This window comes from Pinus tabuliformis, chromosome 1_2 (genome assembly GCF_031772625.1).
Source record: "Pinus tabuliformis cultivar Carrire ecotype Pingquan chromosome 1_2, CPIR1, whole genome shotgun sequence".
Taxonomy (NCBI): domain Eukaryota; kingdom Viridiplantae; phylum Streptophyta; class Pinopsida; order Pinales; family Pinaceae; genus Pinus; species Pinus tabuliformis.
In genome coordinates, this window is record NC_142298.1 from 1343965720 (window position 1) to 1344037808 (window position 72089).

The following is a 72089-nucleotide window of genomic DNA, read 5'->3' on the forward strand; positions in this document are numbered from 1 at the left end:
TAGGCATGATAAGCATCAGATGGAGCATAGTTTTCATGTTGGAGACCAAGTCTCACTGTATATCATCAAGGACAGGATGCAAGGTGAAGGTAAGAAGCTAAAACCTATAAGGTATGGACCCTTTAGGATACTTGAGAAGATTGGTGAGAATGATTTTCGCATTGATCTGCCAGCTTACATTCACATCTACTCAGTCGTGAATGCATATTGCTTGAGGTTGTTTGAACCTTCAATGATTGAGGACCCTGACGAGCAGAGTTAATTACCTTCTGTTGATGACCTGTTACTTGAACATCTTAATGAGTTGCAAGAAGATACAGTGCTGGACAAGAAGGTAAGGACGATGCGCAGTGGACAGGTGGAGTACCTCAGGATTGGGCTAAAAGGTTCGAAGCCAAGTAGTCCGAAGTGGATTGAAATTGGACAAGTGAGATAGCAGTTTCCTCACTTATTCAATGCTTAAAGAAAACCAACTTTTGGTGGTCCAAAAGCTTTTCAGTAGCGAGGCCATGATCCAAATTGGATCCATAAATGAATATCAAAGAACCGTGACTAAATCAGGTCGAACAAATCTCGAATGAAATCCAAAATAGCAATCAAAAACACCCTGAACCAGTGGCCATGGTAGCCAGCATGGAACGTCGAGGACCTCAGTCAAAGCACGCTGACCGAGCCCCATGGAGACTGCGCAGGAGGTCAATGTAGCCCCTGGGAGCCCCAGAATGGGAAAAGGAGCTGATTTTTGATGCGCGCTTGGCACTAATCGTGCATCGCTAGGTGAACAGGGCTAAAATGGTAGAGCCTTAAGCACTTGGTCACGTTGGGAGCCAGAGGACCATCGGCGGAGAAACGAAAAGTGCCACCGTACGAAGGTGGGACCCACGACCTAGAAACTGACAGTTTGATCGGGACACCCTTGAACGGTAAGAGGCTTTGGAGGAGATCGGAGTGATCCCACTCAGTAATCGACATGTGGCAGCAGAGGTGAGAGAAAAACCACCGTGATCGCACGTTATTGGTCGACCAAGTTAACCGCGCTCAACATGCATATGATGTTGGATCTGGAGTAGCCCAGATCGGATGACTGAGATTGCACCTGATAGACAGAAGTGGAATCGAAAGGGAATTAAGTTGCGATTTAAAGGGGATTTTGAATCCGTTGACCACCACAGTGGAGAAAGAACGTATCCACGACATAATGGAGGAAACGAAGCGACGATGTTGTTTCGATGGAGACACATGGCTACTTCCTGAGTGCTCACGCTGACGCCAAACAGGGAAATCCAAGTGCATAGGTGGTAGGAAAATGGACGTAGGCGGGAGAGGAATTGAACAGGCATAGAGGTAAAATGGCTAAAGTCATGAACAGCGACAGCCGAATGGAGAATCAAGAGATGAGGAATAGAGAAGAGTCCAAGCGAACCAAGGGAGACAGTGAACAGTAAACTCGGAGAGGAGGACTGAACACAGAGAGTAGTAAAGCCAAGCAGAGGAGATAGAGGGTTGAACTGGCCACAAGCAACATCGAGCACCAGAGAGCTTGAAGAATCAAGCCCTCCCATAGAGGAATATATCTGGATTGAGCATCACAGTTGGCTCTTTCCACTATAGACCAAGAGTCACAGAGCTGGTAGGAAGAACAAGAGTCTGCGTACTTCGAGTGGCTTGGGGAATCCAAGAACCACCCTGCCAAGAAACATCTGCTTCAGGAGAACTCACATTGAGTCCCTGTATTGTAATTTCTCTGTTGAAAGACACAATAAAACAAGGCCACCACTGAAGCTGGACAAGAGACGTAGCCTTGGAGAATAGGGTGAACTCCTTATTAAAAATTGCTTGTGTCTTTGTGTTGCTTACTATATTTCCCTGTTGTCTTTCCATTTATTTTCTGTGTATTGGCAATCTGATTGATCTGTTGCTTCAATAACACAGTACACACACACCAGCACATGGGTCTGTAATATCTTTTGTTTAATAAATCTTCAACTGAGGTCACTCATAGGGTGATTATCAGATCAACTATAAAAACTTAAATGAAGTGCTTTGTCACTCTACTACACAATTTTGGGAGAGAAACCTCCTTGTGATAACATTTTGAGGAATTGCATACTTCATTGTTCTAAGAGAAAATAAATACAAAAATGAAAAAAAAAACTCATTACATAAGCGAAATATTCCACCACTTAGTTTAAGATGAACCATCAACTAGAAGGGCTTTTAGAAACATTCACCTACAACATGAGTCACTAAATTAATAATAAAATGACATTGATTAGTTTAATTAAAAATCTAAAGACTAATGAACAGCAAATGGAATAAATTACTCTACACTACTGAACTCAACTTTAAGCTACTGATAAGAAACTGAAAAGAAATTAAACCAAAAGACTATTATGTACTGAAGTAAGTTGTTCTGTGTTAGTAAGAAAATAGTAAAAATTCTATTATGAACAAGGTTAGCAAATGGTTATAAGCATCATGGAAAAATATAGTGATTTTACAGATCAATTATAAAGGACAAAACAAAATAAAATGTAACCTTAACCAGCGCAGGGGCCCTCTGCAACTACTCAGGTTATATGCACTTAATCAACAGTCCAACAAATGCTTTCAGTTATCCATGAAACACACAAATTTTATATTGAAAACAGAGAATGAGTTATCAAAACTACAGAGCGGTAATCTGAACTTAACACTTTAGCAAATTTGAACTGGTTCTGCGTTCTTCACACAGGTATTTATAGAGAAATTATACAATTGTTTTATGGATAAAAATGAGCTACAACAAAACACATAGGTAGATAGGCGCACAGAATTCTCTTCCTTAGTTGTGTTGAAACCCCGAAAATCGGGTTGACAACAAGGGGGATACCCACCCGGTCCGGACCTTGGTTGGCAGCTCCTTATCCGTTTGGTATAGCGGGTCCGACTGGGGATAATGGGACCAGTTTCCCAATCTAAGGGTGTGTGTGTGTGTGTGCAGAGTTGGATGTTTGCTAATCTAAGAATACTTAAAGCTAATCTAATTCAAACTTTTAAACTAACTCTATGCTATTGTAATCTAATGAGAAACAACACATCTAATCTATGCTAACCCAGGGTGTATTTCTTCTATTATGCGATCTAAAAAGATTTCAGACAATAACTGGTAATAAAGATCATTCAGCTATCATAAGAATGGAAATCAATTCAAGATGAACCACTTTGCATAAAAAGTTAGGCAAAACAGTTGTGAACAGCATATCGCATAATAAGTTATTCATATATCAGACATAAATAAATGATTCCACCGTACAAAAGTGCCAAATGGTAACTCAGACATTCATGCAATAACATATAAACAACTACAGACTGTATATCACTTTAGGAATATAAGCAGAAATGGCCAAGAGATAAAAGTACCATTTATGACTGGTTCTACTCATAAGCTTCAAGCAACAATGATCTATCTCTCCTTGCTCCAACATCTACTAAGAGTACAGAAGTGCAATATCAGTAGCAGATATCAAATGCAAACATTAATAAACCTTGATCCATCCATTCATCAAACCCCCCCCCCCCCGAGGGTGCAAAAGCGCATGTTCTGAGGACAAGTTTTTGACAAATTTTTGGACCCTTCTCCAAATGCATGAGAAGGGTTTAAATACTGCTAAATAAAATAACTTAATTACATAAATTTCGGATACGGTTTAAATGACTGCCCTTTTTCTTAAGCAAAACTATTTCTAAAAATTGAATCTAATTCCTGACTATTTCTGTATTTGCTCCTCAGTGCTGCGAGCATGTAAATTGGGAAGAGTCAGCTGGTTGTCTTCTGCTTTCGTTTGAGTTATGAAAATAGAAATGGCAAGTGCTGGCACCACTTTCTAGTAAACTAGAAGATATTTTTGAGAATCTTCCTTTGGCTGGGTGGATTTACTGCGTGTATACTTGGTAATAACCCAAATTTCTCTCAAACTACTCCTGCTTTTGCTATTTCGGTTTCCGACCTTGCGAATGACTAAGAAAGTTAGGGACTTTGCTTCCTGAACAATTTTCTTAGCTATGCGCATTGAAAACTGCCTACGTTCTTTGTTCCGGCATTTTCTGGTGCATTTTCTGCCTTCAGCGCTTTTTCCTTCACCGGGTAGAAGTTTCAGGATTTTTCGTAAACATGCAGCTTTTGTGAGCTTTCTGACCCTAAATGTTGAATCACCTATTGACATCAGTATCTGTTGAGTGATACTATGGAATCTGCGGTTCTGTTGCATGCGGCATCCGTTTATGAAGGCATCTCTTCTCTGTTCTCCGAGTATTGACGCTTTCCCCTTTTCCTTAGATGTTTCCTGCTCATTGCTTCATATTGTTTCCTGTTTTTCATTCCTGCAGTTCACGCAAAAGAGTAATGATAATCAATACTGATACGAAAGCTCTGACCTCTATGAATGTATAAAATCATGACACTCATCGTGAACTGACTCTTCGAAAAACACGAAACTGTCCTTCTTGAATAATTTGGCGTACATTCATTAATTTCTTTTAAGGCGCACGCCCAATTTTGGTTTATAGACAACTTTTCTTTAATGTCGAGCTGAGGAAATTTGTGATGGGCGATAGCAGCATCGCATCATTGCATTACCTAGATGTATCATCGCAACTCTTTCAGATTAGATTATCGCAGATCACAGATCGTAGATCGCGTTTATCACAGATTTCAGATCGCGTTTATCGCAGATCGCAGATCGCGTTTATCGCAGATCTCAGATCGTGTTTATCGCAGATCGCAGATCGCGACGTGTCGTTAAATCATTGGGTGCTGCTTATGCGATATTGCGATATGCGACGTCGCACATTGGCCATCGGAGATTTCTTAAGATTTTCATTTAAGAGCACTTCATAATGTACGCGATGCGATGAATTTCACGTCGCCTCTTTATAGTTTATTATGCTCATAAGGAAATGCTTTATTCTCTTCTCGCGATGCGATATAGTTTTAAGGAGTTAAATACAAAAGCTTTTTACAAAAAAATGTTTTTTAGATATTTTATTAAGGGTCCCCATTTGCTTAGTGTTATTGCTAATACTAAACAAAGAGGGGGGTTGCTGGTGGCCACAACAATGGCGATTCACCTGGAAGAACCAATTATCTCTGCTTTTCTATTGAATTCTAACTTCCAAAACAGAAAAATTTTCATAAGTCTAAATTTCGTTATGGACAGATATAGTACATTATGCCTTATCCTATTAATGATATTTTGTTTCAACCTTTTTCTATTCTAATTGCTTCCTTCCTCAGGCTTTGTCCTTGTATTTACATCAGCCATTACTTGGTCTTGTAAAGGTAAAATAAAGTCTTCTTTGTGTGCCGGCTTTTAAAATATGCTCATTTGTTGTAGGTAGAGCCTCTGCTGCCAGTAGGCGTCCATAGCCTCGACAGGGTTACCTGTTACCCAGCAATGATCCTTTATCCTACCTAAGGCTATCTACAACGTTCGAAGGAAAATCCACATTGACACTTTTTCCTTTTTTATTCTCTAAAGAAAAATGTCTTGGTTTGGTAGCCAAATTATGACACAGTCATTCACTTGATTTACACTTTTGCTGAACAAGCTGGCTCGTGATGAGACCCCTTGTCTTTGATTGCAACAATCTTGAGTCATTGCCCTGTTTTGGTAGACAATATTGGAAAAGTCAGCAAGTTATAATATCTGTGATCATGATAAGCCGGCTCGTGATGATACCTCTTATTCTTTTAAGAAATAGTGTTTCTTGGATTGTTCCTCTGAATGCTGCAATTTTCTTTAGCGGGGAGGAAGTCATTGTTTTTTCCTTAAGAAAGCTCTGGATGACAATAATAGAGTTTGAAAACAGCAGTTTTACAGAGAACCCTTATTTTGCTATTGATATATTTCATTGTGCTGATATAAAACAAGTTCTTCGCTAAAGGTTGCTTTCATCAAATTTTTGAAGTTGAAACTAGTATCATCTCTAGGTTAAAGTTTTTTTTAACTCTATCTGTCTATAATAAAGATCAGATTTATGAAAATTTTTGTTATTTATACAAGCGAAAACCTCAAAATCTGAAAGAGAATTGGTGTCTTTTCCGTGAATACCTGTAGTAACCATTTACAACTGGTTTTATTATGCAAAAGAAAAGAAAAACCAAAACTATTCTACAAAATAGAAGAATAATCTTCTATGGAAAATATTTTTTGAGGATTTGTCCATTAACAGGCAAAGAATCCCTTCTACCTACTAAATCCTGCAACACAAACGTTGATGGACCTATGACTTCAACAATCTGAAAAGGACCAAGCCACATCTTTTGAAATTTCGTATGTTTGCCATATTCTTCATGAGCCTTATCCCATTTCAAAACTAAATCTCCCATCTGAAAAAAAATTCTGGCCATTATGCTTGAATCAAAAGAGGATTTTATCAGCGCTTGGTGATGAGCATGGGTTTTCTTAGCTTGTTCTCGTTGTTCTTCTAATTTAATTATTTCCATTTGTCTTAGTTGTATGGAGGAAGTAGATACTTCATCGATGTATTGTACTAAAGGCAAAGAGGGGATGACTAAGTGAGTTGGAAGAACCACTTTCTTCCCATAAACTAAATTAAAGGGGGAAGTTCCGATTGAAGCTTTCTTCGTTATTCTATCTGCCCATAAAGCATTTACCAAAGCTTTGTGCCAATTCTTTTGGTTCTGGTCAACTTCTCTTTTAATAATCCTGATTAGGTTTTTATTTGTTGACTCAGCTAACCCATTACCTTGCGGATAGTAGTTGGCCGAATATTTCAGTTTGAACCCTCTTTTAAGTGCAAACTCAGTCATTGCATTCCCAGAAAAGTATGATGCATTATCAAACATTAAAGCCGTTGGTAATCCAAACCTAGTGATTATAAATTGATCTATGAATTCAATAATATTTTCAGAATTAGCTGTCTTGAGGGGAACTGCTTCTACCCATTTAGTAAAATAATCTGTTGCCGTGAGGATGTATCTATGCTGCTTAGAAGAGTGAGGAACGATCTCACCTATTATGTCCAAGTCCCACTGACTGAATGGTTGCTCGATGTTTATTGGCTGTAGTGGCAGGGATGGCTTATTTTGTCTTCCAGCAGTTGTTTGGCAGACTTGACATTTCCTTACCTAACTGTGTGAGTCTTTGAACAGTGAAGGCCAGTAATATCCTGCATGTAAGATCATATGTGCAGTAGCATCTCCAACATAATGTCCGCCTGCTGGTCCGTCGTGGAGTTCCTGCAAAACTTTTTCAGCTTCAGTTTTCTCAAGACATCTAAGAAGAATAGAATCATAATTCTTTCTAAAAATAACATCATTTATGAGCTGATATTGTTTAGCTTTCAATCTCAGAGCTCTTTTCTTAGTGTGATCTAGGTGTGATGGAGCATATCCGTTCTTAAGATAATAAATGATGTCATCATATAATGATTCTGCATCGTTTAGGCTTACCTCATAAAGTTGTACCTCTTCAGATGGGACTTTAGGGATTTGCGATGCTCCAGCCAACATTTTGCAGAAGCCTTGACCTCTTACAATGTTTGCTGGTTTGATCTCAAGGTCGTATTCCTGTAAAGCAGTGATCCAACTTTATCTTTTCTCACCGACATCCTTCTGTATTAGAAGATTTCTTACCGTTGGAAACGGTACTATGATCTTAGTATGGGTTTTAAGTAAGAAAGGTCTGAAATATTTGACCGCTTTGAAAACAGCATAGGCCTGTTTCTCTACGTCTGAATAATTGAGTTCAGCACCTTGTAATTTGAGCTAAAAAACGCAATTGGAGCTTCCGCTTTTTCTTGATTCGCTTGAGTTAGAAATGCAACATAAGATTTCTCTAAGGAAAATGTGTATAAGATAAAAGATTCTGAAAATTTTTGGGTTGCTAAAGATGGAGCATTAATAATAGCTTGTTTGATCAGGTTGAATGCTTCATGTTCATCTTGACCCCATTTAAAATTTGAACTAATCATGCTTTGCAAAGGAGACACAATTCGTGAAAAATCTGGGACAAATCTCTTTACAAAATTGATTTGACCAAGGAAAGATTGCATGGATTTTTCATTATGAGGTAGATATATTTCAAAAATTTCTTTGATTCTATCAGGCTCAATGTGAATACCGGATTTTGACACTATGAATCCTAGAAGTTTTCCTTCACTTAGTGCGAAAAAAGTTTTCTTTGGTTTAAGTGAAATCCCATACCTTAAACATCGTTGAAAGATCTGTTTTAAGTCTCTGAGATGGTCGCTTGGCTTCTTGGAGTACATTGTTATATCATCCAAATAAATTACTACGGATTTATTGACTAAACCCTTGAATGCGATGTCCATGGCTCTCTGAAATGTAGCGCCGGCATTGATCAAACCAAATGGCATCTTCCGATATGCGAATGTGGCCCATTTAGTTCTGAATATGGTTTTCAATTGATCATCGGGATGTACTAGCACTTGATTATATCCTGAAAATCCATCCAAGAAAGACATCAGTTCTGAGCCTCCTACTGCCTGTAATATCTGTTCCATAGGTGGGAGAGGAAAATTGTCTTTTTGACAGGTTTTGTTGAGATTTCGAAAATTGATACAGATTCTAAAATCTCCGCTTTTGTTTCTAACGGGTACCATATTGGAAACCCATTTGGAATGTCTGACGGGGAAAATTATTCTGGCTTTTAATAACTTGTTTAGCTCAGTTTTATCTGATTTTCTAAATTGGGGTGGATCTTTCTCAATTTCTGTTGGACAGGTTTTTTGTTGTCAATCATAGGAATAGTGTGTTGAATGATAGAAATGTCATACGTCTTCAGCGCATCGTAATTCCAGGCAAAGACATTTTTATATTGTCTCAAGAGATGAATATACACTAGTTTTTCTTCCGGGGCCAGGCCTATGCCTAGAGTAACGTTTTGTGTTTTATCATCGGTCCCTAGGTTTACTAATTCGTAGTTCAGAGTTGAACTGTAGATCTTTGAATTGGCAGGCCTTTTAAATCGATTTTTCAAATCGTATAAGTCTTCTAACTTAACCACCGATTTAGGTATAGCATTATCAATGCCATTTTGTTGTATTTATCGATTGTGATGATTTTCGTCAATTATCTGATTGGAGTAGGATCCTTCGAAAGTGAGGAAATTTACAATATCAGGATCGTCGTTGAATACTCTCCAATTTGTAATGTTGTCATGGATGGATGGTCTAAAGATCAATTCTATTGAGAATTTATCTGGACTAAACTCTTTGAAGGGAATAAGCCTAGAGGCTACATTAGCCAAAAGGTCTGCGCTTGCATTTTGGAGTCTTGGGATTGAAGAAATATTGAATGCTATGAAATGCTCAGTCATATCTTGTACTAAATATTCATAGTGTTTTAAATGACTTGATAGGCAATGTATGGTATTACGTACCTGTTTGACGACAATCTCAGAGTCTTCGAAGACTTGAAGATACTTGACATTCAACTCGATTGCTTTGTATAGGCCTTGCACCAAGGCTTCATATTCTGCTGTATTGTTTGTGCAATCGAATTCGAGTCTGCACGTAAGAATGGTCTTATTTCCTTCTAGACTAATCAGAACGCATCCTACTCCTGCTTGTTCGTTAGATTTAGAGCCATCAAAATATAATTTCCAAAACAAAGATGTATTTACAAGTTTATCTTCAAAATTAACACACTTTGAATTATCAGTTTGGGAAAAAATTTCGACGGGATAAAATTGAATTTTCTAAGTAAGGTGATGTATGAGCATTGAAATTGCCGAGAAAAGAATCTACCGAGTAATTGCCTATGATACTGCTGTTATACGCTATTGGTTCATTTTCTCCCTCCAATTCCGTTACTATGTACTTCTGGTGTAATTCTCGTTCAACCTTTATTTGATTCGGTTTGCCATTATAGGGTAACCACATGTGTGACCAGTCAGTTGAAAAGTATCCATGGAGTTTCTCGGACCAATCCCTGCTAAGAATCAAGCCATAGAATTCTGGGATATCAGCCACTAGAATGTCAATAACCTGACATACCTTTGGGTTAGATGACAATCTTATGGTTACTTGATTAAGTTCACCAATCACTTCTACTTGAGATCGATCAAGCTGAACTATGCGCACTGTGGATTTTTGTGGTTGAACATTTAACTTGGCACATATTGATCTGGGTAAAATATTCGTTGAAGCACCAGAATCTACCAAACAATTGTGCACATTCTTATTGAAAATTTCATAAGTGAGAAGAAAAGGGGGAGTGTGAGATCTTGATCTTCCTCCAATCAAGGCGATGTCATTTGGATCAATCTTATTGATCGTGTTGGTTGGAGGTCTTCCCATGTTGTGGGAAGCTACAACTGTAGGCAAAGATGTAATAGGCACGGCATGTAATTCTTTCATCATTATCTTCTGTTGATGTTTCAATTTTCTCAATTCGTAAAGGGTAATATTAGCCCTAGTCTTTTTCATGTCATCAATAATATTGTATTTCATTTCATCCGACACTATCAGTGTTCTTGATGGAGTTATTTGATCTAGTTGGACTGGGCTAGATTGAGTCGCTTTAGCGGTCGTTTTTTTTTGTTGCGACTTTATCTTTTATTCCAGAGCTTGCGCTCTTCTGTTTAGGGGTAGTTTGGGGAGGATCAAGTTGATTTTTGCTTCGTGTGCTAACCGGAAATGCTTCTTGATCTTCTTCTTGTGGGAGGATGAAATCCCACATTCCTTGTAATTCCACAACTTCTTCGTCATCAGTCTGTCCTTCAGTGGTACTGTCTTCTTCTTCCTCTTCTTCAGATTCGACATTTGAAATAGCGTTGGGTGGTTTCACATCCATTGAAGGACGTCTTTTAAAAGCTCTGTAGGGATTTTTTGAAGAAGTTTCTGCTACTTATTTTTTTATGTGAATCATCTCATTGGACATGGTCTTTAATACTTTCTGCAATCCTTCCAAATCGAAAGGGTCTTTTGTTTGTTTCTTCTTGGAGTCTTCTTTGAAGGTGACTTTTTTAGACTTGCGTTCCTCTAACGCAGATCTTTTTTCCAGGGCTATTACACGTTTCTCTACTGCTATTGCTTCTGTCAAGTTTTCAACTAAGGTTGTTTTATTTTCCCTATCCACGAAGATTGCTAAGTTTGATGGTAAGGCTGTAATATACCATTCACATCGTACTTCTTCGCTGGGTTGGGAAGTAGTGGGAATTTTACTGAGGATCTTATTGAACCGTAAATTGAAATCTTTGATGGGTTCTCTAGCCTCGGCTTTAAGGTTGGATAGGTTGTTGATTAACGTTTCCGTTGATCTGTCATCACCAAACTTGGTGAGGAATTGACTTTGAAAAATGTCCCAACTTGTGATAGACCCGGAGGGTAATGAAAAGTACCATGACCCGGCTGTTCCTTGCATTGTATAGGGAAAAATCCGAACAACAGCATCTTCGTTAGTAACTCCGTTGAGATTGACAGAAAGCATGAAATTGTTTATGTGTTCTTCTGCTAGCATGCCTGCTTCTCGATTGAATTTGGGTAGCCATTTCTCAGGATGAGCCGGTATTTGACTCAAGGGTGGAGGCATTAAAACTGCCCCAGGATTATTCCATGGAGACTGGGCCATCGTTGAGTTGCTAGTGAATGAAAGCACAGAAGATGATCCCTGTGGTTGGGAAGATGAGGATATTATGATCGTAGATGATTGAAGAAGGGTTGTGGGAGTTCCGGTAGGCGGATGAATGATGGTTTGCAATGAAGATGTGGGTGGCTGACTTCACGGTTAGGGAGTTGAAATGGACAATGTAGATTAAAGAGTCTCACTGTCAGACTCTTGTGGTGTTTTCCTTGCTCTTTTCCTGGTGGGGAGAGGGAATTCAGTTGGTTGGATGCCAAATTTTTCACTCTTTAATCTGGTCAGGGGATGAGCAGGATTGTACTGCGAAGTCACGCTGCTTTGAGATTTATAAGACCTCTGAGTAGAAATGGAAAATCCCTGGAGTTTGTGAATCAGAGTTTGAACTTCAGGGGGTTCAATGGTAGATTGGTCTGAAATATTAGGGTGTGTAGCAGCGGTTAATACTCGAGCGACTTCTGACTCAGGATTTAAACTTGTTGGGGAAGTCGGGGGAGTTGATGAGGGCTATTTACTCTCAGAATGGTATTTAGATTTTGATTTAGGTGCCATTCATAGTTCGGGCCCTCCTTCTAGCGCCAAATATGTTGAAGCCTTGAAAATCGGGTCGACAACAAGGGGGATACCCACCCGGTCCGGACCTTGGTTGGCAGCTCCTTATCCGTTTGGTATAGCGGGTCCGACTGGGGATAATGGGACCAGTTTCCCAATCTAAGGGTGTGTGTGTGTGTGTAGAGTTGGATGTTTGCTGATCTAAGAATACTTAAAGCTAATATAATTCAAAATTTTAAACTAACTCTATGCTATTGTAATCTAATGAGAAATAACACATCTAATCTATGCTAACCCGGGGTGTATTTCTTCTATTATGCGATCTAAAAAGATTTCAGACAATAACTGGTAATAAAGATCATTCAGCTATCATAAGAATGGAAATCAATTCAAGATGAACCACTTTGCATAAAACGTTAGGCAAAACAGTTGTGAAAAGCATATCACAGAATACGTTATTCATATAACAGACATAAATAAATGATTCCACCGTACAGAAGTGCCAAATGGTAACTCAGACATTCATGCAATAACATATAAACAACTACAGACTGTATATCACTTTAGGAATATAAGCAGAAATGGCCAAGAGATAAAAGTACCATTTATGACTGGTTCTACTCATAAGCTTCAAGCAACAATGATCTATCTCTCCTTGCTCCAACATCTACTAAGAGTACAGAAGTGCAACATCAGTAGCAGATATCAAATGCAAACATTAATAAACCTTGATCCATCCATTCATCAAAACCCCCTCCGAGGGTGAAAAAGTGCATGTTCTGAGGACAAGTTTTTGACAAATTTCTCGACCCTTCTCCAAAAGCATGAGAAGGGTTTAAATACTGCTAACTAAAATAACTTAATTACATAAATTTCGGATACGGTTTAAATGACCGCCCTTTTTCTTAAGAAAAACTATTTCTAAAAATTGAATCTAATTCCTGACTATTTCTGTATTTGCTCCTCAGTGCTGCGAGCATGTAACATTCGCATGGGAAGAGTCGGCTGGTCGTCTTCTGATTTTGTTTGAGTTATGAAAATAGAAATGGCAAGCGCTGGCACCACTTTCTAGTAAACTAGAAGATATTTTTGAGAATCTTCCTTTGTTTGGGTGGATTTACTGCGTGTATACTTGGTAATAACCCAAATTTCTCTCAAACTGCTCCTGCTTTTTCTATTTCGGTTTCCGGCTTTGCGAATGACTAAGAGAGTTAGGGACTTTGCTTCCTGAACAATTTTCTTTGCGATGCGTGATTAGCGCTAGGCACTAATCGCGCATCGAAAACTGCCTCCGTTCTTTGTTCCGGGCTTTTCTTGTGCATTTTCCGCCTTTAGTGCTTTTTCCTTCACCGGGTAGAAGTTTCAGGATTTTTCGTAAACATGTTGCTTTTGTGAGCTTTCTGACCCTGAATGTTGAATCACCTATTCACATCAGCATCTGTTGAGTGATACTCTGGAATCTACGGTTCTGTAGCATGCGGCATCCGTTTATGAAGGCATCTCTTCTCTATTCTCCGAGTATTGACACTTTCCCCTTTTCCTTAGATGTTTCCTACTCATTGCTTCATATTGTTTCCTATTTTTCATTCCTGCAGTTCACGCAAAAGAGTAATGATAATCAATACTGATACGAAACCTCTGACCTCTATGAATGTATAAAATCATGACACTTGTCGTGAACTGACTCTTCGAAAAACACAAAATTGTCCTTCTTGAATACTTTGGCGTACATTCATTAATTTATTTTAAGGCGCGCACCCAATTTTGGTTTATAGACAACTTTTCTTGAATGTTGAGCCGAGGAAATTTGCGATGAGCGATAGCAACATCGCATCATTGCATTACCTAGATGTATCATCGCAACTTTTTCAGATTAGATTATCGCAGATCGCGTTTATCGCAGATTTCAGATTGCGTTTATCGCAGATCGCGTTTATCGCAGATCTCAGATCGCGTTTATAGCAGATTGCAGATCGCGACGAGTCATTAAATCATTGGGTGCTGCTTATGCGATATGCGATGTCGCACATCGGCCGTCGGAGATTTCTTAAGATTTTCATTTAAGAGCGCTTCATAATGTACGCGATGCGATGAATTTCGCGTCGCCTCTTTGCAGTTTATTATGCTCATAAGGAAATGCTTTATTCTCTTCTCGCGATGCGATATAGTTTTAAGGAGTTAAATACAAAAGCTTTTTATAAAAAATGTTTTTTAGATTTTTTATTAAGGGTCCCCATTTGCTTAGTGTTATTGCTAATATTAAATAAAGAGGGGGGTTGTTGGTGGCCACAAAAAGTTGTTGGAGACATAAATCTAAGGTAATGGCTATTGGATTCAGTTTTCACAAGTGGTTGATGAAGTCCATGGCCTCAAGAAACTACTTCGGATCCCATCACTGAGAAACGTGTACAAGACATAGTCCTATTTCCCTTAGGTTTCTATGTTTGACTTCCCTTTGACCGGAGTCTTCCTTGTCGACCTGGGCTAGGTGAATAGGACACGATCCATGCCCTAATGTTTTCCAAGCTTCCCATGTAGTCATTTTCCCCTCTTGACACCTGGAACTTGCAAAAGCGTGGAGGTAGTTGTGGAACAACGGATTAGCTACAGAATGTGGCTGTGTTCCGTAGCTAAAAGACAAAAACTTATTCAAACAGCAAACATAAAAGTATAACATGTAAATCACTAAAATTTTCTCCTTGAGGCAACGTATAATGGTTATTGATGATGAGGATGCATTTTTCAAAGAAGAATGGATGAGAAAAGTTGCTAAAGAAAAGGAAGTTTTGGATCTCAACAATGTGTGTCAAAGAGTTGGAAAACTTTCGCATCGTGATGAATTACCACTACAACCATTATGTATAGTGTAGATCTTTGAAAAGTGGGAAGTTGATTTCATTTGATCGATCTACCCACCAGCATGTCATTATCATGCACGATATATCGTCACAGCTACCGAATATCTCATGCGATGGGCAGAGGTGGCACCAGTTAAATATTGTACAATAGACACAATGACAAGGTTTATTTTTGAAAATATCATATCCAGGTTTGGATGCCCAAAAATCCTAACAAGTGATCAAGGGACTCATTTTATAAATGAAATAGTTGCGTCCCTCCTGCAGAATTTCCTAGTCCAACATCATAAGAGCAACCCATACCACCCTTAGGCTAATGGGATGGTTTAAGCATTCAACAAGACACTGGAGAAGGGACTAACAAAGATATGTTCAGCAACTCGAGACAATTGGGATGATTGTGTACCAATTATGTTATGGGTGTAGCGAACGATAATCAAGTGATCACACAAGCAAACACCATTCCAGTTGGTATATGGACGAGAAGCCACGGTACCTGCTGAATTTGCAACACTGAGCATATTCATTGCTCATGATACAAAGATGAAAGATGATGCATCGTTACAAAAGAAGTTGGAGGAATTGATGGAATTAGATGAAGCCAAATTTCTAGCTGAATTCCACCAGTCTATTGAGAAAACAAGGTAGAAAGCATGGCACGACAGGCACATTAAGAGAAAATTGTTCACAGTTGGAGGACAATTTTTATTATAAGACATCAAGCTTCAGAAGTTCCCAGGTAAGTTTCAGATGCATTGTCTTGGTCCATTCATAGTCGCGGAAATCAAGGAGTCCGGAGTAGTGAAACTTGCTCAACTGGATGGAATATTGATACCAAGATGGGCGAATGGTGCATGCTTGAAGCCTTTCCATTAGTACAACACCCAATATTCTACTTGATGAGGTCTCTGAAAAGGGCCTATAGGTAGGTTTAGAGTTAGTAGGAATAAGAAAATCAAGCAGTCAATCCGTTTAAGTTTTATTTTATTTTATTTTCCATATAATAATTCTTGTGTGTTAGCTCAACTGCGGCACCTATGCCACCTCACCGCAACTGAAAGTCATTGTGGAGGTTAATCACACGTTTCACAAGTCTTATCCATCATATTCAGAGTGTTTTCCGTAATAATTAGGTAATAATACACCTATCAGGTAAATTTCCATAGAATCTTTTCCTGTTATGGAAAGAGTTAACCAATAAATTCGCCATTACAGTCACATTATTACCCATCTGCTCCACTTTGTACTTTTCTTATCATGCATCATCCAAGTTAGGTACAACTCAGCGAACAACCAGTTAACATGATCAAGTATGCATAGGTAAAGTTGTCGTAGTAATTAGTTAGCAAGTCTAGTCAGAAACATCATGTCGAATTTGGTCTACTTAATTTGCATGGTTATGTAGGAACTTTTAGAAGTTCCAATTCAGGTGACAAAATTCTTCGTGTCTCAGCTCGAAACTCAACAACGTTACTCAAGCACTCGCTATCAGCCCCCTGTAACTATCATATATCAGCAATGCAGAAGTATGACGAAGATAATCTCAGTTCTTGAAGACAAACTAGATGACAAAATACTGTTATAGAATCATTGTATGGTAAATATGATAAGGCAACACTGGTAGACAACGATATTTCGAATTATTTCTAGTTTCTAGCTCTCAAGTGAGAGTTATATACAGAAGAAGTTTCAAAGGGTGATGATACAATGGAAACGAATATCAAAGGAACATCTCAGTCACTTTAGCGTTCGACTTTGATAAATTTGAGGAGTTTGTCGATTTTCGGAACCTCTTTCACTACAATGAAATGCACTAACATTTTGGTGAGAAATATGCATGGTGGCTCCCTCTGGTTAGACAAATAATGTCCAATTCATGTGGAGGAAATTCAACGCCTCACCAGGCTCTCACCAACAGGAGATGAAATCTCGACCGCGTTCAAGACAAGGTCAAAGTGAGCCAAGAAGGAGGGGGACAATGATTATTACAGTGAGTATAACACCAAGCATGGTGGCAAGGGCACTAAAATATATTTGATCAACAAGGACCACATCATATTCACTTGCTACATCATTGCAGGGAAAGTAATGAGACATTTCTCTAGAAGTGAATGCACATTGGACACCATATCAGCTGCGGAGCACTATTGCGAAGGAATTTCGCTCAACTGATCGACATTTATACTAAACGAGTTATTTGAAGCTTGCAAGGATCTATATAGACGAACCAAAAATTTCATTTTTGGGTACTTGATTATGACTTTGGCGATGTCGAAATGGTGCATGCTATTAGGGAGGAACCTAGCGGAAATCACAGATGAGAAACCACTGATGCTCATATACACACCATGGAGGACGTCCAGGGACCTTAGCAGCAAAGAGATCAATGAGGTATGATTTAAGGACTGGTACCTGAAGATTGTTGCCACCATAAGGGCGACAGAAAGAATCCCCAAGGGATTGCTCGATAACTACTCGCACTAAATCTGGTTTGGGGTAACACATGGCCAGACTTATATCAAGCCATAATGCGTCCATCCAGAGACTTTTCAAACAAGGCCACCAGTGGTTCACATTGATAGAAGGGGAATTCCACACGGAGGTCGGATCATGGCCAAGGGTCGTCTGCGAGATTACATATGGCCAGTTCAAATATTTGTTTGGGGGCATGAAACCACAACAACTAACAAGAGACATGGTTGGGAGAAAAAGGAAGAGGGGGTCGGAGGAGGAATTATAGTCGATGGTCTGTAAAATGGAGCAACAGATGAGCTCCATTCAGTAGAAAATTTCCATCTTCCATGGTTCAACATGTACGACTCCCCAGTCTAGTGCTTCTTAAGGGTTTACTTTGTTCAATTCGATCATAACTACTCCCCTCGTTGTGGCTATCCCCCATCATAGTCCTCACTCTCAGAAAAAGCCAACCATCCCCAAACCTAGGCAGCCCAAAGGTACCAAGGTACCAGTGGCCAAGAAGCAAAATACAATGCCTGCCGTGACTATTGTTGACCTCACCGGAGATGGACTCAAGTCAGCATCGACCTCCCCAATTGTTGAAGAAAACCCACAACTACCTCTATTGTCTCACCCAGGTTGTGGGATCCATCCCCCCATACAACTTCCACCTTCATGACCCTATCTAACATAGTCCCTCCAGGTACTTGAATAACCACAAAAGAAATGGAAGTCGATTCGGCTATCCAATCCAACTAGTCACTAAATGGGGGTGAAGGCCATACTGTTGTTCAAACAACCCTAGTATCATTATTGCTAGGAATGGGCCAACTCCCGAGTGAAGAACCAATCACATCAAAACCACACTCCACTGCGATCGAACTATTTGAAGCCTCATTTCCTATAAATTTACTAGTGGTTCCAGAGTGAGTAATTGTCCCTCCTTCTCTCCAATTTCTTGAAACCACACAGCTTGCAACTTCCCCACAAGGCCACTTAGAAAAATCCATTGCTAGCAGCCAACCCCTATAAAGAAACTTCTTGTACCCATAAACAGTGAAACCTAAGAACCTTCAGCATTGGTCATCTACACAACTGTTCGGATTTATCCAACAGGAAGCTAAAAGGGATAAACAGAGAAACAATTACATGGTTTCCGAGCATGAACAGGAAAAGAGACAAATTTTCACTATCAAGATTGAGCAAGATTGTCTCTGACATAACAATCAACAACTACAATCGCAGGTCGAGCATGTGACATCAAAGCTAAGGGCACTTTGGCCAATTGTGGTCGATTTAGTAATTGAAGCACTTGATGATTTTTCGGCCATCATTTTGGCCGACTGTTGTGACCATATTCAAACATCATGCATAGAACTTGTGGCCACCAACAAGGTGCTAAAGAAGAGTTTAGATATTTCAAGAGTAGCATTTCCTGATCCAACTACAAGCTACATCATGGAGATCGAGCAGAAACTCAACACTTCTGTTGCACTAAAAGCTTCGCTAACTGATGCCCTGGCAGATGGTTATGTGCTAAGGGAGCAAGTCAATGATTGGTCAGGCAGCTTGGCCATGAAAAACTAGCCACTCTATCCACTTTGCCAACAACTCCAACAATGCATCGTTGATAGCAAGACCTGTAGGGACAAAGGCCAGGTAAAGAAAATCGATGATGAGATCAACTCCCTCGAGGCTAGGGTACAACAAATTGAGGAGGAATTGGTGGAAGCAAAAGATAAAATTCGTGATTTGAGGTCACCAGTCCATAAACATGTAAGAGCACTGTGGGAGGTATGTGACGATGTTGAAGAAAAGTGGAGCACCCTGCAAAATGCCTGGCCCGAGCAACCAAACTACACATCAACGACCGAATTTCTCCAACAGACATAAACCCTCAGAAGCGTTTGGCATACAACATTGGAAGATTATAATTGCTTCCACCAGGAAATGATTGTCGCGGTAACTGAGTTGGGGCCTTCGTTTAGGAAAGAAGGGCCAAAATGTAGCAGAAGCAGCCCCACATGAAGTAGGACCAACACACCCAAGGGAAGAAGCAATAGTGCTACAAGAAGAGGAACCAACACAACAACTAACAATAACGACAGACCCCACCAGGAGCAACAGTAGAGCTGACAACACTAAAGATAGATTAACTTGGGGATGAGTCAAAGAACAGTAGTTAGCGCCTGTTAGGGCCTTCATTTTGGATTTTCGTGGGAAGAAGTTCAAGAACATGGGGCGGGGACAACAGTTTGGGTTGCGGAGTTGACAGCCAAAGGAAAGGGACAGGAACTGGGAGTGAACGGGAAGTTGTGATAATGTGGCGGAAGAGTACAGAAGCAGCTGAGCAAGGGAAATAGAATGCAGGTGAGGGCAGCTTCAACCGAATGAAACTGGCAGTGGGAATGTAGAACAAAGGATAAAAGCAAAAGAGATCATGAGGAAGTTGGTGATGAAGTTGGTGAGCAAGGATAGGATCCTGAGAGTCGGATTGGTGACAGAAGAGTTAGGACTGTCTTCGACCCTACTTATGTCCATTCTTGTCAGTTGTGTTCTATGAAAAGTACTCTTTCAATATTTGATGAACAGGCCTCGAGCCTTTTATATTCTATCATGTACTCTCTTATATTCCAGTTAACGAAAGAAGCATTTTGGGTTCCTTATTGTATTATTGTGTTCTTGATGGGCCATTAAAATTTTAAATGAATGATCAATAACTAGGTAGTTTACTGCGATGGCGTGAGCAAAATGATAACCTTAGATAATACAACGAATTGAGTGTGATGAGCTATTTTTGTATGTTATTTACATTTCCTCGATACCCCTCCTGCTCCATCTAACTTCAGTTGTGGCATGCCTCGGCTGAGACTCCTTGCCGTCCGAGTAAGGTGAAAATGTCGATGTATTGCTAGACTACAATAGAGCCTTGTTGGTCATTTTCGTGCCAATAACCCACCTGTCCACTCCTCATTGGGTTCCCCTTTTTCCCCAATTGATCCTTCTTTTGTTTTGGTTTTTTTTGGGCTGATCTAAGAGTTTCTTTAAGCATGTGATAAAATCCTAAGATTTTCTTCTCTTCTCTTTGGACATTTGCCTCATTTATATATAAGCAAATGAACAATAGAACATGATTTAAAATGGCTAGAACCTTCTCCAAATTTCCTATAAATTGACATGCTAATGCTTCATCTGGGGATGTCCTTTAAAAATGGTATTTTGAGTTTGAGGTGAATTTTTTTTATATGAAATATGCAATCTAGATTGTGTAGACGTGTCATTGTTGATTTCTTTTGTTAGCCAGATTTCAAAGATAATCATTTTAAAGATTTTCCTTGCTTTACCAAGTTGCAGAAAATTTCCTTTCTTATCTTTTTTCAATATAATATTTTCACCAATGGTGTGGACAAAGAGGAACTAGAGAAAGAGATCAACAGTGGAAACACACTAAATATAAACCATTCAATAGTTGTGGCAAGATTTTAACAGCTTGTGCTAATTCTAGTTACTGTTTTTTTGTATTACTAGATTAATTTGATTGTAATTATTGTTGTGTAGGTCATGCCACATGGGTGTGATGTTGATATAACTCTATTGAATTATTTTTTATTAAGTTAAAAATAGGGGTTGTGCAATTATAGATTTTATAAATATTATGTCATTATGTATCAAGCATTTTTTTTAAATCAATGCCTATATCATCACATAATTCTTTAAAGGGCGTTAGTTCAACGGCAAAACACTTGCCTTATAATAAAGAGGTTGGTGGTTCAATTCCACTGTGCCATAACATGAATTAATCAATGATATTGTATTTTATTTTTAATTAAATACTTTTTATATTGATTTATTTCAATGGTGTGATATTTTTGTGGATTCATTTTTTAATATCGTCTCCAAAGAAGCAAAAGTGATATTGTATTGTCTTTGAATATAATTCTTTATTGTCTCTATAAAGACAATAATTTAAGATGCTCGCTTAAAGACAACATTTAAGACAATATAGAATTTTTTATTTTTGTCTAGAGTTAAGACAATTTACCCAAAAATTGTCTCAAATATTGTCGCAAAATCCCCTGTGTTGTAGCAATGTTGGACGACTCGTACTCATATAACACTCGTCAGGGAATTGACTCATCAACTCGTATAAGACTTAGGAATGACCCTTATAAGACTCGTCAAAATACAAAAAAACGTTAAAATATGGTAACTTTTAAGCACAAAAGGGACTAGATATTACATTCACAGTGATGAAACTAGGTCAAAGGGACTAGAGAATACATTCTTCACCACTAAAGATGAAACTAGGTTGAAGGACCTAGAGATTACATTCTTCAAAATAAGCACATACAAGGGGGCTTGTAGAAGCAAAAATAAGATGAGGGGCTACCACCAAAACCATCACAACAGGAAATGAATAAAGTTCATAAACTGCCAAAATTCACCAAGTAGGTGAAAGATAAAGTAGTGATGAAGTTTAGAGAGAAGATGTTGATACTAGATAGGGGAAATTAAACCTAGTTCAAAGGAGGAAGGTTAGATTGACACTTTTCTACAAAATTTAGGAGGGAATTTGAGAAAAATGTATGCAAGATGTACAAAAATTGAAATTTGATTAATGTCCAAAATTGACCAAAATAAGTTAACATCCATCAACAACTATAAAAGGAACGCAGGAATGCATCTACCACCAAAGAACACAGTAAAAGAAAACTCTACTCTAAATCTAAGTCAAACTCATGTGTAAAAAGCATGCTAGCAAATAGGATGTGTGACCCCAATAATGCAAGCTTAAAGGTCATTCAATTGTGTGACGGGTATGGCCAAAATTGCACCGTAATAGAAAAGAGTGTACACCCACCTCTGAAACTATTTTGAGTCAAAGGATCATTCTTGATCCCTCACTTTATTTTGGAGCATAACTCACATTTAGCAAGCATGTAACTTTCTTCCAAAGAGGTAATTTCCTTTCCAAGAAGGTGGTGGTGCAAAGAAATAAAGCCCATTGGCTGGTAGATACAAGTGCATTACTATACAAATATTAAAAGAATTATAACAAAAGGAAATTGAAAATCTTTGGTTAGAATTCAGGGGGGTTTCAAGGACTATGGACATGGATGGTACACACAAGGTGAATAACTATATGCTTTTAGAACAAATGCACAGTGAAGTCACTCAGTCAATAAGCCATGGAGACCTTGATTCACAAGTGTAGAGTTGCAAAGAAGCCATTGGTAGTGGTGGGATGTTTACCTCAAGTAAGTAAATATTTGAAAGAACTAGATGGTATAAGTCTAATTGGAATGCAACAGATAGATCACCGCATTTCCAAAAAAGAAAAAAAAAATAAAAAATAAAATAAAAGAATTGAACATTTTGTGCCTTTTGAGACTCGACAGGTTCTATACAGGTCCTATAGAATACCAGCAGGTCTTATACGGGTAGATGAGTTCTATAAGGTATGAGCAAAGTTTGGATCTTAAATGCAAATTCTATGCGAGTGACCCGGCTCGGTATATAACCCACTAAGACCCACGAGTACTTGCCCATTTAACCTGGGTCATGCTTCACTAGGTTATAGTGCCCATACCTCCTTGGTGACATGTAATAAATCTACTAAGTCTCTTAATAACATTTAATAAAAGTGAAATGCTTAAAATCTATCCCTATACAAATCACCAACAAAATAATTCAATTAAAATAAATTAGCAACACTATATTAATCCATATTTTATCCTAATCCATATTTCAGGATAAAAGCGAGCTCACGAGCATGATCGATTTCACAGGCAAATGCTCAAGTCACATGAAAGTGAACGGTTTCTTCATCGAAATCATAAAATCCGTGATAAACTTTTGGTTTACACGAAGAACAAGGAACGATGGCCCCATATTTCATCGCTTGAATGTTAGTTGGCACAAAGGAATAAAATTTGACGGGAAATCGTCGGTGATTTGATTATTGATTTTTTAGTTTTTAATTTTTTCAAAATGATTTGTTTTTGTTAATTAATCGTTGGTGATTTGATTATTGATTTTTTAATTTTTTATTTTTTCAAAATGATTTGTTTTTGTTAATTAATCATTGGTGATTTGATTATTGATCTTTTAATTTTTTAAAATGATTTGTTTTTGTTAATTGAGAAAATAAATTATAAATTTAATAAGGTTGTTTAGTTTTGGGGTTTAATTTAATTTAGGCAGATATAGTAAAATTTTAACTTTGATGATGGACTGACAGAATTACACACTATACTCAGCTGTAAAGTGAGTCTCTCTGCTCAATTATTTGCCAATCTGCCATTCATATATATAATAATTTTTTCAAACTTATAAATATAAATAGTAATGATGAAAAAAAAACTATAAATGTGACCTGCAATAATATAAAATATATAATTTTTTAATGCAATTATTTGAATTTGAATTAATATAAATATGTTGTGCATTTCAAATTTATAAATGTGATTGGTAATTGTTCCTAAATATTATAAATATTAAATATAATAATAAGCTATATTATTTTGAAATTATTATTTATATATATCGATATATAAAAGTAGATATTCTAATTTATAAATATAATTATAAATTATAAAATAATTATAAATTATAAAAGATAATCAATAATTATGAATAACAATTATAAGAATACTTAAGCTTGTGAGGTGCAATAATAAAATGAATGTAGTTTTTCTATGAGACATAAAATTAGTCGATTTGCTTCAGCGATTGGTTATACCTGATTGTACTCTTATTTTCCACAGGGCTTGCATCGATTACTGGCAATTAGTCAGTCAGATCGGACCTTTGCCAGATTTCTCCCTTCAGACTTTTCCAGTTTAAGCCTGTTGCACAAATTGTAAGCGTTTCTTCTGGAAATAAGCTCTCTCCGGGTGTTTCTTCTTTAGACAAATTCTGTCTTGATAGACATTTTAAACAGAAAACTGCTGCGGATCGGTTCGCTTGTTGTGCATACATCTTCAAAACAACAACTTCAGTGCTAATTTTCCAGACTGGGTATTGATCTCAGAAACCCTAAAGAGTTCCATGTTTATACCTATTTATATTCTCTGAAGGGAATTTTAATCACTAAATATAATATTACAATCTCTTTACTATTATCGCAGGTTTATATGGAACAATTGTTTCACCTGTATAATTCGTGCATACGTTTTCGACAAGCTTTCATTGAATTGAGCAATATAACATTTATTTGTATTCAGAACAATTTCCATTATCAAATGTTCAAGTTATGTTTTTTATTTAATATTTTTGTTACCAGCAAAGCAAGGAATGCCCGGTACAACAGTAATACCTAAACGGTTGAAAGTTTATAAAATCTTACTGCAGGAGGTTCACGATTACAGTGAAAATCCCTCATTTGGTGTGTTGCAGATACTCTGGAAATCCTTATCTGTATGTATAAGGGCGGGGATTGTATTCCGCAAACCAGAAATAATTTAGGGAAGAACAAAGTGGGTGTTATTTTGGGAATGGTTAGAAATTGTAATGACTCCAGCATGTTAAAGTTGGTTAAATTTAAGAGAGTTAGTTAAGTATAAATATTCCTCACCGAATTCATTGTTAGAATCAAGTTTTGGTTGATCAAGCTCATATTATTTGTGTGTGTCAATTTTTGTGTTTTCCTTTATTTCTTTTCAACCCATTGGTATCAGAACTATAGGAAAGTAAATAGAAGATCGTGAGCAAAACCTGAGAGGGCTAAGAATTAAAGAATCCACCGTTTGGGTTGTTAAGGGTTTAACTTAAGTAGTTTTTCAGGACTTTAGTGATGATGGCGGGTATTACCGTATATTGGGAGAAATTCAGGGCAAAGCAGCGTACCCGGGAAAAATTCAGCGAAAAGCTGCTTCTCAATAAAGGTTAGAATTTAAATTCAGATGTTCAATGTTCCATGTGGGGAAAAACACGAGGAGAAGAAAAAAATAAAAACGGGGAAAAACTATACAATGAAGGTCAAGAACTTATTTTTTTATGAACATATAGTGGGAATTCCCCATATGAAGCTAAGTAAGACGGTGCTTTCATACTTTGCCAATTTTACAGACGACTCGATGGTTTTTACCCTACACCAGATTGTGGAAGCCACACAAAACTTTAGTCACCAGATTGGGTCTGGTGTCTTTGGAATGCTGTTCCTTGGTAAACTGCCGGACGGAAAAGAGATAGCAATAAAAATGTTTTCACTGAATACAAGAGACAGCTTTCAGGAGTTCTTGACTGAGGTAATTCCAATTTCCGAATCATTTCGCTTCTCTCGCAATTAAGAAGAAAATATGTGTGAACATAGTAAAATTGATGTATACAGATTCACTTTGTTAACAGGTGGATCTGCTTTCTAGAGTCCATCATAAGAACTTGGTGTCTCTACTGGGTTACTGTTTTGCTAAACCCGAACAGCCTATGCTTATCTACGAGTACACGTCTCAAGGGCCTTTAAAGGACCGTCTTTATGGTAAATACGTCTTTAAAGGAGGGATATTGTTGGGTTGGTTTGATATTGCAACAAAAACAGTATACATTTAATTATAAATTTGTCTTTCAGGTCAGACCGCAGGACTTTTCAAACTAAATTGGAGAAGCAGGCTCAAAATAGCAATCGATGTGGCTGAGGGTAATTTAAATAAATAATGTTTTTCACACTACATTTTTTGTAGTGTAAACGCTGTTTAATTTTATGTATTTGAATAGAACTAAATAAGAGAAATCGTGATTAACCATATTCCTCGTCTGTTTCTGATTGAAGCCCTGCAATACCTGCACGTATGTTGTATTCCAATGATAATTCACAGGGATGTGAAAACTTCAAACATCCTCCTCGACAGCGATTTGAATGGAAAATTAGGCAATTTCAGTTTGTCGAAGATGACAATGGATCGGAAGGCTCCTATCGAGGATACAGTGAAAGGAACTTTGGGATACGTGGATCCAGAGTAAATGACACATATACCTTGCATTTCTCTTCGAAATATTATTTTTGATGCCCCAGGAATTCGATTAATTATTAAGAGAAACGGCAATTTCACTTTTATTGTTGGACATTCTTACAGGTATATTTTTACTGGACAGTTCACTCAAAAGAGCGATGTATACAGTTTTGGTGTGGTTTTATTAGAAATTATATGTGGGAGAAATCCCATCGATGTGACTCTACCTGAGGAAGAAAGGGATCTCTTGACATGGGTAAGGAATTTATTTGTAATTAATCATCCATACATAGACTTTCATTTTAAGTGCGTGTACGAATAATTATATTTGCACGTCATCACAGCTGAAAGACTACGTGGAGATCAATGAAACCCCTGAAAAAATGGTGAAAATCATAGACAAGGAGATGGATGGAAAATATGAAATGAAATCAATCACTATTGTTGCCAAAATAGCGCTAAATTGTGTTGAGCATACATCATCTTGGAGGCCCAGCATGAGTGAGGTAGTAGGAGAGCTGAAGGAGGCTTTCATGTATGAGAAAGTAAAGCTAAAGGAGGTTGTCGTTGCCAAACATGTAAAGATTCAAGAGTAACTTTAAAGCATTGAATTTACAAAGTTTTAACTTATAATTCAGATGACAGATGACATATGTAATTAATCTTTGACAAATAGATTTACCGCAACCTTTTATGTTTTACTTTGTTTTATTAATTATGTGTTTTATTAAGCCTATGTGTAGTTGTGATTTCCAAAACACAACCTAAGATTAGTTGTGATTTCCTTGTCGCAACGAGTGAGACTCCTCTCCTTTGCCTCGTAAAAATTTTCTAACAATTACCTTTCAGCTAAATATTCTTTCAACAACAAATCGACCCTGCCTCCAATTTAGCCTCATCACTTGATTACTACCTTTTTCTTAGAGTTGTTTGATTGCATCCTTTCAGGAGCATTTTAACTCAGATTTCCCTGAAGCACCAAAATTTTTATTAAAGAAATCATTATTCATTATACCATTATAGCTAAAATATTTATAAGGGATTGGTTTTTGACCTTCCAATCCACAGGGAGAATTTAGGTGCCTATGTAGGTTCCTAACAAGCATGGAGGTAGTTTTTAACCCAGAGTTTCTCTAGGCTAAACCAGAAAAGAAAAACATTTTTATGCCCGACTTATTTTCTTCTATGTTGTAGATGTACAATTCCTTCCCTTTGGACACATCTGCCATTTCATCATGGGTATCATTCTCTTGAATGCTCCACCCGAGAATTAAATCATAGAGAACAATGGGAATAATTAAGGGTCCTCTAATGAACAAAAGAAAGATTAATCTTATGTTTAAATAACAATATTATACTTTTTAAGGGAATGGAGTTAGATGAAATCTAGAATTAGAAGTATATGTAAGGTAAAATAACTATTTCCCCTCGACTTTGGTTCCGTGGGAATATTTGCATAACATCAAACAAATATCCTTCCTCAACTTTGGCTATGTGGGAATATCGTCATTCAATATTTTCAAGTGAGAAATGCTCAATTCTATATGTGAAGAGAGCATGTCGAATACCTGGCTGCAAGGCTAAGTTCTATGGTCAATTGAAGAAACAAATGTGGACAGTTAACATAAATATGATACATGTAACATACTAAGATGTGCTTGTGCTTGTGACTGATTGAAGAAACAAATCTAGAAGAGACATAAACCAAAAATGGTTTTGTATTTTTGTTTATTGAACTTATTAGATTGAAGGCAAGAAAATATTTTAAATGTTAAAGTAAATAATTACTTGGATTTTTGACCTTGACATATCACGTGCTGGTGTTGTAGAAATTCTCACTGTAGATCACCTGATAATGCAATATACTAAAGCAAAATACTTGATCTACTTCTACAAACAAAATTGTGGAAGCTTAATCAATTTTGAGCAAGATCAAATAGAACACATATGAGAATGAGAAATCAATCACACATGAACACAGAAGAATACTCTGAGGAAAGCCACAGCTAAAAACCCCGCTATCTGTATTATTATACAAGTGGAAATATCTCCGCATTACACAAAGCTTTAGCTCACAAGCTATCCAGCTCTCAGTACAATCCCTTAATGTTTCTCAAAAATAGAGTAGACACAACATATGCCTTCCTTCAGTCCTGCAAGCCTCCTATTTCCTTGCGCAGTTTCTCCTGGGTCCTCTGGCTGCCACCTGTGTGAATTTACCTCTCACACAACTCCCAAACTCAGAAATAACTGCACAATCCTCAAGGAATGAATTCCTTCTGCATGAATGAGATATCCTCAATGGAATATTCCTGCAACTAATAGTATACTGTCCCATCCTTTGATCTCAACTGGGTCTCTGACTGAACTGACATGAATGAGTTATTTATGAGAGAATATTCAGTTATCTGAAGTACACTAGTTACATGCATGCCTGCATTAACTAACTGAACTCACAATCAGTTCCACAAACTGTTGGAACTAATCTAACTCGACTTAACTCAATTAACTGAGCTAACTAATTACAACTCCAAGTACAACTCATCCTGATCTCCTTAATTAATGGATAACTTCCTCAATCAAATGGATAACTGTTGCATGTCTTCACATAGACTTCATGTTTGATTTTCTCCAACTAATTAACTCAAGATGAATTACTTAATTATTTTACAAACAGCTTCTAAGATCAAATTCGAATTTTAATTCTCAATTTTAGTTCAGGGACTAACAAAAATTGGAATGTATCCTGAAATGTTATTTATAGCAATGCTATTTTTAGAACTTATATATTTAGCATTTCTTGTTGCTATTTTCAACACTCCATTTCAACAAGAAAGGGATTATCTGCCACCTCAATCCTATCTCTGTGGAACTTGAATTTTCATTTTGACAATGCCTTAGTCAAAATATTTGCATCCTGCTCCTCGTTCGAAACATACTGCAACAACATGATCCTCTTCATCACACAATCTTGAACATGATAATACCGAATATCGATGTGCTTGGACATATCATGAAATACTGGATTCTCAGAGAGTTTGATACAACTCTGATTATCGCAATAGATCACAGGATCCAACCTCTGATAAAACAATCCAACTAGAATTTTCCACATCCAAATGGCCTTGCATGCTGACTGAATAGAACCCATGTATTCAGCCTCTGCTGAGCTAAGTGCAACTGACCTCTGTTTCTTATTGTACCAAGAAACTATAGTTGAACCAAGGTTGAAAATTCTTCCTGAAGTGTTATTCCAATCTGATGGACTCCCAGCCCAATATGCATCTGTGAAGCCTTGAAACTTCACTCCCTCTATCCATCTGTACCATAATCCATACTGAGATGTGCCTCTGAGGTATCTCAGCACATGCTTTGCTACCTTCCAAAACAGCTTGGTAGGCTGAACCATAGCTTGACTTGGTTCACCGCAAAGCAAAAATCTGGTCGTGTGTTCCCTAAATACATCAATGAACCCACAAGCTATCGATAAACAATAGTAGCTACTACCTCACTTGAAGTAGCATCCTCCTTCCTTCAGTTACCTGCTAGAGAAGTCTGCATGGGCTTGCACTTATTCATGTGGAATCTCCTAAGTATTTCATTAGCATACTTGCCTTGAGACACAAACACTTCCCCATCCTTCTGCCACACTTCCATGCCTAGAAAGTAGTGCATGAGACCCATGTATTTCATCTCAAACTCTCTTGCAAGGTCCTCACAAGACTTGATCAACTGATCATAACCTGTCAATATCAGATCATCAACATAAAGAACAATGATCAATGGTTTACCTTCTACCATGATGTGGTAAAAGTTCACATCCGCTTCACTCTTTGTGAAGCCCAACCCGGTGAAATAGCTATCAATCCTGGTGTACCAAGCATGAGGTGCTTGTTTCAGCCCGTACAAAGCTCTCTTGAGTTAGCACACATTCGACTCACGATCGAAGGCCTCAAATCCTTCCGGTTTCTCTATGTACACCTCTTCCTCAATCTTGCCATTAAGGAACACAATCTTCACATCCATCTGATGGATATTCCAACCCATATGTGCTGATAGTGCCAACATCGATCTGATAGATGAGTGCCTTGCTATAAGAGTAAAAGTATCATCATGGTCGATGCCCTCGATCTGTGAGAAATCACAGGCAACAAACCTTGCCTTATGTTTCTCAACACTACCATCAGCTACTTGCTTTACCTTGTAAAGCCATCGAGAACTCACCATTGAATTGTCCTCCAGTCTTGGAACAACATCCCAAACACTGTTACAAACTATGGAGTCATACTCCTCCACCATAGCATCAACCCAGACTAGTTGCTACACTTCTTCCTCAAAGGAAGATGGTTCGTTCTCTATACATTCCCCAACCAGGGCCATGTAACTAGTGTACCGCTCAGGTGACCTCCTCTGTCTGCACTGAGAAAATGGCTATCCCACATTCTCTCTCACATCCATCATCAATCTATCAGCTTCCCTTGAGCATTTCTACCCATCTCTGGAAAACTCTGCATGAATGGATGTCTCCGCTCATGGATTCTCTGCATGTGACTGCTTCACATCAGTTTGAGGTTCCTCCTCTTAAGGAAACAAAAATCCCTCCTTTGCATGCAACTTGAGCTCCCTCTCAAGGTAAACTCGCATGGCCTTCTGCTCATTGAACTTCATATCTCTGCATACCACTATCCTCTCACTGGTAGGCAAGAACACCTGATAGTTTTGTGGTGTATCAGTGTACCCCACAAGTATCTCCAACTCAGTTGTTGGCTCTAGCTTCTTCCAGACATCTTTGGTGACATGGAAAAATACTGATGAGCCAAAAATCTTGAAGTGACTCATGTCTGGTCTCTTCCTGGAAAGAGCCTCCTCTAGTGTCTTCATTCCCAATAAACGATGCAGGCTTCTATTCTACAAGTATATTGTTGTATTGCATGTCTCAGCCCATAAATGAAGTGGTAGGCCTTGGTCATGCAGCATCACCCGAGCTGCTCCCACAATTGTTTTGTTCTTCCTTTCGGCCACCCCATTATGCTGTGGATTATGGGGTGTCGTCAACTCCCGTTTAACTCCTTCTACTGCACATAAGTCTTTAAACTATTGAGAGACATACTCTCCACCATTGTCGCTTTGCAACGACCTTATTTTCTTTCCAAATTCTTTCTCAACCAAGGCTTTGAACTCACAAAACCTTGTGAAGGTTTGATCCTACTTCTGCATGAAGTAGATCCAACATCTATGAGAAAAGCATCAACAAAAATAACATAGTACCTTTGTTTAGTGATAGAGGCTATCGAGAATGGTCCACACACATCTATATGAACTCGCTCCAATATTGCTCCAACTCGACTCTCTCGATCTTTAAAGGAATATTTTGCATACTTACCCAAGGTACAACCTTTGCATGTATCCACTTGCTCCAGTTTACCCTCGGAAAGTCTGGTAAGAATCTGTTGCATGATCTTCAGGGCCCCATGGTGCAAGTGGCCCAATCTTCTATGCCATAGCTTGCCAACATCTTGGCTTTGCACCAACTCTACTTTGGAACTCAATGCAGCACGGTCATCTACCTCTAGCTTGTAGAGATTATTTACTCAATTCCCAATCCTCTTGGTTTGTTCTATGCCAATGTGCCTCAAGAATGCCTTTCCTTTACTAAATACTACATAATAGCCTTTGTCTTCCAACATAGCGATGGACACCAGGTTCTTCTTCAGTCCAAGCACATACTTTACATTAGTTATGGCGAGAGGAGCTCCATGCTCCCTCTGAATCACAACCGTACCTTCACTTGAAACATAGTACTTTCCATCATCGCCCATCTCTATGCGCATCTGGAGGTCCTTCTCCTCCAAGGTATTGAATAAACTCTTGTCGCCGGTCATGTGGAATGAGGCTCCACTGTCCAAGTACCGAACACGACCCACCATCAATGAAACCATGCATGCGATGAGGTGAAATCTAATTCGAACTGTGAGTCCAGTGCCTCACCATCTGATCCTTTCGAGGATCCCTTCTTAGATTTCTTCTATGGACAATTCGTCACATAATGTCCCACCTCATGACAATGAAAGCATCACACTTTTCATTTGTCAATCTTCTTCCCACCATGGGAAGAACTCAATTTGGAATGGGAAGCCTTCCCCTTCCCTTTCCTCACCTTACTCGCTAAGGCTAGATTTTCTTCATCATCATGCTTTCATGAAGAACCATCTTTGGTACTTCTCCTTATCTCTTCCTACATCAAATCCAACCACAGTCGTTCTCAATTTGGCAGTTTCTCTCTTCCATTTACTGAGTCTTGATAGCTATGCCAGCTCTTAGGAAGACCAAGGAGAGCAAGACTCACCATGTCATCATCATCTGTCATGATTCCTACACTTCCAAGCTCATCCCTGCAAGTTGTGAGCTTGTTCAGATATGTAGAGATCGTGTCGCCCTTTTCACACTTAATTTTCCGAAGCTTGTCTTTCAGCACCAACTTCCTCTGATTGCTGTTGTTCTGATATAGATCCTTCAATGTTTTCCACATTGAAAACGGTGTCTCCTTCCCATGGAAACTCGAGACAATATGGTCTCAAACTCCCTTCAGAAGGATCCTCCTCTCTCTAGCCGCACGTTTCTTCCATTCTGCCAATTCTTTGGCATTAGCTGCTGCTAGCTTGGGGAATTCTTAATCAATGAAGTCCTTCAAACCATTTTCCTCTAATATTGTTTCCATGCGATCCTTCTAGGCTATATAATTTGAGCTGCCATCCAGGCCATACTCGAGTCTCAAACCGTTGAACGCCATTGGTGAAATTTGAAATGTGATAAGAATTTGATTTCTATAATCAGAAACTTCAAACTTCGAACCTCTCCCTTCCTGGTATGTTATTCTATGCTTTGATCACCTTTGCTCTAATACCATGTAGAAATTCTCACTGTAGATCACCTGATAATGCAATATACTAAAGCAAAATACTTGATCTACTTCTACAAACAAACTTGCAAAAGCTTAATCGATTTTGAGCAAGATCAAATAGAACACGTAACAGAGAATGAGAAATCAATCATACATGAACACAGAAGAATACTTTGGGGAAAGCCACAACTGAAAACCCCGCTATATGTATTATCATACAAGTGGAAATATCTCTGGATTACGCAAAGCTTTAGCTCACAAGCTATCAAGCTCTCAGTAGAATCCCTCAATGCTGCTCATAGACATAATGGACACAACATATGCCTTCCTTCAGTCCTCCAAGCCTCCTATTTCCTTGCGTAGTTTCTCCTGGGTCCTCTAGCTACCACCTGTGCGAATTTACCTCTCACACAACTCCCAAACTCAGAAATAACTGTGCAATCCTCAAGGAATGAATTCCTTCTGCATGCAAGAGATATTTTCAATGGAATATTCATGCAACTGATAGTATATTGTCCCATCCTCTGATCTCAACTGGGTCTTTGACTGAACTGAGATGCATGATTTATTTATGAGAGAATATTCAGTTATTTGAAGTAAACTAGTTACATGCATGCATGCATTAACTAACTGAACTCGCAATCATTTCCACAAACTGTTGGAACAAATCTAACTGGACTTAACTCAATTAACTAAGCTAACTAATTACAACTCAACGTAAAACTCATCATGATCTCCTTAAGTAAAGGATAACTTCCTCAATCAAAGGGATATCTATTGCATGTCTTCACATAGACTTCATGTTTGATTTTCTCCAACTAATTAACTCAAGATTAATGAATTAATTATTTTACAAACAACTGCTTAGATCAAATTCGAATTTTAATTCTCAATTTTAGTTCAGGGAATAACTAAAATTGGAATGTATCTCGAAATCCTATTTATAGCAATGCTATTTTTAGCGCTTCTATATTTAGCATTTCTTGTTGCTATTTTGAACAGTTGCGCTTTGTGGTGTGCTTGGAGAAGCACTTGATTGGCTGTGCTTGAGTAGGAGTAGAGGGAGTCCTATTGAGGAATTACTTGATGTTGTTAATTCCTCTCCGTCCTCATGTTGTATACATGCTTTGACATTGACTATCTTCTCTAAACTTCCATCCCATGCTTCCTCTTTTATGAACTGCACATCTCTGCGGATTATGACCTTCTTGGTTGATGGATTGTAGAGTTTGTATGCCTTGGATTCATCACTGTATCCAACAAATATACATTTCTCCCCCTTGTTGTCCAACTTCTTCTTTAACTCATCTAGGACATGTGCATACGCCACACATCCAAAAACTCTCATGTGAGTGACATTTTTTTATTTTCCACTCCATGCCTCTTCAGGAACAATGTTCTGGACACTTTTGTCTGGACATCTATTCAAGATATATGCTGCACAAGTGACAACTTCAACCCAATAGTCATTTAGAAAATTCTTTTCCTTTAACATACTCCTTGCCATCTCCATAATGGTCATATTCTTCCTTTCTACCACACCATTTTGCTGAGGTGTATACCTTGTTGTAAATTGCTTGTGAATTCCATGCTTCCTAAAAAATCTAAGGAAATCATTTGAGATATATTCGCCACCTCTGTCAGTCTTCAGGAATTTGATGTAGTATCCATTTTGCTTTTCAACAAGAGCCTTCTATTGACGAAAGTGCTCAAACACTTCACTTTTCTGTTTAAGGAGAAAGACCCATGTCTTCCTTGTGTAGTCATCTATTAAGGTCAACACATAGCGACTACCACCAATTTATGGTGTCTGCATTGGTCCACATAAATCTGAGTGGACAATCTCCAAAGGTGCCTTTGCCCTTACTAACTTTCCTATTGGAAATGTCTCTCTATGTTGCTTGCTCAAGATACATCCTTCACATACACTATCTGGTTTTTCTATGAGTGGTAAACCATTCACCATGTCTTTCCTATGCAACAAATTCAAACCTCCAAAATTGAGATGTCCAAATCTCAAGTTCCATAACTAGTTTTCATCTTTTACCTCTGCTTAAAATTTTACTTGTGTGCCAGCTACATCTTTTCTTCCATCTTCTTGTGAGTTCATAAATAGTTGTGCCTGTGCACCTTCTTTATGCAAATCTAATATTATTTTTAGGGGAAACATTATATTGTTTGTCATCTGAACCTTTGCAATCAGTTGTCTTCTTGGAGGCCTATCCAAAATTGTGATCACATCATTTTTGAATAAGACATTGTAGCCTTTATGCATGAGCTATCCAACGCTCATGAGATTATGTTTCAAACTGGGGACAAAGTAAACATCTGAGATGTATTTCTTCTCCCCCTTCTTTGTTAGGATATTAACTCTTCCTTTTCCCATGACAAAGACTTTTCTGTCAGTCCCTAATGTCACTTCAAATTTCTCACTTTCATCTAGATCATAAAACATTTCTATGTTTCTTAACATGTGGTTGCTATACCTTGAATCTAGATACCATATATCACTCTGTTTTTCTTGTGCTACATTACAAGCTAAAAACATGCTATCATGGTTTTAATTCTCTCTTGTGAAATTTACACTTGGCTTGTTACTAATATCATATTGCTTCTTTCTACATTCTTTTGCATAATGACCATACTTCTTACAGTAATGACATTGAACTTGAGATTTATCATAGCTCTGACCTTGTGCTTGATTTTGGCTTGGGCCTTGACTTGGATTTTGATTGCTGCCTCTCCCATTTGAGCTTGAAGGGTTGCTTCTTCCTCTTCCTCTAACATATGATCTTCCTCTACCTCAAACTTGACAAAATGATACTTGTGTCTTGAAGGCATGATCCATTGAGGAGCTTACTGCTCTATTCAGTCTATGTTCATGAGAAATCAATGATGCGTTAAGCTCATCCATTGAGAACTGTGAGAGATCCTTTGTCTCTTCTATGGCCACAACAATGGCCTCAAACCTTGCTGGAAAACTTCTCAAAACTTTCTCAACTATTCTTCTTTCCTCAAGTGTCTCACCATGAGACCTGATTTGAGTAACCAATCCACTTACATGTGTCAAAAATGAGTCTATATTCTCAGACTCTTTCATACTAAGTGTTTCAAAATCGCACCTCAACATTTACAGCTTTGTTGTCTTGATTTTTTCCATGCCTTGGTAAGCTCTCTGGAGGGTTTCCCATGATTTCTTGGACTTCATTGTTGCCGCAACCCTTGGGAAAATACTTTCATGAACTACTTGGAAAATATAAAACAGGGATTTTGAATCTTTCTTCATGTTTTCCCTTAATAAATCTCTTTCTTTTTGAGATAAGGCATTGTATGCTGCTGCATCTGCTAGTTCTTGAAAACCATTCTCCACCAAATCCCAAATGTCTTGAGAAGAAAACAGGGTCTTTATTGTAGTAGCCCAATAATCATAATTTTTTCCATTAAACTGAGGTATTTGAGGATTAGTCAAGCTTGTGCTTGATGTTTCCATTTCCGAGCATAGCCGAGAGGCAGAGAGTTATGACTTTCACGAAGCTACTTTCAGGCAGCTAGCTTTGCGCACCGTGGACCGCAGAGCTATTTTAGAGACTTAATAAATAATATTCACTCACACACCGCAGAGCAGAGACTTAATGAATAATATTCACTCACAGCAAAAATAACAAAGTAGGTTTGGAGAAACACAATACAAACTTAGTATTAAATTCTAAAACATGAAAATACATTCACATGCGGTTGCGACTCATCATAGACTTAATGAATAACATTCACTCACGGCAAAAATAACAAAGTAGGTTTTTAGCAATGAAATAAAAACTTAGTATTAAATTCTAAAACATGAAAATACATTCACATGAGGTTGTGGCTCATTCATCAAGTAAAAACTAAAATTTCACGCGCAATAACACACAGTAAAATACTGTAATTGTTGTTTTCATGCGCCCACGAAAATTTGCTCCACCATTTTCTCCCCAGAGACTTGCACTCTCTTTTTCTCTAAGCTCCTACTCTCTAACCTATTACAAAACTACTTTTACATTCATATATAACTCAACATACGATTTTACATTTAATTTATGACAGAGCAAAGTAATTAATATGATGTTGTTCTTCAGTGTAATCAAAATCACGCACATGTTTATGGAGTGTGGGAAATATTCTCTGAATGAATGCTTGCCCATATCTATTTACCAAAGTACATTGATTGCTTTAAATTCCTTGTTGCATTTCAAAATGGTTCATGCCTCGCTTCAGTCCTTCCATCTTCAAACAGAGATGCAACCTGCAAAAATACCTCTGACAAATATGGCTACTGTCAAGCTATTTATTGCGGTGATTGGAATTATTATTTCCAACACCTCCTTGGTTACGAATCTGATTTTTCCTCCCATCCAACAGTGTATCAACCTCCATGTACTTAGTGGTGTAAACCTTTCAACTACATCTGGCTCTAATATGAAAATAACATTAAAATATTGAATTTACTAAGTTCTAACTTGTAATTTAAATTTTCTAGTTCCCATTTCAAAAACATTTAAAAAATCAATGCAAAGTGATAATGTCGCATTTTTTCTCATAATATGACAGGGAGATTTCAATCTTTACTATACTTATACATGATCTTGATTCCCTAAAGGAAGAGAGAACAGTTTCCTTGAAAGATCATGATCTTGATCTTGATTCCCTGAAAGAAGAGATAATTTGCGTAAAAGAAAATTTGAAGAGTCAGTCATGGTCTCGAAACTCAAGTGATTCCAGATGTGTGAAAGTGGAATGAGTGGCAAATAGAAACTACTAAAGATAAGGCATTGAGTGAAAACGACCATAAGGCATCTCACATAAAAAAGCATTATGGGTAGTACCATGAGGGACAACACCATGACCATGGTTTCGATGGAAAAACTCGTTTGCATATGCTTGAGCAACCCATCCCATCATTATGGCGGTGCTCATCAATCAACTTCCTCAGTATCTCTACGTGCTTTTCTCCTTCCATTGCTCGAACTACAGACCATGCTTCACCACCTTCTTCTTCAATAGACTCAAGTATTAAGGGACTGCCATACACATGCAGTGCCCTCATATTCTGTAAATTTTCGAGTCCTGGAGGAATGGCCTTGACGTTGGAGAAAAAGACTAAGCCCAACTTCTTCAAGAGAGGCAGAGCCCCATCCCTTATCAGAGGAAAACTGTCAACCACATCAATTTCCTCCAACTAGAAACTTTCTAGGTGTGGAAAGGCACCTGCCTCTCCAAAGGCATCGGGTAACTCTTTTAAAGACGAGGATTTAACTATATCCAGCCCCCTAAGCCATTCAAGATTCTCCAACCCTGTAGGGATCTCCTCCAATTGGGCACAATCTCTTAGTATTAGACAATTTAGCAGTTGGAAACCACATACCCACGATGGGATCTTACCCAAAACGTTGGACTCCACAAAGAGACTGCTTAGCTTTACCATACCTCTCATGTACTCTGGTAATTCCTTCATATGTGACATCCTCAGGATGAGAGTCCTCATCTCTGTCATGTCACCCACTACGCCATCTATAATTGGCTCCTTCAAGCACTCTAGCACCAGCCATTTAAGGTGCTTCAGAGGGTGTAGATCCCGGAAGTGAGCACGAGCACAACCTCCCATAGAATCACGCAGAAGTTTTCTCTATGGTGGTGTTGCTTGCGGCCAGGTTTTCCAGCATATTTACATTTTCAGATACTGTATCGATGTCAACACAAAGCTACCACAAGGCATGCACTTCAATTGTTGATAGAAACTCAGATCTAGATATATCAAACTTGTCATCTTACCTAACTCATAAGGAAACTCACTCAGCTGGTAGCATTCAGACAGATCCAGTATATCAAGCTTCTTCAAACATGTTACTGAATCTGGAAGCTTCACTTTTGTCGATTTTTCTAAACGAAGGAAGACAAGACACTTCAATGCTCCAAACTTATCAGGAAAACTTTTGATGGATGTCCCTCCCAAATCAATAAGTCTAAGAGAGGTGAGAGTCATGACGACTCTTGACGGAACATATTCCAGAGATATGTTCTCTGAGAGTAACATCTCCCACAGACCCTAACCTCGGTATCCATTAGGTATTGACCTAAAATTATTGGCCCTCAGAGAAATCTTGGTTTTACGGGTGCAATGTTTCAATGGGAATTCCACCAAACCTTTCCCCACTCTGAAACAACAATTCTCTTCATTCTCGACAATTTGCAGTGCTAGATGATGTAAAACATCATGCACAGAGAAGATCACCACCTGTCCATTAGCATCCTTAATACTATCTTTGATCAGACATCGATCCACTTAAAGGTTAGTGTAAGCCCTTCCAACTTCTAATGGATCTTTACCATCTTCCGTGGGAAGAAGGCCCTCTCCTATCCACAAGTTTATCACATCCTGCACATACATTTCCTCGTCCCTTTGAAGGTGCTCAAGTAGAGAAAGCAAAGTTACAAAGGTAAATATTGTGAGGTTCACAGCGCGTCATAACTCAATCTCTGTAAATGTGTTAGAAAACCTTCACAGATGAATCTAGCTAGTAAAGGTTGAACACACAGCTTTGCAGTGCAAAAACACTAAAAGAAAATAAAAAAAACAAAAGAATGATTCATTAGAAAATAGGTTACAATGCTCATGATATAGCATTACTGGGTGAATATCCCAAGGTAATGCACCATAGTGGTGATCAATGAGAAGACTCAACACCTACAACAAGTTCTAGAGAGAACTAGCCAGTTGTGGAGTGAAAGATGGAGAAAATTAGGGAGTAAATCATGCAGAGGAATTAACCAGTTGTGGAGTTAAAGAAGGAGAAAATCAGGGAGTAAATCATGCAGAAGAACTAACTAGTTGCGGAGTTAAAGAAGGATTAAATCAAGGATTAAATCATGCAGAAGGAATCTTGCATGTAGTCCCATGCTCTAACTAAGAGTCCGCATGTAGGTGTGTAGTAGTTCCAACCCCCCCCCCCCCCCCAAACACCACTATGGGGAAAATAGAAAATGGGCCATGGAAACTAAGGCCAAAGGTCACTCAAAATACAGTGCAACTTGTACTAAAATTGAGGAAAGAGGGAAAACCTCATGGGAAAACCCCCCCCTCAAAATACAATGTAATCAAAAGAAAAGAGGAAGAAAAGACAATTACTAAGCAACTATGTCCTTCACTCCAAGACGATCGTGCAGAGAGTGAAACTTCTGCTCAGTGAATGTCTTGGTGAAGATGTCTGTAGTCTATTCTGCTGAAGGATAGAACTACAAATCAATGACCTGATGATGTACTAAGTCTCTGATGTAGTGCGTATGGATCTCTATGTGCTTTGTCCATTGCCGCTGTACTAGATCCCTGCAAAATTTGAGAGTGCTTTGGTTGTCACACCAGATGACAATGGGCTGGTGGAACTGGTCGCCCAACTCATTGAGAAAGTGCTATAGCCAAAGATCCTGAATCGTGATGTTGACTACTCCTCTGTACTCGGCCTCAGTCGAAGAGAGAGCAATAGCAACCTGCTTCTTGCTTGACCAACAGATAGGGCCAGATCCTAGACTGAGTGAATATCCGGAGGTGGACTTGCAATCAATGTTGTCCCCCACCCAATTAGAATCTGTGAATCCAAGGAGATTCAATGCAATCCCTGCTGCATAGTGAATCCCGAAGGTGATGCTACCATGCACATATTGGAGGAAGTTCTTGGCAGCATTCCAGTGTACCTTATGCGACTCCTGCATGTATCTGGAAACTGACCCTACTACATATGAGAGATCTGGTATAGAGTGGGTGAGGTAAAATAAGCTCCCCACTAGCTATCGGTAGTGAGTGTTGTCAACTAATGGAGTTTCACCTCCATCCTCAAGGCGGACCCGAGACAGAAAAGGAGTCGGTGCTGGCTTGTAGTCAGTCATGCGAAATCTTTCGAGGAGATCCCGTGCATACTTAGTCTGAGAGAGTTTGATTCCTGTGGCATCCTGGCTAATCTCAACACCAAGAAAGAAGTGTAATGGACCCATGTCCATCATCAAGAACCTATCATGCAAGGCCCTCTTGATTGTAGCAATGGCTGAAGCCAAGCTACCGGTGATTAGGAGATCATCTAGATACAAAACTAAGATAAGAAGAGAATCATGTGTCCTAAGCATGTAAAGATTCGGATAAGATTTACATCTTTCAAAGTTTTGTGATGAGAGAAAAGAATCCATCTTCGCATACCAAGCTCTCAGGGCCTACTTAAGGCCGTAGAGAGATTTCTTCAGTCTACAGACGAAAGATGAATCCTGGATGAAACCATGTGGGTGGTCCATGTAGATCTCCTCAGATAGGTCTCCATGAAGAAAGACATTCTTCACATCCATCTGATGTACTTCCCATCCCTGGGTAGCTGCAATGGAAAGTGTAAGGCGTATGGAATCCATCTTTTCTATTGGAGCAAAGGTCTCGTCATAATCAATGCCATGCACTTGTTGGAATCCTTTGGCTATTAGACTTGCTTTCCATCTGGTGATTTTCCCATCTGCAGCATTGTTGGTCCTCTAGACCCATTTTCATTGGAAAATCTTCCTTCCTAAAGGAAGGGGGACTAGATCCCAGGTCTAGTTCTCGAGGAGGGAGTTATACTCCTCCTCCATGCCAGACTCCGAAGATGGATGCCCAGCAGCCTCAGCATAAGACTGTGGATAAGAAGACTGAACCAAATGACAATGCTAGGATGGCGATGGTTCAGTGGCAGTGAGGACAAGAGGAGGCTCAATAAACTCTAAGCTAGTCCTCTGTAGATCATAATTATCCCCCACAAGACCATTTCTAGCAGCTGGGTGGTCTTGTGCATATATCTCACGTAAGCTCCTTGTTCTCTGATTTATGACAGGGGAATTTGATTCACTGCTAGAAGCCCGATCTGGGCTTGGATGTGGATCATCATATGCATGCATTAGATTTGTATCTGAAGACTCTGTCTCTGCATCTGCATGCTCTACTGTAGCATCTGCATGCTCTGTATCTGCATTTGAGTGTACTGAGTCATCATCTCAGACATGAGGTAGATAAAAGGTGTCTGCATGTGGAAATTGAGGTGCATGCGAGAGACTTTCCTCAAATTTGACACTTCGCTCAATTATGAGCTTGTCCGTAGAGGAAATCAGGAATAGGTATCCCTTCACACCATCAGGGCATCCAACAAAGATGCACTTAATGCTCTATGGATTAAGAGCTTTCCTCTTGTCAGAGGGGATCTTGGCCCATGCTCAGGAGCCGAAAAGACGGAAGTGGGTGACCTCTGGTTTAGTGTTGCTTCAGGAATCAAAGGGGGTCTGATCCTTGACAAACCTATGAGGAGATATGTTCTAGATGTAGTTAGCATAATTAAGTGCTTCAGCCCATAGCTTATGAGGCAGTGACTTAGCATGCAATATGTAGGAAGCCATCTCTTTGAGAGATCGATTCTTTCTCTCAACAACTCCATTCTGCTGCAGAGTGTATGGAACTGTGTACTGCAACTATATGCCAGACTCAAGGCAAAGGTTCTGAAGTGCTGTGTTAACATATTCCCCCCCATTGTTTGTATGGAGGGCTTTGATTTTTCTTTCTGACTGTGTCTCAACTAGTGCTTTGAAATCTTCAAAGTGCGCAGAAACATTAGATTTGTTCTTGAGAAGATACACCCAAGTATACCGTGAGAAATCATCAATAAATATAAGCACATACCTTGCTTTGTTGATGGAAGGATGAGGAAAAGACCCCATGAGATCACTATGGATCAGATCTAGAGGAGAGGATGCTTTGTGAGTCTTGCCAGTGTCAAAATTTTCTCTAGGATGTTTGCCAAGGACACACCTTTCACAAACTCCTTTGGAGAAACTGATATTTGGCAAGCCTTCCACCATCTCATGCTTGCTTAGCTACTGCATATACCTATAATTTAAGTGACCAAACGTCTCGTGCCAAATCCTACTACTATCATCAGCATGTGTAAGCAATAAGGAGGATTCCGATTTAATAAATTAAGAAAATGTATACAGTCTGGCTCCATTGTTTACCTCACCGGTTGCAATTTTGGAGCTGCTATGTAGGTCATATATGTTCACTACATCTGGAGTGAATTCCACTCTCTTTCTGGTGCCGGAATGAGTGATCTGATAAACTGAAAGCAGGTTTACCGAAATATTTGGAACATGAAGCACATCTTCAAAGCTTCTGTGTAAAAGCTCCACTCTACCTTTTCCTATGACCTCAATAGGTGAGTCATCTCCCATGAGGATGGGAGGTCCTTTTCATGCATTCAAAGAGGAATAAACTTACTTTGCAATAGCCATATGATGTGATGCACTAGAATCGATAATCCATGGATCAGGGGAAGAATTAATTGCAACTAAAGCATGAAAATTGTTACCTTTCCCGTTTGGGGGACCCTCAATTTTCTTCTTGGTGCCTTGAGGGATGTGGTCCCCAAGATTGTGCTTCTGAAGGATTTTTGCCAGTTGGTCAATTTGTTTCTTCATGCAAGAGGATTCTGGATGGAATCCTCTTTGACAATAGGTGCATCTATTTCCTTTCTTCCCTTTCTCATTTTTCGAGCCGGAGGAGTCATTAAAGGGCTTGGTGTACCCTTCCTTCTTTGGATGGGAATGCACTTTTCCCTTGTCTTTTTGCTGTTGACTTTTCAGATTTGAATCAAATCTGTGATTTTTATTATGGCTGCCATCATGCACAACAAGTGCATGCGATTTTGGAGGTTTGATTTTCCCCATGCCAATGAGTTTATCTTGCTCAAAATGAAGGGACTCCATGAACTCTTTGAGAGAAGGCATAGTGCAGGATTTACCTGTTGTGAGCTTTACTGAATGAAATGTAGACACAAAGACAGAGTATTCTGGTTCGAGCTTTGACATAATAGAGAGAACTTGGCGACTCTCCTCCTTGGATTTGTCAATTCCACGACCCTTGAGTTGCAGCAATAGATCATTATATTTGGTGAAGAAGTCTTGAATTCTGTCATAGTTCCGTGGATCCAATTACAGCAGCTCCACTTCGAGCAGATGTCCTTTCATCTCATCCTATTTTCCGTAGAGTTCTTCAACCTTTTTCCAAATCTCATTGGGAGTATTGTAGGCAGATAGATGAAAATGAAACTCTGGAGAGATGCACATGCATATGGATCCGTGGGTCTCATCCATATGGTTGAGGTACTTGGATTTCTCTATGGCTGAATTTGGTTCCAATTATGTAGCCATGGTAATCCTGTACAACCCTTTTTGGTGAATGTATCGAGCCATTTGTTCCTTCCATTTGCGATAGTTGTACGGTGTTAGGATCGATGCTTTGGTAAACTCTAATTTTCTGTCAATCTTCGATCTCCAAGATGTAATACCTGCAAACTAAAGTATTGTTGCGCCTTTTATTTAGCAACCTGTGGGCTCTGATACCATGTAAATGTGTTAGAAAACCTGCACAGATGAATCTAGCTAGTAAATGTTGAACACACAGCTTTGCAGAGCAAAAACACTAAAAGAAAATCGAAAGAACAAAAGAATGATTCATTAGAAAATAGGTTACAATGCTCATGATATAGCATTACTGGGTGAATATCCCAAGGTAATGCACCATAGTGGTGATCAATGAAAAGACTCAACACCTACAACAAGTTCCGAAGAGAGAACTAGCCAGTTGCGGAGTGAAAGAAGGAGCAAATCAGGGAGTAAATCATGTAGAGGAACTAACCAATTGTGGAGTTAAAGAAGGAGCAAATCAGGGAGTAAATCATGCAGAAGAACTAATCAGTTGCAGAGTTGAAGAAGGAACAAATCAATGAGTAAATCATGCAGAAGGAATCTTGCATGTAGTCCCATGCTCTAACTAAGAGTCTGCATGTAAGTGTGTAGTAGTTCCAACAATCTCAACCGATTGTAGAGTTTCTTCTCTACGTGAGGGTCCACTTTATCTCCATTTTGCAACTTCTCCAGAGTCAACCTCCAATCTGATGGCGCAGCGATGCCCGCCATGGCTGCTCCTATTACTTTGAGAGCAAGCGGCAGCTGATCACACTCCCCACAGACATCCCAGGCAATCTTTTCGATTCCAACATGTGGAGTGTGCTGAATACATACAAACGCATGAAAGCAGAAGAGGCTCCAACTCTCATCTGCAAATAGACTATCCATGGCAATTTGGGTACCCACTCTCATTTTTGAAAGGAATCTTCAATCTCTTGTCAATACAATGATCTTGGAGCTATCATTCATCTGATCATCTGGTACGCCCAACATCTCCAACAGATTTTCACTATCGTCCCAAATATCATCTAAAAATAGGAAGAACCTCCTGCTACTAGTTTTTTGATAAATCCATCTCTTGACATCTTCTTGGCTTCATCTCACGTCAAAGCCCTCACTTAAATGGAGGACTATTTGTCTCCCAAGGTTATTGCAGATATTTATGATTGACAAATTTTGGGAAACTGTCAACCACAAAATCAAATCTTTCTCAAAGTGTTGTTGCACTTGCTTGTCATTCAAGGCTCTCTTGAGGAGCAGAGTTTTTCCAGATCCACCCATGCCAACAACGCCTATTCTGGATGTCGCAGAGGCTGCGATTTTGTTATCATCTGTTAGTAGACTTTTAAGGGTTTTGAATACCTCATCTTGTCCCACGATGCACGCCTCTTGAATTGGCTACTGCCTATAACTTGCAAGGCTTGGATACCTTGTTGGAGCAATTGAAGATTAGCTCTGAGCAGCTTCATGGCTCTGTAACTATATATTTTGTAGTTCAAAAAGGAGTTGTTGAGTGAATCCAATCAAAGGCAGTCTTTCCAGATGACTCTGTAGACTATCAATACTCTTCCTGATCTTCTTACTCAACAAGAATCGACATACCATATTATATGCTGGAATTTGACATTTATGCACTATTTTGATTGTAACTTCCATAATTCTGTTCAATGTTTGAAGCCAGTTGTTAACTATAACAAGTTCAATCTTGTTAACTAAATCACTCTGAGATTGCCGAATAGCTATTCCATATTGTTGAATTTCCATGTTTATAGGCGGAATCTCCTTCACTAAATTTTCCAAAATCCCCAACTCTTTTCTGCAACAAAGAGCAATCTTGATGTGCCCCTCTATTACTTGAACTGCCCTATCAATAAGAATGGCTATTGATCCAGATACAAATCGAGGATCTCCCATATTTTCTAAATTCTCTCGATGACTTTGATGTTGTGATCTTGCCTAAAGCTAGACATTAATATAGTCTAATTAACCACGAAAATGTGTGGGGCAAATATGAATCAGCTGGGAAATAGTTACACCATCACTGAAATAACTGGTAGCTATGAACGATACCAGTCTGAGTAGTAGGTATGAATTTTAGGTGCAGTCATAGTTTCTTAATCGAAAACATATGAGATGAGAATGATATGTAATTTTCTAATGGTATGTGTTTTTCTAATAGTTAAATTATAAAATTTAAATGTGTATTAGGTGGTTTAAATTTTAATCAAAGAGTTGAGAATTTCACGAAATAAAATTTTTTCTAAAGATATTCGGCTAAATCTAAAATTGTATAAATAAAAATTGTTTTAAAAGTTCTTTAGCTAAATCGAAAGTTGCATAATAAAGATATTTGGCTAAATCTAAAGTTGCATAAATAAAAATTGTTTTAAAATATCTTTACCTAAATCGAAAGTTGCATAATATTAATGAGAACATAAATAGATGATTAATTCTTCTATTCAACATTACAACTAACCTCAACCAAAATTCAATATAGTGAAAAAAACAACATGTAATTTACTTTACATGCTTAGTGATATAAAAAGGCCTTTTAACCTTTACTTTTTCTAACTTGATTTACAATCTTTGATTGTTCTCTGGCTTTCCAGTTAATCAACATAATCACCTCGTCTATTATTTTTATTTTCTTAGCATCTAGGTTTACATAGGACTCTCCTTTGGATCTCTTACATTTCTAACTCACTATTTAATCTTTACTTGTTCTCTAGCTTTTGATATTAACAACGTAATCATCTCGTCTATTATTTTGAAATACTTCACATCTAGGTTTACATAGCAGTCTCCTTTGCGTCTCTAACATCAGTTATTCGATGAGCTACATTTATTACTTTGGATTTTCTTTATTCTTGGCTGCCTCTTTCATTAGTTTTTGACAACTATTTCAACTTCCTTGTTCAAGGGTGGCTCACAATTCATACAAAAACATCAACCAAATATTATTATTAAATTAAATATTATTATTAAAGATAGTTAATATATATTTATATGGGAAGCCAAGAGGTTTTCTAAAATGACTTTTAGTTTTAACCAAATATTTCACCTCTGGTTCAAGCTAGGATGATACAAGGATGCTCAATAAGGAGGAGATCATATTGTTTTGTGTCTTGAATAGTGCTAAGAAGAAAATGAACATTGTTAAAATAAAAACTAATTTGTGCCAGCTTCAAAGTGAAACTGGCCATTGGTCAAGTCCCAAAAATCCTTGTAACTAAAGAGTCATATTTGGGATACTAACAGGGTTGAAGATTAAAAATGCTTTCTATTCAATTTTCTAGATATTAGTCACATCCATTCTAATTTTCAAAATCCTTGCCACACTAACGACCTTCTTGACTTGTTAAGCTAGCAAAACTAGGATGATTTAGGAACAATTCTCTCCACTCTTTTCAAGCATGTAAATAATATGTTAAAAAATCTCAATTAATCCGAGGGCAATGTGTAATTATATTTGTCCAATAAAACAATAAAAAAATAAATGTCTTCCCTAGACAAAATGAAAATAACCATATAGATAAGAAAAACTATAATACAATTATCTCATTCCTTTAATAGTTCTTTTATCATATACTTTGAATTCAAATGGATAATAAATTTACCTTCGAAATATTTTTTTTACTACATTAAAATTCCAAATTAGGTAAAATTTTAAACATCTTTACTCTTTACTAAAGGCAATACCATTTATTAAACCAAAGTAAAAATTTAATTCAACACAAAGAAATCGTCCTCCAAGATTTTTCTTTTAATTAAATATTTGTAAAATGAATCTTTAAAAGGAAAACCATATCTTATGGATACATTAAAATCTTTAGAGACATAATATTTCCACGTCAAAGTTGTAATATTTGAAAATATTAATTTGATATAGTTTTATTATAAATTTTCTCATAATGCCATGTAAAACACATCATTAAATCTAATATTAATATTATAATATTAATATTATGAAATTTAATAACTTTGAATTAATACAATATTAAATTTGTTATCTTATAATATATATTAATATATCATGATATATATTAACTCTATATATATATGGGAGGGAAGAACAAATACATAGAGTGGTAGAGGTGGAGAGATAGAGAGAGTGAGAGAAAGGGAGAGAAAGGGAGAGAGAGTAAGGACGAGAGAGGGGGATTGAGAGAGAGGAGGAGAGAGCGAAGGAGGGAGAGGAGTTGGAAGGGGAGAGAGGGAAGGAAGAAGAAAGAAATTGAGAGAGAAAAGTGGAGAGAGACATAGAGGAAGTGACAAGGGATAGATGGAGAGAGAGTGTGTATGTTTGGGGGAGAGATAGAGAGACAAACAAGGAGAGATGGAGAGAAGGGGGGAAAGAAGGAGAGAGGGAAGGAGATAGTGACAAAGTTGGAGGGTGGAAAGAGAGAGAGAGAGAGGGAGGGAGGTCGGAGAAAAAGGGAGAGAGAGGAAGGAAGAGAGGATGATGTGAGAGAGAGCAAGAGGGGGGAGGGAGAGAACGAGGGAGGAAAGGAGAAAGATACAAAGAGAGAAAGTTGGAGAGAAAGGGAGTGATAAGGGAGATGGAGAGAGAGGGAGATAGGAGAGTAGGATGGAAGAGAGATGGAAGGAGAGGGAGAGGGAGAGAAGGGGAAGAGAGAGAGAGAAGGAGAGGAGGAAGGAGGGAGAGATAAATAGGCATTGAGAGAGAGTGTATATTTTTTGGGGGTGAGAATTAGAGACAAAAGAGAGACAAAGGGAGAATATAGATAGAAGGTGAAGAGAGGGAAGAAGAAAGAGATAGAGATAGGGAGAGATAAATAGATATGGAGAGAGAGTGTGTGTGTGTTTTGGTGGGTGAGATAAGGAGACAAGGAAGGAGAGATGGAGGGAGAATAGATATAGATGGGGGGGGGGGGGGAGGGAAGAAGATATCTTGCATTAGATGTATTGATTTTAGCGTAGATGGTGATTTCTAATCCTATTTGATTACTTTCACTAAAGGAGATAAATTGAAGGAGAGGGGAGAGGAGGAATCAAGAGAGAGAGAAAGAAAGGAGTGAGAGAGGGAGAGAAGGGCAAGAGAAAGAGGGGGAACACAAAGATGGAGGTGGGAGAGGTGGAGAGAGGGAGGGAGATAGTGAAATGGTTATATGAAAAAGAGAGAGAGAGAGAGATGGGGGGAGAGAAAGGGAGAGATAGGAAGGATGAGAGAGGACTTGAGAGAGAGGAGGAGAGATGGAGGGATATATAGGAGGAGAGATGGAGGGTCAAAGAGATGGAGTTGGAAGGGGAGATATGGAGTGAAGAAGAAATACATAGAGAGAGAAAAGGAGAGAGAGAGAGAGAGGGAGTGACAAGGGAGAGCTAGAGAGAGTGTGTGCATGTTGGGGTGAGATAGAGAGACAAAGGGAGATATAGATATATATGGAAGGGGGGGAGAAGGAAGAATATTTATTGCACTAGATGCATTTATTTCAATGTAGATGGTGATTTTTAATCCTATTTGATTGCTTTCATTAGATGCATGCATTTAAGTGTGGATGTTTATTTCTAATTATATTTGATTGCTTGCACTAGATGCATTGATTTCAATGTAGATGTTGATTTCTAATCCTATTTGATTTCTTGCACTAGATGCATTGATTTTAGTGTATATGTTTTCTAAGTCTATTTGATTGCTTTCAATAGATACATTGATTTCAGTGTAGATTTTGATTTCTAATTATATTTGATTTCTTGGACTATAAGATTTTATTTTAGTGTAGATGGTGATTTTTAATCATATTTGATTACTTGCCCTGAAGGATATAAACTGAAGGAGAGGGGAGAGGAGGAATGAAGAGAGAGAGAGAGAGAGAGAGAGAGAGAGAGAGAGAGAGAGAGATGAAGGATGAGAGAGAAGGAGGGAGAGAGAAGAGGGGAGAGGGAGGGAAAAAGAGATGGAGTTGAAAGGGGAGAGAGGGAGGGAAGAAGAAGTAGATGGAAAGAGAAAAGTGGAGAGAGAGAGAGGGAGTGAAAAGGGAGAGATGTAGAGAGAGTGTGTATGTTTGAGGGTGAGATAGAGGGACACGGAAGGAGATATTGAGGGAGATATAGATATATGGGGAAGAGAAAGAGAGAGAGAATAATATTTCCTACACTAGATGCATTGATTTCAATGTAGATGGTGATTTCTAATCCTATTTTATTGCTTGCACTAGATGCATTGATTTTAGTTTAGATGTTTATTTCTAATAATATTTGATTTACTGAACTAGATGCATTAATTTCAATGTAGTGATTTCTAATCCTATTTGATTGCTTGCACTAAATGCATTGATTTTAGTGTAGATGTTTTCTAATTCTATTTAATTGCTTGGACTAGATGCATTGATTTCAGTGTAGAAGTTGATTTCTAATTATATTTGATTGCTTGCACTAGATGCATTGATTTTAGTGTTGATGTTGATTTCTAATCCTATTTTATTGCTTGCATTATATGCATTTATTTTAGTGTAGATGTTCTTTTCTAATCCTTTTTTATTTCTTGCAATGTATGCATTTATTTCAGTGTAGATGTTCATTTCTAATCCTATTTTATGGCTTGTGTTATATGCATTGATTTCAGCGTAGACGTTGATTTAGTATTTGATCTAACTAGATGTATGATGGTACATTAATTTTAAAGTGACTGGATTAACAATGTGTATTGATTTTAGTGTAAGCACAAAAAAGGTATTGATAATAAGTATTGATTTTTTTGTTTTAGTAATTCAACCTATTAATATTGGACAGTAAGAGAGAGAATGTATGATGTTTACTAAAATAACTAGAGTTAAAGATTTGAATGATTTACGATTTCAACTCTTCTTTTCATATAATCGATATGAAAATATGGTAAAACTAACAGGGGTGACAATAAGAATAGTAGAAGAAAATAGTTTGAGATTAATCACAATTAAGACTATTAGTATTTGACTACATTCTTATTATTCACATTTTATGTCATTCAACATTATTACACTTTCATTTGTATTCAAATTTTTTATTTCATTATTAGAATTATTAACAATATCTATCATCTCAACAAATTAAGGTAACTGAGAAAATTTAAAATTAAACTACTCTTCGACATATATTTAGTAATACCTGGAGGGCCAATATTAAGAATTAATTACTTTTCGAAAGTTGTGATACCTAAAATTGAATGAAATAGATGTGCAGTATCAATCTTCCTGCAAACTATTGACAAAATTGTCTCCTTCCTTCATCACCAACTAATTACCAATACAAAATTACATACACATATAGAAATATAACACAATACATCCACAAACATTATACCATCCAAATCCAAACGCATAAACACACAAAAAAATCAAAGCATCCAAACACAAACCATTCAAGGCACGCAATATAGACTAAATTAAAGAAGAGAATGATATGGTCATGTCAAGCAAAGAAAACATAGTGGAAATTTCAAAGTATGAAGTTTATCTCAAACATATACATAATAATGGTAATCTAAAAATGTGACAATGTTTCCCTCAACTAGAAGCAACCTACATCAATCTAACTCTAGATCGATCATGCACCGAGAGCAATCAAATTCCTTTAGGTACAAACTTTTCATCAAATTCTACATTCCAAAAAGAAGGTTTGCACCTCGAGGGATTTAATCCTTCTTAACGCATGATAGATATGGAGTTCGATGTATCTAGGATGGCACTTTATTAAGGTACGATAGACCATATTGATCTTAGTGAATCATCACTATCATCATCATCAATAAAATATTTCAATCATAAAAATTAATCACTTGAAAAATACATTTATTTAATAAATAATTATAATAACTTTATTATGAATTAATATTACTATATTATGAATTAGTTGGACAATAGTTACATCATCACTTAGCTTTCTCCACCCAAAACACAAATGCTCACGTCAAAACAAGGTCAACGCTCGACGAGATTGATGTATTCAAATTTCCACGTGTCTTCGGGAATCAAGGAATCAAGCCTTACATAAGTGACTTATCAGAAAAATCAACCATCACTGAAATGATTGGTACCTATGAATGATACCAGTCTACAAACACTAAAATGACTGGTAACTGCTAGCCCCTAAGGTGTAGTGCTAATATTTTTAGCAGAAATATCCCCTGTTTTAGCTCCGATGCCCACATCTCCTCTTGCTCTGCTTTGGCCATAAGCCGGACTTCAAAATATTACTCTCGCATCTATAATTGCATCGGGTCCTGATCTAAATGGATCCAAATATGCTCTCTAAGTCTTCAAAAGCTAGTAAAATCATGCCAAAGATCAAAACAATCGCATGAGAAGAGCCCTTAGAATGACGAAGAAACACTATCGGGAGGCCCAAAACACATAAAAACAGTGAAAAACAAAGTATTGGAGGGATAAACAAGTGAAGGCCTAGTAGACATCAGATCTAGCCAATCAAGAGTCCAGATCTGATCGGAAAATCGCAATCGGCAACCACAACAGAGTGATTACAATGGCCCGGGGCTATCGTGATATGCGATTGTGACTAATTGCATCGCGATATCAAAATCGTAGAAACATTATGGAGCGGGGCCTATACCCATACAGCCAGTCAAACAACTTCCAAGTATTTCCGCTCCGGGTGGTGAGGACCGGACACCAAAATACAAGAAAGTGGAGTCAGGGGCCTTCCGAAGATAGTCTGGGATAATGACGGCCCAGTCCTATCAGTGAAGGTAACAGAGGAAGTTACGCTGACCTCCTAACAACAGCCTGCACCGGTGGAAGCCCCCAAGCTTAGCAAGGGCGCCCTCCAGTAGTACTGTCGAGAGTGATGCAACGTCGACCTCAGGTGCCACGGGATTCCCCTCCGCAGCCACCTATGCAGATCCCTAGGAGAGGCAACTATGGGTACCAACTCGTCGCAGAAGCCAGGCGGAACAGTCGTGAGGTAAGTTCGAACAAGTAGGAGAGGGGGTATCTCTCTTCCCTGTCTTCACAGACCCTCGTGCTTAACTCCCACATTCGGAGCTTTCCTGATCTTCCTAACGCTATTGGATTTACTCTCTTTAATCATACTCTTATGTTTGACGTTTTATGTGGCCTTGGAGAGTTAACTCTCCACTCGCCTAATCCAAGGCCCTAAAATCCTAAACTTGTTGGTGTAATGACTAAAACAAAAAGTTCTAGTGGATTTTAATTAAGCGCTTGATTTTATTAGGCTGTTCTTTAAGTCACAAGGTAATGGAGATGAAACTTGTGGTGTTTTTTGACGCAAAAGAAGTTAATAAAAACTTAACTATATGCACATGCACTTTTGTTTTCGATGAAAAGCAATTTCTATGAGGTTCAGAGGTACTTCTAATATAAGCAAATTTTCTTTTTCTTTTCAGACTCCACACTCACAAAAACTAACAAAACTAAATATGCCTAAAAAGAGATGCAAATCTTACCCTAATGCAAGAACTAAATGTGGATGCAAGATTCAAAGACTACTCTAAAAACAAAGAAGGAAAGTTGCTGCTTTACCAAATTTTGTCTTGCCACTAAAATGCTTAGATAGAAGATGATTTGTTACTAATCATTTCGTCCAAACAATAAAAACAAGTTCTAAGATAAAAAACAAAGCACTTTCACTTCGCAAAAAAGGAAATCAAATGAGAAGCAAGTTTAAGAAAGCAAAACTCAAAAACTTTCAAAAGAGTTTCTTTCAATCAAACCAAAAAGTCTTTTTCAAAGGAAAGCTCTCAAAAATACTGACACTAATGATTGATAAACAAGCCACCAAACACTTTTGTGAATTGACACCTTTCAAATGATGAAAACTCAACAAAAATAAAATGTGTTCGAAATCGCTTTTAACAATCAAAAGCAGCAATGAAAGTCCAAAATATCAAAAGACAAGTTTCAAGAAAAATGGTAACAAACAAATTTCCCGAAACGAAGGAGCAAATGGTCATAAAAATGATTTCGTTAAGCAAACACAAATGTCATGAAAACTAAATGGACACAAAGATTGAAGACAATCTTCCCACTCTGCCGAAACAGAGCAATCAAGATTCTTAAATAGAAATCTTGTGTGTCAAAAATCAATGACGCTTGCAATCAACGAAAAACAAGACTAGCACTCCTTATAACTAGAGAGAGTTCAGAACAAGATGCCCCCTGTCAAACAGAGAACTGTTGCTGGAAAATAACTGCTTAAAACTGACCCAAACTACCAGACAAACATTCAGCCAACAGAAAATTTACAAATCTTGAAAATTATGTGATATACGCGCCTGCAATTATTTGCAGAATGCGTGTATACGCGACTGTAACTAAGGAAACCTGCGTATACGCGGGTTAACTTAGTGCAACTGGCGTATATACGATTCTGTAATCCAGAAAAAGAGCGTATCTGAAGTCTTTCAAGAAAAATAAAAGAAACACAGACTAAAAATCTGGAAAAGCTTGGATTTCAAGAAAAGATCAGAGAGTCAGAGCCAACAAACAGAGGGGCTGAGCCTTGATTGGCTTGAGGACTACCCAAACTAGGAACAACAAGAGTGTTGTCCCCAGCGGAGTCGCCAATTCTGGTTGAAGGGAAAGTACCCCTAGGGTCCTTTGGGCTAAGACTCTACCAGACTGAAAATTGCTTATTCAAAGAAACACACACACACAGCCATCATTTTTACTTTTAAGCAAATTCTAATGTTTAGGGTACATACCTAAGGTCCTACATTCGAGAAGACCGTTAGGGTGCAAACCCTTCTTGGAGTTCCCTTCTTCTTTCTTTGACCTGCAAGACAAACAAATCAAAGAACACAACAGTACATGTACAAATACTTATATATAAATCATCTTCATGCTATAAAGTTAGTTATAAAAGATCCTTAAGTAACCACTTTCATAAGAATTCAACACAAGAATCTCATAAGCATGAAGAAAGATTATTCGGGAACAAAGACGTGTTTCTTTATATATAAAGGCAAATAAAGTACATATATCGGAAAGATATCACCTGAACACCTTCAGCAGGCTCCAAGCAAAGCTTCCTCCCGGATTCGTTCCAGCCTCAAGCCTCCAACAAGAGCTCCTTCCAAGTCCTACTCAAATGATGATATCAAGGATGAATGATCACCAATACACATGGAAACAAGGGTTTCCTATGCAAGATGGGGGAAGTGCAGAAAGCACCAAGGACTTCAGACCTGGTCTAAGGGGAAAATCTCAGCATAATAATCTTGCTCTCCTTTCTCTCCCCTTGGCCTTCCCTTTGATGTCTTTTTATACCCTCTCCAAAGTAGTTTTTTAGTTAGGAGTTAGTTGGGAACAGTTGGGCCACGGGCAATAACAGGTGATCCAGCAGGTAAAACCCGCGATCTCCGCCCGAAAAAGAGGAATTTATTATTTTTTAAGTGTTTTAATAGATACACGCGGGTTGGGTATAACAGACCCGCGTGTACACGCGTTTAACTCAGGGCAATGTCGCGTATAGGGAATAAAACACTGTTTTTTAAATTTTTGGACCAGGTCTGGAAGGAGGGGTTGCCCTAGGCCATGAGTGCAGCATCACAAACCATAAGAGTGAGATTTAGAGCTATAACAGTATGCAATGCGATTAGCTGGACCCGATAGCTATATAAACATTATTGCGTAGATTTTGAGATCCGCTGAAAGGCATTTTTTAATGTATTTTCACATATTTAATTATTTAATGAAATACAAAGGAGAAAGGCGGAAGTGACTTGCGATAGTGATGAGGACGGACCTGATACAGGAATAGACCGTATTTAAGGACTTTTGAAGTCTGAAATGAACATAGTTTTGGCAAAGTTTCACAGTGTTGCAGCGTTTCTCTATGTAAAACAAAACACAATCGTTTTCGGTATTTGAAAGGATTTCAAAGGCCTGAAGGCCCATTCCGTTACAGTATAGAGGTCGGGAGACAGAGGCTGGGAGACAGATGACCGAAAGGGGAAAAAGACACAGCAAGATGCAGTCGAACCAACAGAAGTGATCATGGAGCATCGCTGGCACAAGCGAGCTACCAGATAGCGTGGCAAAATTACAAAAATTTGGTTATTGGGTTGTTAAAAGGAGACCTCTAGCTCTGTCTGTCTAATTATGGAATCAAGCAATTAGAAGCCAGAGGGAATATATTAAAACACCTCGAGCCTCACAGAGCTCGAGAGCATTGTAAAAAGACTATAAATGGCTAAAAGTTAGAAGTATCAGGGGTTCAACTTTTAGAGACTGTGGAGACTCTGCTCCTCTCAGCATCTCATCTTCATTCCAGTAATACAAGCTTCTTTTGTTGTTATATGTTCAATCACCATCATTCCCTCTATTCTAAGCTTGCACTTGAATGGGTTATTCATGTTTTCTTCTCTATCGAATGCCATATAACTATCATCTTATCTCTACATTGACAAATTAGATTTGTAACCTTCATTTACTTTCTGTAGCTAGCCATTCATATGTGTTTATGTATGTATCTACTAGTACAGTTAGGATTCTCCATCTATTCATTGAATCTATAAACTATTGAGCATTTGTGTTTGAAAGCCTTGTCAAGCTGAGGGTGTTTATGCATGTTTTGAGTGAAAATAAAGTTGAAACAGTCATCTGACTTGATCCAAACCTCAATCCATTCCAATAGTTCAGAGAATGATATTGAAAATTTATATGTTTCCAGGCATCTTCGAGCTACAACCTAAGAGAGCTTCCTGGAGTGCTAATAGTACCTATGAATGATACCAGTCCGATTGGTAGTTATGAAAGATACCAGTCTGACTGGTAAGTATGAATTTTAGGTGAGCCATAGTTTCTTAATAAAAAACATATGAGATGAAACTGATGTGTAATTTTCTAATGCTATATGTTTTTATAATAGTTAAATTATAAAATTTAAATGTGTATTAAGTTGTTTAAATTTTAACAAAGAGTTGAGGATTTCACAAAATAAAATATATTTGGCTAAATCGAGAGTTGCATAATATTAGTGAGAACATTAAATAAATGATTTATTTTCTATTCAACATTGCAAGTAATTATCTCAATCAAAATTCAATATAGTGAAAAAAACAACTTGTGATTTACTTTACAAGCTTATTGCAAGTCAAATTCTTCAAATTCTACATTCCAAAAAAAGGTTTGCACCTCAAGGGTTTAATTCCTCTATGTGCATGATAGATCGAGAATCTAGACTCGTACTTTCTTAAAGAACGATAAACCATATCAGTCTTAGTGAATCATCTTCTTCATCGATAAAATATTCTAATCATATATATTAATCACCTAAATAATACATTTATTTAATAAATAATTATAATAATTTTATTATGAATTAATATAATTATATTATTAAAAATAGTATTAATTAAAATTGAATAAAACCACCCAATCATTAAGATCAACCATTTTTATTTGATTAAAAAATATTAATCCAAAAAAATTCTAAATATATATTTAAGTACATGCTTCAAAGGATTTCTAATAGATCCAAAGGGACCTTTTGTAACCTTTTCTTTCTATACTGGTGGAAACGAGCTAACTCTTGTGGGTCCAATCTCAAAGTAGCCAAATGTTTCACTTGTGAAAGCATCTCAGCTGACTCAAACAAGTCATCGAAATCAACATCCTCATGGTTGAATTATCTTATATTACTGAAACAGTGAAGTTCTATGCAACCTTATTGGGGTCAAACTGTCTGCGATGAATGGTGGTAAGCTTTAAATATGTAATGTGATCGATTTCAAGAGTATCATGCTTGAAATTGTGTAATGCATAAACACCACATTGGATGGGAAAGGAAGGCCAAAGTGACTTTTTAGATTCTTTTAGGGTCTTGGTTATCCCATCCCCTACAGTTTGGTAAGCAATTTCTCTGGCAAGCAGTTTATCTGGTACATACCATGGGAGAACATGGGGAGGTGCTATACTTCCAAAGACTTGGACATAAGTAAACAGTTCTTCCCCAAACCACCTACCTATTAGTAAAATATCAATCTTGGCCTCATCAGATAACCTTGGGTCCCTCTGGTCAAAAACAACTTGGTGGATGGGTAGCATAATTCCTTGGTCAATTTTGTAGAAATGGGTTTGAAAATTGGACTCCCAGAGGATTTTGTGATATATATGAATGGGGGTAGGATCTTGAATAGTCCATTTCCACCCCATAGTTTGGAAACTGGTAGTGAAACCGACTGCATCCATACTGTAGGCACTCATAAGAAATGGTGGGAATTTTGTAGAGGTACATATCGGTGTTGTCTATATTCCCAAATTTGTAAGGCAAGGTTGTTAGACAAGATAGTGCCCCAATCCATTATAAAATAGTCTACAACTGCATCAATTAGTGGCACCCACTCAACAAAGAATTCAGTGGTATCGACATATTCAAACAATCCACACATCATAGCTGCAATATAAGAGTAGGGAGCATCAAGAGATGATATAGAATACACACCCGATTTATCATATTTGTGCTTGTTTGAATTGGACCTCCAATGCTTAATTGGGTCTGATGGTTCCTCATTATCGGCTACGAAATGCTCGAGGAAGGCTTTATCATACACCTTCTTTGGGTCTAGTACATGATACATGTTTTTAAAGTCTTCCGCTACGAGGGATACAATAATCATTTTCCTTGAGGTATGGAATTCTCGGTCGGCAATGTTAATATTGTCTATTATCCATTTTACCATATCAGTGTATTGTAAAATCTTAGGTCTAGCAACAATTCTGTGAAGGAAAGAACTTATAGCTTCAAAGTGGGAGGCTTCAGAAGAGGTAGTAGCATCTGTTGTTGCTTTACTTTGAATTATCCTTGGACCCTCGCTCTACAGCAACTCGTACATGGTTTTCCATGAGGAAGTACCACTGTCGATAGTGCATGTTGTGTCTGAGAATAATGGGAGGATTTTTGTTACATCAGAAGTAGAGGATTGTGTAGCTTCGTTGGGTTTCTTTCCTTTCTTCGACTTAGTCATCTTGTTACACAATTATTTCTTGGGAAAAAACAGCAAATTGAGAATACAAAGGAATGAAGAGCAATAGGAGTTAAACGCGGAAGCATAAAAACACACAAGGCTTTGAAATGAAGGAAAGGGAATTTTAAATGCGAATCAATCTGAACAGGCCATCAAATCTCCTTGGGATTTGAAATCATAAATATTGTTAGAATCCTTTAATAACTAAAATCTTGGCTTCGCGTGGTTATTTATTATTCATTAATATAGTGCATCGTAAAACCTTTTCAAATGGTAAATAAAACTTATGTTCGAGTACCCCACAGATATGCAATAACAATATCGGTTTATCAAGTATGAGAGATGTGCAATTATGATAATCTCATTATCGCAATATCGTAATCGAGGCTTATGACATGCATGTCACAATTCTAGGAAAAGGTGACACTTTGCAGAGGTTTCTAAAATGGATTTTGCATGTAACCCCCAGCTTCTAAAAATAGACCCCTAAAATCTAGGGATGATTTTTCTCTTTTGCTTTTTTCATTTTCAGTAAAAAGTTGCCCATGCATGCAAGGAAATATTGCACAGTCATGGAGGGAACCGGTCAACCTGTGAGCACATGTAACAGAAAACAAGCCTTGGGATGACTTCTGCATAGTTTTTGGGCTGAGTGGCTCTCATTGCCTCTCAAGTTCTATGTAATTTCTGGATAGAATCCAAGGTTTCTAGTCAGAACATGCGCAAATTTTGAGATAAAGCCCAGTGATGGGTTTCTCTATGCAATCTTCTTGGGGAAGGCATCTTGCATACTTTGCACAATTTTTGAGAGTAGTTCTACCTGTCAGTATGCACTGTGAAATTCTAGAGAGAAAGGTTGACTACCCTCAAGTTCTGCACAATTCTCCAGGTCAGCACAAGAACTAGTTGAAGACTAAGTCACGGGAGGCCAAATTGCAGGTGAAAGGTAAACAAGTTAGCAAACACAAGCTGATAAGCCGAAGAAAATCAACTGAAAGCATAAGTACTTGGGTAGTGAAAGACATGCTGCCAAGGATGGTTGGTAGGGAGGCTTCAAAATGAAGTAGAGGAAAATTTTGGGAGGATGGTTGTAGCCGCTACAACAGGTTCTCAGGGTACCATCAGGTCTGAATAGAAGAGGAGGACAAGAAGAAAACAATGTTCACCACATAATGGGGCTTGTACACATACCACGTCATGCCTTGTGGCTTAAAGAATGTGCTTGTTGTGTTCTCCTGAATTTTCATTGCCGCCTTCAGAGACCACATCATTGGTTCTTAGAGGTATACATGGATGATTGGACAGTTTACAACCTATCGAAGAAGCATGCCAACTTACTTAGAGTAATTTTTGACAGGTGTACATAGCTACAAATATCGCTAAACCTAAGGAAGTGTATCTCTATAATTCCATTTGGTATGTCGCTGGGCCACATCGATTGCAAACACGGTGTTTGTGTGGACCCTCCAAAGGTTGCGACAATTTTGAATATGGAACCATCAGTTAATATGAAGTAGTTGCGATCGACGCTAGGCCACAAAGGGTATTATCATTGATTCATCCAAAATTATGCATCCATAACTACCCTCATGGAGAAGCTACTCAAGAATATGGAAACATTCAATTGGATGAAGAATTATCAAGCGGCATTGAACATCCTAAAGGAAAACTTGGTAAGTTCCCTCATCTTAGTATACCTAAACTAGAACAAAAAATTCCACGCACATATCAATACATCAGGAATTGTGCTAGGGGTAGTGTTGGTGCAACCAGGGGAAGGGAACTTGGATCATTCAATATTCTTTGCATGTAGGAAGTTGTCAACTATAGAAAAGAACTATACCAAAACCAAGAGAGAAGAACTAGCCATGGTATACTCCTTGCAAAAGTTTTAGCACTATTTACTTGGAGCCCCGTTCAAATTCTTTACAGATCGCTCGACATTAAAATACTTGGTCAACAAGCCAGTCATAGAGGGAAGAATATACAAGTGGCTACTGTTGTTCCAGGAGTTTACATTCGAGGTTATCATTAAACCAGGCCAGTTGAATGTGGGACTAGATCACCTCTCCAAAATAGAATCAAGGGAAATTGGGGGTTTCCTAGATGATCAACTATCATATGTTGATTTATTCCACATAGAAGCAATACCTGACTACTTGGAGGAAATTGCAACTTTTCAATCCACAGGGAAATGTCCGGAGGGACATATAGAAACACAAAAGTGACACATGGTGGTGTGAGAAGTTGACTATCAGCTAATCAAAAGACATATTTATACGTTGGGCCTTGATCAAGTTTTGTGATGATCTCTCCTCCAACATGAAAGGCAAGATGTACTATGGGAGTGCCACTCTGGAGTTGCGGGACGACATGTCGGGGGAAAAGCAATGGCAAGGAAGGTCTTGCAGGCAGGGTTATGGTGGCCTACACTCTACAAGGACGCCAAATAATATGTGAAAGGCTATGATGTGTGTCGGAGAGTTGGAAAACTTTCACATCGTGATGAATTACCACTACAACCAATATGTACAGTGTAGATCTTTGAAAAGTGGGAAGTTGATTTCATTGGGCCGATCAACCCACTAGCATGTCATTATCATGCACGATATATCATCACAGCTGCCAAATATCTCATGCGATGGGCAGAGGTGGCATCAGTTAAATATTGTACAATAGACACAATGACAAGGTTTATTTTTGAAAATATCATATCTAGGTTTGGATGCCCAAAAGTCCTTACAGGTCACCAAGGGATTCATTTTATAAATGAAATAGTTGCGTTCCTCCTGCAGAATTTCCTAGTCCAACATTATAAGAGCAATCCATACCACCCTTAGGCTAACGGGATGATTGAAGCATTCAAAAAGATACCGGAGAAGGGACTAACGGAGATATGTTCAGCAAGTCGAGACAATTGGGATGAGCATGTACCAGCCACGTTATGGGTGTAGCAAATGACAATCAAGCGATCACACAAGAAAACACCATTCCAGTTGGTATATGGACGAGAAGCCATGGTGCCTACTGAATTTGCAGCACTGAGCATATTCATTTCTCAAGAAATAAATATGAAAGATGATACATTGCTACAGAAGCGGTTGGAGGAATTGATGGAATTAGATGAAGCCATATTTATAGTTGAATTCAACTAGTCTATTGAGAAAACAAGGCAGAAAGCATGGCACGACAAGCACATCAAGAGAAAATTGTTCACAGTTGGAGGAAAATTTTTATTATAAGATGTCAAGTTTTAGAAGTTCCCAGGTAAGATGCAGATGCATTTTCTTAGTCCATTCATAGTCGCGCAACTGGAGAGAATCTTGATACCAGGATGGGCAAATGGCACATGCTTGAATCATTTCCATCAGTACAAAACCCAATATTCTAATTGATGAGGTATCTGAAAAGGGCCTATAGGTAGGTTTAGAGTTAGTAGGAATAAGACAATCAAGAAATCAGTCCGTTTAAGTTTTTTTTTAATTTTATTTTCCGTATAATAATTCTCGTGTGTTAGCTCAGCTGCAATACCTATGCCACCTCACCGAAACTGACAGTCATCGTGGAGGTCAGTCGCATGTTTCACAAGTCTTATCCATCGTATTTAGAGTGTTTTTCGTAATAATTAGGTAATAATACCCCTGTCAGGTAAATTTCCATAGAATCTTTTCCTGTTATGGAAAGATTACCAATAAATTCGCCATTACGGTCATTATTACCCATCTGCTCCACTTTGTACTTTTCCCGTCATGCATCATCAAAGTTAGGTACAACTCAGCCAGTGACTAGTTAACACGATCAAGTATGTATAGGTAAAGTTGTCGTAGTAATTAGTTAGCGAGTCTAGTCTGAAACATAGTGTCGAATTTGGTCTACTTAATTTGCATGGTTATGCAGGAATTTTCAGAACTTCCAATTTAGGTGACAAAATTCTTTGAGTCTCGGCTTGAAACTCAAAAACGTTACTCAAACACTTGCTATCAGTTCCCTGTAATTGTCATATATCAGCAATGCAAAAGTATGACAAAGATAATCTCAGTTCCTGAAGACAAACTAGATTACAGAATATTGTTATAGAATCATTGTATGGGAAATGTGACAAGGCAACACTGGGAGACAACGATCTTTCGAATTGTTTCTAGTTTCTAGCGCTGAAGTGAGAGTTATATACAGAAGAAGTTCTGAAGGGTGATGATACAATGACAATGAATATCAAAGGAGCATCTCAGTCACTTCAGCATTCGACTTTCATAAATTTGAGGAGTTTGTCGATTTTCGGAACGTCTTTCATTGCAATGAAATGCACTAACATTATGGGGAGCAAGATGTCGATTTTCGTAACGTCTTTCATTGCAATGAAATGCACTAATATTCTGGGGAGCAAGATGCATGGTGGATCACTCTGGTTAGACAAATAATTTCCGCTCTCACCAACACGAGATGAAATCTCGATCATGTTCAAGACCAAGTCGAAGCGAGCCAAGAAGGAGGGGGACAATGATTATTACAGTGAGTATAACACCGGGCGTGGTGGCAAGGGCACAAAAATAGATTTGATCAACAAGGACCACATTAGATTCACTTACTACATCATTGCAAGGAAAGTAATGATACATTTCTCTAGAAATGAGTGCACATTGCGAGGATCTATACAGATGAACCAAAAATTTCATTTTCAGGTATTTGATTATGAATTTGGCGATGTGGAAATGGTGTGTGCTAGCAGGGAGGAACCTAGTGGAAATCACAGATGAGCAACCACTGACGCTCAGATACACACCATGGAGGACGTCCAGGGACCTTAGCAGCAAAGAGATAAATAAGGTATGATTTAAGGATTGGTACCAAAATATTGTTGCTACCATAAGGACGACGAAAAGAATCCCCAAGGGATTTCTCGATAACTACTCACACTAAATATGGTTTGGGGCAACACATGGCAATACTTATATCAGGCCATAATCCATCCATTGAGAGACTTTTCAAACGAGGCCACAATGGTTCACATTGACATAAGGGGCATTCCACACGGAGGTCAGATCATGGCTAGGGGTCGTCTACGAGATTACAAATGGCCAGTTCAAATATTTGTTCGGGGGCATGCAACCACAATGGTTGACAAGAGACATGGTTGGGAGCAATAGGAAGAGCGGGTCGGAGGAGGAATTATAGTCGATGGTCTTTCAAATGGAGCAACAGATGAGCTCCATTCAGCAGAAAATTTCCATCTTCCATGGTTCAACATGTACGACTCCCCAGTCCAGTGCTTTTCAAGGGTTTACTTTGTTGAATCCAATCATAACTACTCCCCTTGCTGTGGCTATCCCCCATCATAGCCCTCACTCTCGAAGAAAGCCAACCATACCCAAACCCAGGCAGCCCAAAGGTACTAAGGTACCAGCAACCAAGAAGCAAAAAGACAATGCTTGCCGTGACTATTGTTGACCTCACCGGAGATGGACTCCAGTCAGCATCAACCTCCCTAATTGTTGAAGAAAACCCATAATATACCTCTACTATCTCACCCAAGTTGTGGGATTCATCCCCCCATACAACTTCCACCTTCATGACCCTATCTAACATAGTCCCTCCAGGTACTTGAATAACCACAAAAGAAATGGAAGTCAATTTGGCTATCCAATCCAACAAGTCACTAAACGGGGGTGAAGGCCATACTGTTGTTCAAACATCCCTAGTATCCTTATTGCTAGGAATGGGCCAACTCCCAGGCGAAGAACCAATCACATCAAAACCACACTCCACTATGATCGAACTGTTTGAAGCCTCATTTCCTATAAATTTCTCAGTGGTTCCAGAGTGAGTAACTATCCCTCCTACTCCCCAATTTCTTGAAACGACATAGCCTGCAACTTCCCCCTAAGGCCACTTAGAAAAATCCATTGCTAGCAGCCAACCCTTGTAAAGAAACTTCCTGGACCCATCAACAATGAAACCTAAGAACCTTCAGCATTGGTCATCTACACAACTATTCGGATTTATCCAACAAGAAGCTCAGAGGGATAAATAGAGAAACAATGACATGGTCGCTAAGCATGAACGCGAGAAGAAACAAATTGTCACTATCATGATTGAGCGATATCAGCTCTGACATAATAATCAACAACTACAATCGCAGGTCGAGCATGTGACATCAAAGCTAAGAGCACTTTGGCCAATTGTGTTCGATTTAGTAATTGAAGCGCCTGATGATTTTTTGGCCATCATTTTGGCCGACTGCTGTGACCATAATCAGACATCATGGACAGAACTTGTGGCCACCAACAAGGAGCTGAAGAAGAGTTTAGATATGGCTAGAGAAGCATTTCCAGATCCAACTACAAGCTACATCATGGAGATTGAGCATAAACTCAACACTTCTGCTACACTAAAAGCTTGCTAACTGATGCCCTGACAGATGGTTATGTGCAACTGGACCCAGTGAATGATTGGTCAGGCAGCTTGTCCATGAAAAACTAGCCAATCTATCCACTTTGCCAACAACTCCAACAACGCATCATTGATAGAAAGACCTGTAAGGACAAAGGCCAGCTGAAGCAAATCGATGACGAGATCGCCTCTCTTGAGGACAGGGTACAACAAATTGAGGAGGAATTGGCAAAAACAAAAGATAAAATTTATGATCTGAGGTCACCAGTCTGTAAACGTGTAAGAGCACTGAGGGAGGTATGTGACAATGTTGAAGAAAAGTGGAGCACCTTGCAAAATGCACGGCCTGACCAACCAAACTACACATCAGCGGCCAAATTTCTCCAATAGACATAAACCCTCACAAGCGTCTAGCATACGACATTGGAAGATTATAACTGCTTCCACCAGGAAACAATTGTCCCACTAATTGAGTTGGGGCCTTCGTTTGGGAAAGAAGGGCCAAAATGTAGCAGAAGCAGCCACACAGGAAGCAGGACCAACACACCCAAGGAAGGAAGCAACAACTGCAAGAGGAGGAACCAACACAACAACAAACAATAACGACAGACCCCGTTAAGAGCAAAAACAAAGCCGACAACACTGAAGATAGATTAACTTGGGGATGAGTCAAAGTACTGTAGTCAGCACCTATTGGGGCCTTCATTTTGGATTTTGGTGGGAAGAAAGGTCAAGAATATGGGGCAAGGACAATGGTTTGGGTTGGGGAGCTGACAGCCAAAGGAAATGGATGACAACTGGGAGTGAAAGGGAAGTTGCAGCAATGTGGCAGAAGAGTACAGAAGTAGCTGAGCAAGGGAAATAGAAGGTAGGTGAGGGTAGCTTCAATGGAACGAAACTGGATAAAAAGGAAAAAAGATCATGAGGAAGGGGTTGGTGATGAAGTGGGTGAGTAAGGGCAGGATCCTGAGAGTCGGATTGGTTACGGAAGAGCCAGGACTATCTTCGACTCTGCTTATGTCCATTCTTGTTATTTGTGTTCTATGAAAAGTATTGTTTCGGTATTTGATGAACGAGCCTTGAGCCTTTTATATTCTATCATGTACTCTCTTATATTCCAGTTAATGAAAGAAGCATTTGGGTTCCTTATTGTATCATTATGTTCTTGATGGGCTATTTAAAATTTTAAATGAATGATCAATAACTAGGTACTTTCTTGCGATGGCGTGAGCTGAATGACAACCTTAGATAGTACAACGAATTGAGTGTGATGATCTATTGTTGTATGTTATTTACATTTCCTTGATACCCTCCTACTCCATCTAACTTTAGTTGTGGCATGCCTCGGTTGAGACTCCTTGCCCTCCGGGTAAGGTGAAAAGGTCAGCATTATGCAAGACTACAACAGAGCCTTGTTGGCCCCTTGAGCCTGAACCATAAGGTCTCTTCCCTATTGTCATTTTCATGCCAACAACCCACCTGTCCACTCCTCATTGGGTTCCCCTTTTTCCCCCATTGATCCTTCTTCTGTTTTGGTTTTTTTTGGGTTGATCTAAGACTTTCTTTAAGCATGCGATAGACTCCTAATATGTTCTTCTCTTCTCTTTGGACATTTGCCTCATTTATATATAAGCACATGAACAATAAAACATGATTTAAAATGGCTAAAATCTTCTCCAAATTTCCTACAAATTGACATGCTAATGCTTCATCTGGGGATGTCCCTTAAAAATGGTATTTCGAGTTAGAGGTGAATTTTTTTCATATGAAATATGAAATCTAGATTGTGTAGACACATCGTTGTTGATTTCTTTTGTTAACCAGATTTCAAAGATATTCATTTTAAAGATTTTCCTTGCTTTACCAAGTTTCAGAAAATATCCTTTCTTATATTTTTTTAATATAATATTTTAACCAATGGTGTGCACAAACAAGAACTAGAGAAAGAGATCAACAATGGAAAAACACTAAATAGAAACCATTCAATAGCTGTAGCAAGATTTTAACAGCTTGTGCTAATTCTAGTTACTATTTTTTTGTATTACTAGATGAATTTGTTTGTAATTATTTTTGTGCGGGTCATGCCACATGGGTGTGATGTTGATCTAACTCTATTGAATTATTTTTTATTAAGTTAAAAATAGGGGTTGTGCAATTATAAATTTTATAAATATTATGTCATTATGTATCAATCATTTTTTTTAAATCGATGCCTATATCATCACATAATTCTTTAAAGGGTGTTAGTTCAATGGCATAACACTTGCCTTATAAGAATGAGGTTGGTGGTTCGATTCCACTATGCCCTAACATGAATTAATCAATGATATTGTAGTTTACTTTTAATTAAACTTTTTTATATTGATTTATTTCAATGGTGTGATATTTTTGTGGATTCATTTTTTTATATTGTCTCTAAAGAAGCAAAAGTGATATTATATTGTCTTCAAATATAATTATTTATTGTCTCTATAAAGACAATAATTTAAGATGCTCGCTTAAAGACAACATTTAAGACAATATAGAAGTTTTTATTTTTGTCTCAAGTTAAGACAAGTTACCTAAAAATTGTCTCAAATATTGTCGTAAAATCCCCTATGTATTGTAGAATTGTTGGACGACTTGTACTCGTATAAGACTCGTCACGTTATTGACTCGTCGACTCGTATAAGACTCAGGAATGACCCTTATAAGACTCGTCAAAATACAAAAAGATTTTAAAATATGGTAAATGTTAAGCACAAAAGGGACTAGATATTACATTCATAGTGATGAAACTAGGTCGAAGGGACTAGAGATTACATTCTTCAAAATAAGCAAATACAAGGGGACCTGTAGAAGCAAAAATAAGATGAGGGGTTACCACCAAAACAACACAACAGGAAATGAATAAAGTTCATAAACTGCCAAACTTCACAAAGCAGGAGAAAGATAAAGTAGTGATCAAGTTTAGAGAGAAGATGTTGATACTAGATATGGGACATTAAACATAGTTCAAAGGAGGAAGGTTAGATTGACACTTTTCTAAAAAATTTAGGAGCGAATTTGAGAAAAATGTATGCAAGTTGTACGAAAATTGAAATTTGATTAACATCCAAAAACGACCAAAATAATTTAACATGCATCAACAACTATAAAAGGAATGCAGGAATGCATCTACCAGCGTAGAGCACAGTAAAAGAAAACTCTACTCTAAATCTAAATCAAACTCATGTATAAAGCATGCTAGCAAATAGGACGTGTGACCCCAATAATGCAAGCTTAAAGGTCATTCAATTGAGTGATGGGTATGGCCAAAATTGCACCATAATAGAAAAGCATGTACACCCACCACTAAAACTATTTTGAGTCAAAGGATCTGTTATCACTAAACAAATTTCAAAGGAAAAGGGTAAGGTAAGAAAGATTTTGTTTTGGTTATTGTCATGCTCATTTCATGCATAAGAAGCACTTGGAAAACTCAGGGTCAGCATTCACGAAGTATAAGTGTCTAGCAAAGACAAAACAAGGAAAGGAAAGACTCTTATGAACTCCAAAGTTTCATGTTATGAAAAACAGCAGCCAACTTCCAAGGGGATTACCAAGCAATGGAAAACTCATCTATGAAAAGTAAAAGAGGTTTTCATTCCTAAGATACTAAAGTACAAAAACCTCTTCCACGTTCTTCAAATCCATTATTATTTAAGATAAATTAATGATCGAACTTGCGCTACGAAACTGCTGTAGGTGCAAGTTTTCCACAGGCATATTTCTCTGTTTGAAAAGGTAGTCAACTTCCAGGAGGTCTCTAAAGCAACTGAAAGCCTATTTTGGGAAATTAAAAGAGGTTTTTATTCCTAACAGACTGAACTAAAAAAGCCTCCTTCCGTTTCCTCAAATCCATTACGATCTAAGAGAAATTAATGACCAAAGTTGCACTACGAAACTGCTGTAGGTGCAATTTTTCATCTTCTGTTTGACACAGGTTTTTCAAAGACACATTCTGGGAGGTAGGGAAGGTTTTTCAAAAAACCAAGAGAGGGTTTTGTTCAGCATGGATTGGTTCACAAAAGCCTCCTTCAGTTTTTCCAAATACATTTTGTACGAGAGGTTATGAGCTCTGTCCCAAGACCTATTTTTCAGCCAGAACAGAGCAAGGGACAACCTCCTAGTTTCTAGGAACAGCAAAAGGATGAGTCATCAAGGGCTAGATGGAAGGATATGAGCACCATCAAATTCGACTTCATGGAATGTTAGGTGTCAAAGAATGTTTTAAATATTTAGATAAGGTTGTTGTAATCATAATAAGGAGTTACACTCCTATTTGGATTAGGTCTCTAGGACTACTAGTTAGTTGTCAAATGCATTTAAAGTTTTGTTTTATGGTTAGAATAGGTGTCAAGGATGGAAAATTCGAATTCCCCTCATGCTGGAGGAAGGAATCTACATGAAATCTATATATGGGAGAAGAACTAATGTATTAGGGGTTGGAAATTTCAAGAGAAACAGTGCATATTATGTTATTGCAGAACACTGTATGTTTTATGTTAATGCAGAACTTTGGCTTTACTACTCAGGATTCAGAGAGGGTTTTATGTGTTTTATTTCCTCATGGATTTCTTCATTTTCTCACTTGCAGTGGTATGAACACATGTTACTTAGAATTAATTGATAATGCTCTAACTTCCTTCATGTGTTCATAAACTGTGTTTCCTATATGATGTCTCTGTTTTGCTAGTAGATTAAAACTCTTTATGCCCTGACTTCCATGTAAGCTGATCAGTTGTTGTACTAAAACATGCTATGACTCCATAGCCCAATAGATGCTTGTTGATTGGAATTTCAACCATTTATACATTTTCATTTTATTTCAATCCATAGAGTTAGCCATCTTATTCATTATCGAAATCTCTAATCTTGTGAGAGAGCCCTCTCAGGTTGGGGAGGCTAAGCCTCAGCCTAAAGTAGGTTTGAAATAGTTACTTGAAGTCTTCCTGGTCTGCAGCCTTCCAGGACCTGATTTCGAGATAACAGGATCATTCCTGATCCCTCACTTTATTTTGGAGCATAGCTGACATTTAGAAAGCATGTAACTTTCATCCAAAGAGGTAATTTCCTTCCCAAGAAGGTGGGGGTGCAAAGAAATAAAGCCCATTGGCTAGTAGATACAAGTGCATTACTATACAAATATTAAAAGAATTATAACGAAAAGAAATTGAAAATCTTTGGTTAGAATTCATGAAGGTTTCAAGGACTATGGATATGGATGGTACACAAAAGGTGAATAACTATATGCTTTTAGAACAAATGCACAATAAAGTCACTCAGTCAATAAGCCATGAAGACCTTGATTCACAAGGGTAGAGTTGCAAAGAAGCCATTGGTGGTGGCATGATGTTTACCTCAAGCAAATATTTGAAAGAGGTAGATGGTATAAGTCTAATTGGAATGCAACAGATAGATCACCTCATTTCCAAAAAGAAAAAAATAAAAAACAAAAATAAAAATAAAAGAATTGAACATTTTGTGCCTTTTGAGGCTTGACGGATTCTATAGAGGTCCTATAGAATACTTTCTGGTCTTATACGGGTAGACGAGTTCTATAAGAAACCCACAAAGTTTGGGTCTTAAATGCGGGTTCTATGCAAGTGACCCGGCTCGGTATAGAACCCGCCAAAACCCACGAGTACTTGCGGGTTTAACACGGGTCATACTTCACTATGTTGTAGTGCCCATACCTCCTTGGTGACATGTAATAAGTCTACTAAGTCTCTTAATGACATTTAATAAAATTGAAATTCTTAAAATCTATCTCCTTACAAATCACCAACAAAATAATTCAATTAAAATAATTTAACAACACTATATTAATCCATATTTTATCCTAATCCATATTTTAGGATAAAAGCAAGCTCATGAGCATGCAGTGATCGATTTCATAGGCAAATGCTCAAGTCACATCAAAGTGAACAGTTTCTTCATTGAAATCATAAAGTCCAAGACAAACTTTTGGTCTAGCACGTCACCATGTGGGTCACCAATCGTTTTGGTGAGAAAGAAAGATGGCTCGTGGAGAATTTGCATTGACTACCGAGCACTGAATAAGATAACAATCAAAAATCATTATCCCCTTCCTCACATAGATGATCTTTTAGATCAATTGAAAGAAGCTGTT

At 38.1% G+C, this 72089-nt stretch overlaps 1 protein-coding gene and 1 pseudogene across 1 annotated transcript; one reads left to right on the forward strand and one right to left on the reverse strand.

Annotated features, from left to right (window-relative positions):
• The first annotated feature begins 24275 nt into the window (after nucleotides 1-24275).
• On the forward strand, nucleotides 24276-27121 carry LOC149211203 (putative LRR receptor-like serine/threonine-protein kinase At5g48740). The gene is made up of 10 exons (XM_089396959.1): nucleotides 24276-24337; nucleotides 24419-24495; nucleotides 24829-24894; nucleotides 25261-25361; nucleotides 25546-25724; nucleotides 25825-25954; nucleotides 26045-26113; nucleotides 26246-26432; nucleotides 26550-26682; nucleotides 26771-27121. The coding sequence occupies exons 4-10, from the start codon at nucleotides 25271-25273 to the stop codon at nucleotides 27020-27022; spliced, it is 1041 nt and encodes a 346-aa protein (XP_089253085.1). The 5' UTR covers nucleotides 24276-24337; nucleotides 24419-24495; nucleotides 24829-24894; nucleotides 25261-25270; the 3' UTR covers nucleotides 27023-27121.
• Nucleotides 27122-38176: 11055 nt separating this feature from the next.
• Nucleotides 38177-46518, reverse strand: LOC149211204 (putative disease resistance protein At4g10780; annotated as a pseudogene).
• Nucleotides 46519-72089: the final 25571 nt, after the last annotated feature.

Excerpts from the sequence above, each read along its gene's own strand:
- LOC149211203 (XM_089396959.1), top strand. The coding sequence starts at position 25,271 with ATGATGGCGGGTATTACCGTATATTGGGAGAAATTCAGGGCAAAGCAG. Across the intron at positions 25,725-25,824 it reads TTCAGGAGTTCTTGACTGAG|GTGGATCTGCTTTCTAGAGT; the intron begins GTAATTCCAATT and ends CTTTGTTAACAG. Across the intron at positions 25,955-26,044 it reads TTTAAAGGACCGTCTTTATG|GTCAGACCGCAGGACTTTTC; the intron begins GTAAATACGTCT and ends TTTGTCTTTCAG.